This window comes from Lytechinus pictus, chromosome 12, assembly GCF_037042905.1.
Source record: "Lytechinus pictus isolate F3 Inbred chromosome 12, Lp3.0, whole genome shotgun sequence".
NCBI lineage: Eukaryota > Metazoa > Echinodermata > Echinoidea > Temnopleuroida > Toxopneustidae > Lytechinus > Lytechinus pictus.
The window spans coordinates 11,416,547-11,488,635 of NC_087256.1; the positions used below are offsets into that span (position 1 = coordinate 11,416,547).

The 72,089-nt window shown below is 36.3% G+C and overlaps 1 protein-coding gene across 1 annotated transcript; it reads left to right on the forward strand.

The window, feature by feature from the left end:
- The first annotated feature begins 7,274 nt into the window (after positions 1-7,274).
- Positions 7,275-29,909, forward strand: LOC129273523 (rho-related BTB domain-containing protein 1-like). The gene is made up of 9 exons (XM_054910569.2): positions 7,275-7,777; positions 10,176-10,279; positions 14,158-14,340; positions 15,769-15,976; positions 16,340-16,507; positions 18,260-19,145; positions 19,560-19,675; positions 21,175-21,414; positions 24,734-29,909. The coding sequence occupies exons 1-9, from the start codon at positions 7,598-7,600 to the stop codon at positions 24,977-24,979; spliced, it is 2,331 nt and encodes a 776-aa protein (XP_054766544.1). The 5' UTR covers positions 7,275-7,597; the 3' UTR covers positions 24,980-29,909.
- The last annotated feature ends 42,180 nt before the right edge of the window (positions 29,910-72,089 follow it).

Consider the following 72,089-nt stretch of genomic DNA (forward strand, 5'->3'; position numbering starts at 1 on the left):
ATGACAACAGATAATGACATCTATTGGACGTTTTATGACATAGTTTGACAGTGACAGTGTCTACGCAGTCATGAAGGGGATTTGTATTAGGGTATACAAACTTATCTCAAACCATTATGTCTCTTTAAAATGTTCAAAATTTGTTTAAAACCTACATATATTTTACAGCAAGTAGACACTTGGTATTAGAATGATTGAATACTGAAATCAAGCTATTTTCAATAGCCTTTGTTTTGAATGAAAATAATCTTGAAAGTTACTAGTATGTCCCATGCTGCTAATTCTTCCTTTTTGAAATACAGGATAAAGTGTAAAATAATTAATATCTTCATTTATAAAAATTGATCCGTTGAATGCTTTCTAATACTGATTGCATACATTAGGTGCATCAGTGTCCTGTTGACACTTCAAGTTTGTATTTTTATTTTTTTCTATCTTGATGAGCCAAAAAACAATACAATACAGCACCGTAGTTTTGATTTTGTCTTGCCTGTCGCAACCGACCAGCCATAAACATAAAATCTGTGACAATTTTTGTTTTTTAGGTTCTACCAGATTAGACCTCGGCTTTCATGGGATCATTTACATTTTCAATTCACTCAAACACATATAGTATCAGTTCGTCAGCTTAGTAAATACATGAGGGTGACAGGCCCCCATGACAGCCCAAATCAACCCTAAAATTCACCCAAAATGCATGTTTTGGGGCAACCATTCTTTCTAGAGTCGCCCCGAGATCTGTTGCAAACAGTATTCAAGATGTAGAAAAATCATTATTCTAACTATGACAGAATAATAATATTTGCTTTTATTGCATAATTGCTTGGTACCCCTAAAAAGTAGCCCTGAAAATGAAAGAGATGGCCCCAAAAATTCTAAAATCGCCCCAATGTGGAAAAAAAGCCAGCCCCTAAAACATAAAAAATATTTCCTACCATGCAATTCTTTCAGCCCTTAGCTAGGGACCCAGCATTGCAGCTTCTACATGTACTATTTAGTGCTTATTATGTATAGAACAGTTTACATAATCTTGTTCATTGATTTGAATTAACCAAGTAATATCCACCAAAGCCCATCCCATCTCCTTCATAGGATTAATCACTTATATTTTAATTCCCAACATGTTTTCAGTATGAACTCATCTTCCAGAATTACATGTCTTCCTGCACACATTCAAGTGGGAAGTGTGTTCCAGATTAAAGGCTTCACTCCCATCGTGGATCAATATGGTATCCAGCTGTACATTGTTCCCTGCTAAAAGATATCCGCACATGTTGTTGCATCCCGCACTCAGGAAATCATATCTCCCAAGTATCGCATTCCACCGGATTCCTCAATGCTACCCTTTAGCATAAATTCTCATATAAACCCAATTAAGATGCATGTATCTGCCTCTGCCAGCAAGCACCCTGCACCGCCTAAAAACAATTTGAATATCGTTTGGATTCATTCCTGACAGAGTAGATCCATCAGCCTGATTTGGAAATCGAGTGAAAATCGCAAAAAATGTTTGACCATCGACAACATTGGATATATGCCATTGACAAGTAACCTGTTGAATCTAATTGGGAAAAAGACAATCCAGACACAGTCAGCGTTGCATGTGTTAGCATTATGCATGTTACAATGGAATATTGGCGTACAGATTTTTGTTGTTTTGGTCTATTGGTTGTTTATAACGTGAGTACTGCAATAAGCCCTTTTGTATATCACATTAATTTGGGCAGTGTCACAATCAGAGGTAGATGTGAACGTGTTAATACATCAGGGGAGTGTTTCATCAACATTTTCATCCGACAAGTTGTCAGATCTGACATCTTTCCTTGATTCTGATTGGCTGAGAGGCACTGTTACTATAGTAACTGTCGGATAAAATGGGACTTGTCGGATAAAACGTCCGACAAGTCCTTTCATGAAACGCTCCCCAGTTTACCACACTTTTACCAGTGTGTGACTTGTGGGGGATTTTGCAAGAAAGTTGAGTTGTAATTTCGCATGATTCAACAGCAAATCAGTTAGTGGGATTTGCAATACAGTGCGCCACCTATTGGTTGCAGCGGACAGGCCAAAATTCGCAGTGCCTCATGGGAAAAAGTCGACAACTGTGTTTCACTCGCTATTGCATGCATGCATGCGGTTATGCTGTTTAGTTACCATGGTCAAGGATGTGGGGGAGAAATTTGCCGCATATTTCTTTGCAGAATTGGGACCACTTTCGGTGAATTATTCCTCTGCTTTTGCCGTAGGTTTGTTTCATTTTTAAAGCATCACAGTCACATTACAGTACAATAGCACTGTGGGCTGCCTGCACCTGCACGCGATGTCGACCTCGAAGTTGGAAATTGGCTTGTCCACTGCAACCGATAGATGGCGCACCGTATTGTGAATCCATTGAATCGCAATTTGACAGCCAATCCTGATCAACTGCAAGTAGTGCTCAATCAATTTCACAAATTTGTGTTTAATCAGAAAACATGTGCTTGATTTTGCAACGGAATATAGTTTGTTGCTATGCCTGATTGGTTTTGAAAGGTTTGGTGTCAAAAAAGAAGTTAACTTTCGTTGGGTATTGCTCTTGCCCTATCATTATCAGGGTACTTGATTGATATTATGATCTAAAGAATTTAATGAGACCATTAAAAACTCTGAAATATGAGAGAGATTATTGATGAGATTTGTGAGATTTTGAATAGTTTAGCTCAAATAAAAAGAAATATATTTTAGTTCCAATTTTTCATATATTTTAAGACTCTTCAATAAAACAGAGATAAATTGTAGAAAAACATGAGGGGTTTTCATTAAGCATTGTGTAATTTGTTCTGAGCCAATCAAATGCAAGAATTTCAGTAGCTTATAACAAATGGTCAGTAACATTTGCTGACGTATTTGTTTCATGAAATACTCCGCAGTATAGATCATGTCTTCTCACCATTATTTTAGCCACCATCATTGGTAATGTGTTGAATGATGAATGAGTCGGATGAGAATGGATTTGTTGGGGTTCGTTCAAGGGTTGATTAGAAGGGCTATAATGCCTTTGATATGGGATGCCTAAATATTTCAGAGTCATTACACATCAGCTTTAATAGACAAAAAAGCCTCTCAGATATACTGGCAATCTGATCATTTCTGTAAAGACTTTGCATACATTTCCACATGAATTTGTAAAAAGTGGCATTGTACAGGCTCCACGATAATAATCATGTTGCAATTAGTGGCAAAGTGATTGTGACATTGTCTGTCAATTTTTTATCAACATACAGTAGATTGCTGCATACATGTATATGGTTGTTGGTACATTTTGAGAATTAATGATTATTCATAAATATGATAAACATTATCAAACATTTCGTGAGAATTGTTATTTCATGTATTGTATAGGTACATGCTATTAGAGGCATGTTGAAAATAAATTACAACTGCTGAGAAATCATTGTAATTTGTTTGAGTCAAGAACATTCTACTTCATTATAAACCTTCTTCCTTGATAAATATGTTTGTAAGCTACACATAGGCCTAATGTGAATCTTTAGAGATGATAATTGTACCAATAGACAAATCAATAATTGCCCTAACCATGATTTTTTTTAAGATCCCACAGTCAAGAAAATTATGGTAGGAAGATACAGCAAAGAGGCATCAGAAACACACACATTTTCCTTTTCTCTTGGGGGGGGGGGGCATTTTCGACATGCAAACCATGGGTACCTGTGTACATCAATGTAAATCACCATTTGTATGTAGCAATGATGTGATTTTTATTCTAAAATCATTTATCTATCTATCTGATGTATGTATCCACATCTATCTGTCTTTCTATCTATTCTATCTACATATCTGTCTGACTATCCATCTATCTATCTCTATCTTTCTACCTATCCATCCATCTGTCCATCTATCAGTCAATCTTTCTATCTATCAATGTATCTAATCTCTATCTATCTATCTATCTATCTGTCTGTCTGACCGTCCGTCCGTCCGTCCATCCATCTATCTATCTATCTATCTATATATCTATCTATCAATTGAGTGTGCCACACCTTACTATTTTATAATGACCTTCACTCAATAAAAGTCGGTTATCCATAATACATGGTATGTACCTGGCATAATAGAAAGCAGATCCTGCCATGTAAAAATTAACCCTGAGCAAAATAAACATGCGTAATCAATCATATTTTACCATTAATGAGCCTACTAATCACTATAAATCTAAAACTAAAGCCTGTTAAGTATTACATTGATTATGTAGAAATTGTAGATTACCTAGGAGCTTTGTTAGGCTTCAGTGTAGCTATCACGGTTTATATATCACTCTCACTTTCATTTTCCACAAATTAGTCTATTTTGAGGTCATATGTGGCAAGTTTTAAATCACACATTTTCATATTATCCATTACCATTAAACTTAATATAGGGTTTATACCATCTGTTCCTAGATATTACTATTATGTGTAGAGATGTATGATTTTACATTCTTCCCCATTTTTCTGTTGTTCAGAAATGTATGCGATTGTTTTTTTTTCTGAAATTGTAAGGGCTCATTCAACCATGTTTGTACCAAAGCAGTAATCAGAAAAGATGCTTACTCCATGTGTGAAGATGAATCACTGTACCAGAGTATACAAGAGTACCACAAAGTCTACATAGATATTGCTGTATTTTAGAGCTGTGTGGGGGTAGAAGTCAAGCCTCTTGTATTCTTGACACAGATTTGAAGATACTTGTTTGCGGAAATCCAATATTCTGTATCGTCTTCTCCAGATCATGCAAATTTATTGTGCTACAGTTATGTTTCTAGGTCAATTGGTGACCGCTCCTCTATGACAGCAATCGTGCACTGTTGCCAATTTGAAAGTAACATGAGCAAATTTTAGATTGATATTCATTTTTTTTTTCTTCAAAGTTTATTGATATATTTCCATATGTATTTTCTCAATTTTCATTTATTCATATTCTGTTGGTGTTCATGGCAGTGATGATGGTGGTCATCATTGCTATTATTCATCATCATCTTTTCATCGCTATTTTACCATTAATGCCCATACACATATTTTGATTAAATGAAAATATTATGCTATTATGAATTAACTTATATATGCTTGAAATAAACTCTTGCACAATTGTCCCTTGAGCATATATGGTATCTAACCATCCTTATTTTGACCACAGACTTCTTCTTCTCTCTCTTTCTCCGCTCTATGGGAATATGATGCTGTGGCATGCATGACTCCAAATGAATTCTAGATAAGTTCCCTAAATGTATAATGGCACTTAGTGCATAATGCACAGCAATAAAATTAGCTTTCATATACATGCAGGACAACAGCATTGCCATAGTCAGACAGATCACATGATACTCAAATTTTATCACTGTTCGTGCATTACTGTGTAGTACAATTCTTATATAAAAATGGTATTATATTTCATATAGTATATTTAAACACTAAAATATGAGTCAATGCTCAAAAATAATACTCTCATGATACACAATTGTTGATTTTTTCGAACAGATATCTTTAATATCTTGCCTATTTATGATGATAAACAGGAAAAACACTGTTTATCTAACCTCTAAAAAGCACTTCATCAAGAGTTTTAGTTTTTAAGCTTTTTTCCTAATTGTACACTTCAATGTTACGCTTAAGTTGTCTCTGAAATAAATGCTTACATTCATTTAGAATAATATTTTTTTTCTGGTAAGAGACAGAAACAAGGAATGACCAGAGGAATCAGTTTGAGTACATGATGATGGTAGTTACCGCTTTCCTTTAATATTTGACTTAGTATACCTCAAAGGAATGATAACAGCATATGGCAGGAAATTAAACCATGTTTCTAAAGGAAATGAAGGGGTATAAATCATTCCTTATAGCCACCATTCAACTATGAAATGAACCTGCAGCAGAGTAAATCTCTATCTAAATTGTTGCCAATTTAACAACCCGCATGGTACCAAGGGTTCAGACAGGAAGGCGTGTGGATTTCCAGGTACCAGCCAAAAATAGCAGATGACGCCGGATTCTCTCAGCCAAACATCGGTCAAACAGATGTTCTTATTATCAAGTTGTCATCATTTTTTAAAATCTGGCATATGAACTAATTGGACTCTTTGGGATAGCATGACATGTCTTTATTGTGCTTTTTTTTACTAAAGGGACAAGACATTTCATGGCTGGTGAAGTAATCATTCTTTTAGTCTCTGGAGACCCTTGTGGCTCTATTACCAATGGAATGTTACACAAGAAATACAAAAACCTACCTGATTACAAGCCAAATTGTTTCCCCTGATGTTCATTTTCAATTTCAAAGCCTATATTTTTTTTAATACATTTATGACTTGGAAATTTGCTAATGATGTTTCTTGTCATTTTCACTGTTTTGTGAGCAGACAAATGCAAGGTTAGCTATTTTTAAATATATATTTTTTTATTGTGGGGGGTATTGATGTCGCTTATCCAAAGCGAAAATCTTCTTTTTTTTATCTTGTATTTCCTAAAAGTGTCTTGATAATACTGAAGAACATCTCTGAGACTATCATGCAAGCTCGATATGTGTCTTATACCCCTTTCATATTGCGCTTTTCCCCGGCGAACTTCATCAGCGAAGGGGAAAGTGTCCAGTATGAAAGGTACACAGGAGAACTTCGCCGGCAAACTTCTCCACCTCTAGAGGTGGAGAACTTTGCTGGTGAAACTTTTCCCCAGCAAAGTTCACCTGTGAAACAGCCAGTATGAAAGCAAACCGGAGAACTTCTCCTCTTTAATGACGTCAGAGGTCATTTTTTTCCCTCCCCGAAATCCCCTGAACTGAGATTCTGTGCGCTAGCTAGCTATTATTTTTGTGGCTAAATGTAGAAGGCCACGCTTTATGAGCGATTCAATCATTCTATAGAGTTAAATGCTCTGGAACATACAATTTTTATTTTTTTTCACTAACGATATTTATTATTATAAAAGCGTTATCTTACATGCTGAAAATGCGCTTAATATATCAAAATACTTTGATTCTTTTTTTGTTTTTCTTCTTATATTTCTAGAATATGTTGTAATTTTTGTACACCTTTTTGTAATCGGTAAGAAGCAATGTTTACAATATTCATATCGTTCGTTCTAATTCTGCATGGACGTGCCGAGTGAGCTGATCAGCAGCAGCAGCAGCAGCTGAGTAGTGTTTACCTGCCGTCATCTCCAAAACTTCACTGATTAAAATTCAAATTAAAAAAACCGTGCGCTTTTATTTGCACTTACTTCCGCCCGAGCAAATCACCCGTCGTCTTTCGCCGGGGAAGAGATGTGAGTGCGAAAGGGTACATTTTTTTCTTCGCCGGGGAAAAATGAAGAGGCCAGTCTGAAAGGGGTATTAATAACAAAAATCTTACATTCCGTTTGTTGATCAGTTTTTGAAAATTCCAGAGCAAGCTCCCCTTTTGCTTCTACTGTTCCCTATGTTTTTCCCTGTCTTTGGCTTGAGATTTTCTAGAATATTCTTTCCTGGATGATTTAATCTTTTAATTTTTTCCTGTTTGTTGTTTGACTAATGACAGGCCATGTCCTAACTCTTACCCAGACTGAGCACGAGCAGACCAGCTGCTAACATGGACAACGAACTGCCCCGCCAGGAACTGGTCAAGTGCGTCGTGGTCGGCGACAGCGCGGTGGGCAAGACCAGACTGATCGTAGCCCGGGCAACCAACCAAGCAATGACTAGATCGCAGCTCTTCCAGACTCACATTCCTTCCGTCTGGGCCATTGACCAGTATCGCATGTGCCAAGAGGTAAATTGTCTTGACAAATATGATTATATCAAGGGAAAAAATAGATTAATCCCTGGAAAAATCCCCATTCACTGGGACCCCGTTAACAGTGCAGGGCTGGACCGAGCTGCGGCCGAGCCTGGCTGGATTGCGCTACTCGGCCTCCCTATTTTGTGTGTTTACAGTGGCCGAGACAACCTCCAGACCTGGGCCAAATGCGCAGACACTTTGGGTACTGCATTAGGCCTTTTGAGCGTTTACAGTGAATTTTAGGCCAGGCTTGTCCGGGCCTTTTTTCTTTTCACTGTAAACGGGGTCGAAGATGTGAAAAGAAGCCCTCCCATGAAAAAAAGATTATCATGATATTCAAATTAACTTTGAGATTGCTGCATAGACTGAACTCTTGGTATTTCCATGAAATAATGAACTTTTTTGGTACGTCTCATCCTAATTTTTTTTACTTTGCTGCTTGAACCGCTCAAGCTGTGATAATTTCATAGCATAATCCCTTTTCATGTGAAGCATTAAGCAAAGGCAATCATTTCAGGAAGGTCCATGAGGAGTTGGATGAAAATACATTATGGAAATGCCATTCTTTTATAGACAAAAACCTGGCATCCATATCTATTCTAAACTGAAAGTATTTAGTAATATGCATTTTTAATGTTGTGTAGTTTACCATTCGGTTTCGGTTACCATCAACCAAGCTATTAGTTCAGTGAATATTAGTCATATCATTTATCATGTGTGTTTTCTTATAACTTGATTGATGATGTTTACTTCACATTTCTCATCCTGGTTGTGTTATGATGACATGTTTATTACCTAGATTCTCCCTCATCCTACACATCATTCACAGTGTGATAAAACTCATTGTGATGCAATTCTACTCTTGATTCTGTGCATAGTTTGTTTAGTAGTGTATCCTAATCATCTCCACAGTATATGACTTCAGAGTGCTTTCTTCTGGTCTGGGTAATCTACTTGTCTCCCTTCTCCTCTCCTCCCTCCTTCTCTCCCCTCCTCCAACTCCCTCCTCTCCTTCTCCTCTCCTTCTCCTCTCCTCCTCCCTCTTCCTCTCCTCCTCCTCCACCTCCCTCCTCCTCCTCGTTCCTCCTCCTCTCCTCCTCCACCTCCCTCATCCTCCTCTTCCCCCTCCTCCTCCACCTTCATCCACCTCCCTCCTTACCTCCCTCCTCCTTCTCCACCTCCCTCCTCTCCTTCTCTCCTCCTCCACCTCCCTCCTCCTCTCCTCCTCTACCACCCCCTCCTCCCCCTCCACCTCCCTCGTTCTCTCCTCCACCTCCCTCCTCCTCCACCTCCCTCCTCCCCTCCTCCTCCACCTCCCTCCTCCCTCCTCCTCTCCTCCTCCTCTCCTCCTCCTCTCCTCCTCCACCTCCCTCGTCCTCTCCTCCACCTCCCTCCTCCTTCTCCACCTCCCTCCACCTCCTCCACCTCCCTCCTCCTCTCCTCCACCTCCCTCCTCCTCCCTCCTCCTCCCTCCACCCCTCCTCCTCCTCGACTCCTCCTCCACCTCCCTCCCTCCTCTTTCTCCACCTCCCTCCACCTCTCCTCCTCCACCTCCCTCCTCCTCTCCTCCACCTCCCTCCTGCTCCTTCCTCCTCCTCCTCTCCTCCACCTCCATCCACCTCCCTCCTTACCTCCCTCCTCCTTCTCCACCTCCCTCCTCTCCTTCTCTCCACCTCCCTCCTCCTCTCCTCCTCCACCACCCCCTCCTCCCCCTCCACCTCCCTCCTCCACCTCCCTCCTCCCTCCTCCTCTCCTCCTCCTCTCCTCCTCCTCTCCTCCTCCTCCTCTCCTCCTCCTCTCCTCCTCCTCTCCTCCTCCTCTCCTCCTCCACCTCCCTCGTCCTCTCCTCCACCTCCCTCCTCCTCTCCTCCACCTCCCTCCTCCTCCCTCCACCCCTCCTCCTCCACCTCCCTCCTCCTCGACTCCTCCTCTCCTCCTCCACCTCCCTCCCTCCTCCTCGACTCCTCTCCTCCACCTCCCTCCTCCTCTCCTCCACCTCCCTCCTCCTCCTTCCTCCTCCTCCTCTCCTCCTCCACCTCCCTCCTCCCCCCTCCTCCACCTCCCTCCTCCCCCTCCTCCTCCTCCACCTCCACCTCCCTCCTCCCCCCTCCTCTCCTCCTCCACCTCTCTCCTCCCCCCTCCTCTTCCTCCTCCCTCCTCCCCCCTCCTCTTCCTCCTCTTCCTCCTCCACCTCCCTCCTCCTCCACCTCCCTCCTCTCCTCTACCTCCCTCCTCCTCCTCCCCCCCTCCCCCCTCCTCCTCTTCCTCTAGCACATTTGAGTCTGAATCATTGATGATCATGAAGCCCTTAATGGGTCCTTCATTTCAGAGAGCCAATCCCTGTCTTTGGTCTATGAATTCAAATGCTCTAATTACTCTTTGGTGACAGGTTCTTGAGAACTCCTGGGAGACGATAGATGGGGTCAGTGTGTCCCTGCGTCTCTGGGATACCTTCGGTGACCATGAAAAAGATAGACAGTTCGCTTACGGCAGGTAGGTATTCACCCAGCTTTAAGCATTTCGGCAGCAAAATCATGAAACAATGTGATTTTCACTAACTATTGTTATAAGCTACTTTAATCATTGTATTTGATTGATGCAGAGCAAATTCTCAGTGAAAAGTCACTAACAAGATGTTCCATGAAACACTCCTGTGTGGTTTACAGTTAGGGCCTAACCACCATTTTGTTCTCAGTTGATAACTCTATCTCATTTTATTATTTCATCTCAGTAATGATGGGTAATAGGCTCAAGTGACGTACAATTTAAAACAACGAACAGCCACCCAGGCATGAATAGATCTGTATCCTCAAATTTGTTAAATTTGTTACTAGTATTATCAACCAGAATGTGAAGCCAAGTTCTCTTACGATTCTGTCAGAGCTCAAACATAGTTTTGGCATGACCTGTTTAGTAGCAAACGGCAGGTTCTTTGTGAATTTAATAGCGATAAAAGTGCATAACTAGATTGTTTTTTTCTCATCAAGATGAATAATAATTCAATTTTTCTTTTGTTTTCACATTTTTGGCAAATCTGTTGTGCATGTAGAGCTGCATGTATTTGAGGTTCAAAGAATTCCCAGATTCCTTTTCAGGTAATGCTCATGTGCTCTAAAGGCTTTCCAGGCTCGATCAAGCTTAGGGTAATAATATCCAAGTCTCTTTGGAAGCACCTAGAGGTGTTAAATGGTACATGATATGGGCTATACAAGAACTGAATACGATTTTTATTTTGATTAGCTTGATGAATGCACAATACTAAAATTTCATTGTTTTATTATTCAGACATATAAACTGCTGGCATTTGATATCAGTTGTGCCATACTTTAGAAATAGCAACCTTCTAACTAGAATAGCACACATGAATGTTACCCTTACCTTTAAAGTCTAGGGTGCTTAAAATAGTTAAACCCATCCAAGTTCAAGCTGTTGGCCCTGTAACTACAGGGGTTGTGACGTGACATGATGTGATTAACAGCTCCACCGTCATACCCGTTGTTGGTATCGAGTAATTGGCTGGCCTAATGAATGCTGTTTGCATGTAGCGCCAATCTAAACAAGCCACAGTGATTTGTAGGAGAGGGACTAACAACCACATAGCATTGCCAATGTTGTGAGAACATGAAAGATGTATGTCATTAATCATCTAACAGTGTTCTGAGAAATCCCTGTCATTTGCGAAATAAACATCCAATTTCCAAATTATTGGGCAAATTCTTTCTATTGGAAGTGTTCAAGGTATCATCCTTTTCAAGAAAAGTGTTACATTTTTAATAATACTTGTTTTTATCTGACTTGCAATTAGACATTAATACTTTTCACTCTTATTGAGGTCAGCAAGATGAAATCTTGCAAAACAGGTATATATATGTACATGTACATCAAATTATATTGTTATTGTTATATTACATAGTGTCCAGGACTGGTGTTTAATTTGATACCTTTTGCAAAGTGTATTTCTCGTCTCAAAAGTTAACCTAATATTCAGTTTATGCAATATTAAGTATTTTAAGTAGGTAAGTGAAAAAGTCAAAAGCTCTCCATAAGAAGCCTTAGGATGTCACATTATTCTACACTGTTCTACCGAGCATCAATGAAACTAAATATAACATTGGAGAGATCCATATTTCTTGAAATATGATAAAGATTTTATAAAATTAAATGGCTTATCTAAAGAAGCCCAGGGGCATTTAGGTGTTGTATTATTCTGGCTTTTTCTGTTTTTCGAAGATCACTGTCTCCATGAATTTTATGCCGTTGAAGATTGCAGGTGAAACCTTTCTCTGGTACTTTTTATTGGTTTTTACTGAGCATTGTTTACTCCAATGTTTTTTAATATTAACTTGTGAATGTCAACCTAGTCAAGAACGCTCCCTTGTTATATTGACCTCTCGACGATTTCAAGTGGTCTTGGTATTCAGAAACCACTGAGGTGTGATTTAATGAGAAGTTAATGAGATCTTTACGCCCTTTCTTCACAACCCATCCAAAGTAGCCTTGTTTCCAGGTTTTGATATGAAAATAATTTCCTTATGAAGGAAATCTCCCTAACAATTCAGTTTTTAGAAGAAATAATTGAATTGGGTTTATATATTTTTTTTCTTTCAGATGAGTACAGTGTAGATCCCTAATGCTTGATAACTTGGATTGGTCAAAGTTTGCAAATTTGTATTCAGAAGATCTATAGACTAACAGCTACTTTTAGATTTGACAAGCTCACATTCATTTAATGAAATGAACATGCAATAAGATTGGATTAGAGTGTTTCTTCTAATGTTGAAGTGGGGCCCTTATATTCGATGATATTCAATTTGTGTCTGGTTAACATAGCCGCAATTCAATCTAATGAGAAATGATGTTGTGTACCATTTAGAGCTGGTATTGAACTTGGCAGGGTAATTGGTGCTCTTGTGTTATTTAATCAGTAAAACCTCAAGCATCTGTATACCAAAACTGCAATTACGTGTACATCAATGAAAGACAGGTCTCTATTGAAATGTTTATTAGATTGTACAAAAGAAAAAAAACTAACTTTTTTACTTCATAAATTGTTTAAAAAAACTTGAATATTGTGCATAACAATTGATAATTGGTGAATGTAATTGAAATTAATGACGAAAATTTCACCAAGACTTGCATTTAAAAATTGATGTGACATATTTGAACTATGTTTGGTCAAAATTTCTGGCATAACTGTCATGAATTGATATTAGAAATTATAGTAAAAACAGCTTTTACACCAGGGTATATACATTTGCTATTAATATTTTGTTAAGATGACATGATGAAAGGGGATAGATAGCTTGCAAAGTTCACCCCCTTCCTATCACCTAAACCTTTTACTATTCATACCAGAAGTTAAAGGAAAACTGAAAAATTGGGCCCAATAGATGACTTCATGGGATGAGGTTAATATTATGGAGTTTGCATTAATCTTTTTTTTTATTTATAGATAACCTTGAGAAAGAGTCCTATTGTATTGTGACGCACTCAGGTGTTGAATTGCCTCAAATTAGGCATTAATTCATTTCACGGAGTGCATTATTGTGTATCACGTTATGTTATACTTGCCTTCCTCACATCGTCCCAACTTGCATGCATATTTCAGGGAATGGCAGGGATGGGGTGACGTATATGCACGCTGGTTTTTATTAAGGGTCCAGCATTGCATTCTTCTAATATTAAATGAAACCTTTCTGAATTATGAATAGGTTGTTACCCCCTCAGAGTGAAGTGGCCCTTGAAAGGTTCACTCTAAGGTCTCTACTAGCTATGTTAGTGCTCGCTCTTGCATACTCCTCTGTGTTTTATACTAAAATAAAATTTGCCTCTAAACTTCTTCAGGTTATATTTGCTTTATTTGTATATTAATGGACATTGTATGTTCATTATTTTTTGAGATTTTATTTGAACTAGGATGTTTAAGCTGAATGAAGCATCATTTGTCCATTAAATTTCGAATGAAACTCCATTAACTTTTGATATTGTATATCAACTGATGTAAATATCAATCGTATTTTTTTTAATTCCTTTTATTTAGGAAAAGTTCCAAATATATAAAAAAATGGAAAAATGAAAATAGTCAGTTCCTATTTAATGTACAGGCTTAGGAATTTTTGAAAAGGTGTGTATGTTTATGAAATAAATGGTTGATATAAAGATGATTATAAAACTTGCCAGTTGAATGATTATCCTTTCAACCCCTTCAAGAATTTCTTTCTGTCAAGACCAGATGACACATCGTAGGATGTAGCACCCAGAGTTAGTCATCGTATGAAGGTTTAAAAGATATAAAAACGCACACTGTACCGATTTCCATAAATGATGCACGACCCCGCGTCATCTCTCCATTTCTCTCCTCTCTCTTTCAGGGCAGACGTCGTGCTCCTGTGCTTCTCCATTGCCGATGCCGTCTCGCTGAAGAACGTGAAGAAAAAGTGGCTGCCGGAGATCCGTCACTTCTGCCCCCGGGCGCCCATCATCATGTGTGGATGCAAAAACGATCTCCGTTACGCCGACCTGGAGGCCCTGAAGAAAGAAAGGGGGCCAGTGAGGTAAGAATCACTGCCCTATATCCACTCTACTCGTTGGATGAAGGATAAAGAGGGTATTAAGATGCAGTTGTCATGGTAACTACATTCATGATGCAAAGCATTGACCTTCTTGGTGTGTGGTGGTCATAGACCTTCGACTTTAGATCTGTCCTCAGCTTGAAAAAAAATGCTGTATGACATTGTTTTATTATATATACTTTGGTTCAATCTCTTACCCCAACCTCCCACTCCTCCCCAAGCACTTATTCTCTTACCATCTTTCCATCCCTCACTCAACCTTCCCCTCTATCTTCTTCCTCTTTTTCTCTTCTTTCTCCAAAGTGTTGATAGTATTCATGAGACAAAGAAATGGAGAGATACAAGGGTTTCTGAAAGACTAAATTTTGCTTGTGTGGCACTTATTTCATATTTTGTCATTCCAATAAACATTTTTTTTCTTCCATTTTTACCATATATCATATTTTTTATATAAATTGCACAAAATCACTTGTCAGAAAAGAATATAGGTATATAACAGAATTGTTAACAGAAGAAGGTCTGATTCCCTTAAGGTAGTACCCTGAGCAAACAGTAGATTCCGTTATCTGCTGTTAAACTTGGTCTCATGAGAGATGAGTAGAATTATGATATTTCTTTATTATTAAATGAGTATTAACTATTTTGTTTGTAACTTTGTATCATAATGTGCCTTGATAGATTTAGGTAGTAATGATTAGAGAGACCCCAAGGCATCTGCCCCAGTCATTCTTCCCTATTGTTGTACACACTTGCAACCACAGGGTTCTTTTCAAAACCGTAAATAGATATTACCTAACATATTTCCATTTGGTAAATAAATAGTCACTAACCCTGCATTCCACTTCCAAATGACAACTTTGACAACTTTGTTTATTGGGAACACAAAAGTAGACTTTATTATTTCATGGATAACGTGTTCAAAGAGTAGACAGAACAAGCAGTGTTTTTCTTCTTCTGCATCCTTCCTCCGTTGTTGTCGAAGATCCTCAGAAAATAAACTGCAGTATTGTTTAAACACAATGTAAACACCTGATTTAGAAAGTGCTAAGTGGTACTGGAGTAAAACTGTGTGAGCGAGGTACATTTTATGCAAGAATATAAGAATAAGGATGTTCAGAATATTCACTGGAATTTGGGCACAAATAATCAAGAAACGGGGAGTTGCTTGTTATAAGATGAACTTCTGGACCTAGATGGTCTGTCATTTAAAAGAGCAGAACTCTCTGAACCACATCAACCTTCAAAACACTTTTCCATTCTCATTTTGATCACATTATTGTGCAAGCAAGTATTTCTTTCCAGAAAATATGTCAACATTGTGAGTTAACATCATGTGCAGTTGTGCACTACTGCCCTATCCTATTTAGAAAATCTCCTATGCCTCACTTTTTTATTTTGTTTCATTTTCAGCCACCAATGTTCTCGCCATCGAGCCTTTGACCCCGAAGGTATACTTCCTCCAAAAGAAGGCCGCAACATTGCCAAAGAATCCAACTGCGTCTACTACGAAACCAGTTCCTACACACTGTATGGAGTCCAGGAGGTCTTTGACAATGTAGTGAGGGCGGCGCTCATCTACAGACGGCAACATAGGTTCTGGCAGTCCAATCTAAAGAAGGTATGACTCTGAGGGAGTGGTTGTACAACATGTGTCCCTGTAACAATTATACCCAGGTCAAGTTTGTGTGTGTGCCTGTTATGGTTTTACAGATGTATACCAAAGTGGATATGATTTTGGCACCTTGGAACAGACTTAGATGATGATCGTGATGGTGATGGTTAAAATATTTATCCTCATTTGAGTGGTTTAAACTTTGATCTTTGAACAAACAGTGCACACTCACTCAAATGCAGTGATACTACTACTGAAACTCAGACGCCAAGGATTACAGACATAGTGATCTAGACAGATAGAGAGAGTGTGGCACTTTCTTCCTAACTATTTTTTTATTTTTTCTTCTTTTTCTTATTCTTTCTTCAGGTCCAGAAGCCACTCCTGCAAGCACCCTACTTACCAGGTTGTCCTAGAGAGCCTAGTATCCACATCCCAGAATCCACATATGCTTCAGATATCAGTTTCTTACTCAAGGAACCAGCTTGTGCTGATGTCATCTTCACAGCACATGGAGAGCTGATCTGTGCACACAAGGTATGCCTGACATTCCTGACTTTCAATTTCAATTTATTCACCATCTTTAAAAATCAGTGTACATAAAAAATATGACATAAAATACCGATACATAGTTTAAAAATGGAGGGATACCCTTAATAAGCACAGTGCTTGTAAGCAGGGTCCCAACATAAACATTTAGGGTAAACATTATAATACAGGTTATACATTATAACATAATACAAATTATACATTAAAAATACATATGTAACAATAAAACACACACACATATGCATACACATAAATTAGAGAGAGAGAAACAGAAAGAGAGGGGAGACAGAGAAGGTGGAAGAGGTAGAAAGGAAAGAGTCATGATAAAAACCATTCACAATAAAAGAAAAGAGGATGAGAATTTAACATCATATAGATAATACATTGTAACTCAGTATGAATTCATTTTAGTAAAGTACAGTCTTTTTAAAGAGAGTTTGAATTTGGAAAGTGTTGAACTTTGTTGAGTAGAGTGGTCAAGGCTATTCCACAATTTGATATATTGCACACGGAATGAATTTAAGACCATGGAAGAGGAGACCTTGGGTTGATAAAATAATTTACATTGACGCGTGTTATAATCATATACTGTTGAGTTAAGAGTAAACATATTATCAAATATCTTTGGCAAAATTCCAGATTTGTATTTATACATGAAAATAAGGGAATCCATAGAAATGAGATCAGATAAAGGTAAAATATTCATTTTGATAAACAATGGCATACTTGGACAGTTATATGGAGATGATGAAATAAGTCTTATTGATTTTTTCTGGAGTATTGATAATTTAGATAGATGACTTTTGAAAGTATGTCCCCAAACTGAGTTGCAGTATGTTAAGTGAGGCAAGATTAGGCTATAATACAAAGTAATAAGTATGTTTTTAGGCAATATGAATTTTAGCTTTGAAATGATTCCTATAGACCTCGAAACTTTATTACACACATTGTTAATATGTGGTTTCCAAGAGAGGTATTCATTAACTGTAATACCTAAAAATTGAATATTTTCAACACGTGATATATCATGACCACCAATAGTAAGATTTGAGAGGTTGCTTGGAACCCTCCTGTTCCTTGTTCTGAAAATAATAAATTTAGTTTTATCAAAATTCAAAGAAAGTTTATTACAACAGAATCAATCATACAATTTGTTAACTTCTTTATTAGTAATAGATATTAAATCATAAATATTCTTGTGAGAATTCATAATACAAGTGTCATCAGCAAATAATGAATAATGGAATAATTTTGAAGAATTTGTAATATCATTTATGTATACGAGGAACAGGAGGGGCCCGAGAATAGATCCTTGCGGAATTCCATATTTAATAAGTTTACGCTGTGATTGGACACCATTGACCATGACAAACTGATATCTGTTATGCAAATAATGTTTGAACTATTCTAACGCTAACCCTGTAACTTTGTAAAGTAGTTTTGTATCATTTCTGTTTACTATCAAAATAGTTCAAGACAAATATATTGGGTAGAATAATTCTCACTGCATAGAATCACCAAATACAAAAGTTAATACATAAAGTATTTCTAAATTGAACACAAATGTAACAGTTCATGGTCTCATTGTTTCTTCCAGATCCTATTTCTCTGATGTATTTTTCATTCTTGTCTTTCTCTGTATTACCCTCCCTATGTTGTTAGATATCACTGAAATGTTAAAGTTGTGTGCAGTCAGATTATAATGTAGTTTTATGCAATCATTCATCTGTATCTTCACAGGTTTGCCTCTTGGCTGCTTCACCTATATTTAGTGAATTGTTCCTCGATGATGAAAAAGAAATAGAATTGTCCAAACAGTCCTCATCATCTGTAAACAACTCAAGTAATGAGAACCAGTCACAAGCCAAAGATATCCTTCAACCACACCACCACAACGTTCCCCATCAAAGTCCTCGGTCAGAGTCCCCGATGTGCTGTCACAGTCCCACACCAGACAGGTCCCAGTCACCCGAATGTAACCATGAGAACATTTGCCCCTCACCTCCCCTGGGGTTGCACCCTAACTTTAATACCCTCCTAGCAGAGGACCAGTGTTTGAGCATCTCACCCAATGGGAACACGTGCCTGTTTTCCGGCTCCGCTCAGCACAAAAACTGCAGCAAGGCCAAGCCTGCGATGAGCTCATCGCCATCGCACCATCAACAGACCTCAACACCAACCAGGTTTCGCTCATCCTCCCCATCCATTAGGTCCTCACCGCTGCAGCAGATCAACACGCCCACAGTGCCTGCCAACCTCCAATGCCTTCCGACAAAGACTCTGAATCACCAGGCCTTTGACTCCATCCATTTACAGCAGGTCACCGACAACCTGGGTGGTCGAACCATCCAGCGGCACATTGTTGTCCTTAACCCCAAGATCACAGCGGAAGCATTCAGGGCAGTTCTGGAGTTCCTATACACAGGTTCATTGGACATCAAGGTGTACAGTAGCCTTAGCGATATCATCACTGCTGCATCTTTGTTGGACCTATCGGACCTGGTTGCCTTTGTGGCCAATGTAAAGAATCAGGAAGTGTTTCTCAATGCAGATCTAGTAGACAACTTTCTGCATAAAAGAAAGGAGCGGTTTGCCAAGCTCTTTGCCAACCAAGGCCTTCTGTCAGGTGAGTCAGTATTGTAGTTGCAGAACTTAAATTTCCTTTTGTAGATTTATTCATTGAAGTAAATGATTTGCAAAACTCATTCATGAGAAGCAGTGGCAAGTCTAAGGAAAATTGATGTAGATGATATGAAGAAGGAGAAGTGCTTGTTTAGCAGAAGCATATTTTTTTAACCATTCATCAAAGCAGCGGAAAGGATTTCATAAAAAATCATCGCAATAAACAAAAATTAGAAATGTTCCCATTACTAATTTTCTTGAGGTTTAAAGTCTTTCAGATTGAACTAAAAGTTTAATCTTAATCTATTGAAGCATTGATTTTGCAATAAATCGACTCCAACAAGTAACTTGTACATTTAACGATGTACTCCGGAGATGTTTAGCAGTTCTCATGTCGTAATTTCATCTACCTTTGCAGATTTAGTGATTAATGTTGAAGATGGTCAAGTGAAGAGTCACAAGTGTCTGGTCATGGTGAGATGTGATCCGATGTTAGCTATGCTCAGTGGCAACTTTAAGGAAAGCTCATCAGAGGTATTTATATCTGTAATATGAGATTACTCATAAATGTTTGTTGTTTGTTGGTGGGTGTTTCATAAAGCTGTTCATAAGTTACAAGCAACTTTACGAATGACTGGTGATCCCTTCTCAGGTGCTATATTAACATCAATGAAAATTTGGTGTATATCATGTAACACGAAATTGGATCACAAGTCACTTGACACTTGTAAAGTCACTCGTAACTTACGAACATCTTTATACTGAAGATTTCAGGATGCACATGTATACACCTTCCTTTTTTTTAAATTTGTAAGTAGACACTCATATGTAAGAAACTCATATGCATGTAATTGCTTTTTGTCTCACCTGCATAGCAGAGTGAGACTATAGGCGCCGCTTTTCCGACGGCGGCGGCGTCAACACCAAATCTAATCTTAACCAAAGGTTAAGTTTTTGAAATGACAGCATAACTTAGAAAATATATGGACCTAGTTCATGAAACTTGGCCATAAGGTTAATCAAGTATTACTGAACATCCTGCCTGAGTTTCAGGTCACATGACCAAGTTCAAAGGTCATTTAGGGTCAATGAACTTTGACCAAATTGGGGGTATTTGTTGAATTACCATCATAACTTTGAAAGTTTATGGATCTGATTCATGAAACTTGGACATAAGAGTAATCAAGTATCACTAAACATCCTGTGCAAGTTTCAGGTCACATGATTAAGGTCAAAGGTCATTTAGGGTCAATGAACTTTGGCCAAATTGGGGGTATTTGTTGAATTACCATCACAACTTCGAAAGTTTATGGATCTGATTCATGAAACTTGGACATAAGAGTAATCAAGTATCACTGAATATCCTGTGTGAGTTTCAGGTCACATGATCAAGGTCAAAGGTCATGTAAGGTCAATGAACTTTCGCCAAGTTGGGGGTATTTGTTGAATTACCATCATAACTTTGAAAGTTTATTGGTCTAGTTCATAAAACTTGGACATAAGAGTAATCAAGATCCCGTCAAAGTTTCAGGTCACATGACCAATGTCAAAGGTCATTTAAGTTCATTGAACTTTGGCCATTTTAGAGGTAATCATTAGATTGCTGTCATAACTTTCAAAGTTTATAGATCTAGTGTATAAAATGTGGATATAGGGGTAATCAAGTATCACCGACAAGTTTTAGGTCACATGATCAAGGTCAAATGTCAATGAACGTAGTATTGTATCATTATATGAATGGTGTTTTTTGTGAATAATTATTTTATAGTAGTTTTCAAAGTCAGCACTGCTACTATATTGAATCGCGTGATGCAGGTGAGACCGCCAGAGGCATTCGACTTGTTTTATTCTAAGGTGTACACCAAACTAAGTTGATAGTTTTTTTATAGACATTTTATAGTCATACACCTTTATGTAATCTTGAACTGACAGAAAATAGTTGAAATAAATTCTAGCCATGTACCGTACCTATTACATGAACCATTTATTTGATGTAAGGTATCGTTTATGAGGGTTTATTTGCTCTGATGCAGGTATCTATGAAAACCTTCAAGAAGTCGACCTTTGAGTTGTTCTTGGAGTACCTGTACACTGACCAGTGCCACATAGAGACCAACTCCGATGCTCTAGCTCTCTTAGAGCTAGCCAACTTCCTGTGCTTGCCCCACCTGGTTGCCCTGTGTGAGAAGAGTGTTGTCCATGAGCTCCAGTCCAGCATGGAGACACAAGAAGTCCTTGATGAAGCCGTTGTCAGTGTCCTCCAGTTAGCCAAGGTTTGTATATTCTTTAGCTTTCCCAGGATAGGGCCCGTGTCCTCTAGAACATTTACCTATATGGTGATAGGCTTTCCCCGCATTACAGCAGTCATAGAAGGCTACAATCTAAGGTTGATACACTATATGTCATTGAATGAATCATCTTTTTTATGAGCTTTATATTTTAGTGTACATTTTCAAACTAAACAAATACTTCAACATGACATATTCCGTTGTAGTTGGTGGACCATCTATGTTTTAGTATGAAAATGAATATAGTTTAGATACATTTGAAGTCTGTATGCAATACTGGTTTAAATTTCTTATGTAGAAGTACTTTTAGGGACAAGGAAAAGTGTTTGAATTAGTCTTGTATTCAAGGTCAGTGATTACCCACTATGATGCCAATGTTTAGATGTTTATGAGAAATTCAGCTCTTACAAATGGCTGCTTTCTGATTCGTTTCTGTATGATCCGACTGCGCAGTGCAAAAATTTAATCATGTGGGCATTTTCACCACAGATGTACACAGAGGCAAAAAAATCAAGTAGATATTCATGTCAAATGCTTTATGTTTTTTAATAAAACAAGACCTGAAGTTTCTGAGACAAATTTTTTTCCGACTCTGGCAGCCATTTTTTATTTCAAAATGGCTGCCAAAGTATGGATACAAATTAGTGTTGAAAATAGTATATTGATACATATTTTGTTTTGACAGATTTTTAAAGAACAGGTTTGATCATGATGTTTTCGCCTGTGATTTAGCTTGCTATTATAACACTTTTTAAAATCCCACAGAAAGGAACACCAGTAATTCATTCATCTGATAAAAAAACATTGATGAAGTATGTGATATGGTATGTAATGTCAGTTACCGAAAACATGAACTTTTTTTTCTCATTTCCTGGAAAAGAGGATATATTATATGAAACTTGGTAGATTTCCTCTCTAGGTAACACCCCTCCCTTCTACACCAAAATTAAAGATTACCAATTAACAATGAAGCCATAGGGTACCATTAAATATATGTAATGTCAGTTACCAAGTGGAAAATGTAATGTCAGTTACCGAGATGTAATGTCAGTTACCATGATAAAACGTTGGTTACCAATGTTGAAATGCAAATATGTGGTAAATTTTATGGTGAAGAAATATTGTATACTTGTTATTTAAGTCTTTCACTTTAAAAGTCACACCAGAAGGAGCTTGCTATTGACTTTTAAAAGGTATAGTTCACAAGGAATACTATATGAAATTATGAAGGAAGTTGCATTCCCATCGTGCAAAAAAAATTACTGTGAAATTGTTTTGTACATGCACTTACCAAGTACCTAATTGTTTGTATCAGACAATTTTTTGTTTGGTTTTCGGGGGGGGGGGGGGTAGGGGGTACTTTTCCCAACCTATTGCCTAAATCTGCAACATTTTTTAAGCTTAACATTGTGATGAAGGGGATTTCCAGGGTCCCTTTTTTAGTTTCTAGGATTCTTTTGAGCATTGCCTCGCTAAAAGTAAATTCCTGGTTTTTATACCTGTTAGTAGTGTGGATGTGTGATACAATTTTGTTTTTGGTTTACAAGTATAGATGAAAAGTGAAATTTGACAGTTCTGATCAATGTTGCATGGATCTACTAAAACTGTGGTTTTTTTTTTCAATTTTACAAATAGTTCAGTTTCAGTTTAGAAGCTGGAGTTTATTTTTTGTTGACAGCTTATAAAACAAATTAGCAAAGAAAATGATTAAACAAATTATGAAGAGAATTGAAATTGCTTGCACTGACCAGAATAGAAATCAATAAAACTACATGGCTGCATGAGATTCGGGGGAGGGGTACATGTAGCCTAGGGGAGGAGACCCTTATTCATTTTGCCTTTTTTGAGGGGAGGGGGAGGTTGGAGAAGGAAAAGGTTTAAAAAGTCAATATAAAACTGATGAATATATTATGGGTGTATAATCAGAAAAATCCATGTGTACAGTCAATGCAATATTAAATTACTATAGGAAAACATGTAGCTGCTATGACCCCCCCCCCCCCCCCCCCCCCCCCCCCGGAGTAAGTAAAACATACATTTCTTATCTTTGGATAATTAAAAATGTGAAGTATTATGAAACTTTTATGATTTTAAAAAGCCTTACATATAAGTACCAAGAAAATTATGCCTTTGAAAATCATAAAGCACTAGTAAATGTTAATGTGTATATTGTCAGTTACCGACTAGTAATGATAAAAATGTTCAAATCAAAGAAAGGAATTAAGAAAAAGAAAAAGTTTTTTCATTGGATTGTTCCTAAAAACTTGGGTATACTTCCCCATCAAGCTCACTTTCATGTGAAGCCCTGCACAGAAGATACAATGCAATGATTCCACACATTTGACTTCCATGTGTTATCTCTATGGCAAATTAAGTGTAATGTCAGTTACCGTAATGTCAGTTACCAGCATGGTTGTGGAAAAATTATCATAGTCCCCAAAAGACAAAAACGAATTGTTTAATATTTTGACACATCTTAACCTAGTAACTGAGGTATATTTACATATTCAAATTATTACTCTATCTACTCAGGGACATGAGATATTTCAATTTTAATGAACACCCTGAAATTGCATGTCCTTTTGCGTAATGTCAGTTACCGACACATTTTTGCTTGCTGATGCGTAAAAAAATGTGGTTACATAGGAAAACTTAGTATCAGAGTATACAGCAAGGTTCACTTTATTAACTCTATCAAAAGCAAACTCCCATCATTTGTTGTTTTAGAGATACACACAATGAAAGGTGTGAAAACATTGTGCTGTGTAATGTCAGTTACCGTGAAAATGCCCATGTTCTCTTTTTATTTCTCGGGCGAAAAAACATTACATGTCTCGCAAGCTAGCGCTAGGCCTCAATACAGACAGCACCATCTATCATGTTGAGCCTACAGTCAGTGTAACAATGGCTGACTTTGCAAAGCTGCGATACCTGCTGCGATGATCCAATCGTAAAACTTAGTTTCATCGAGTCATTCTCTTTCTTTCGTGGTATGCTCGATGTATACCTCAATCATTTTAGCAGGTAAGAGTTTTGGTCATCAATCTATGTCATTTCCATAAAAATACCACTTATAATTTGCACTGACACTGCAGTGAATACTGTCTGTACGCCCACTACAATAGATAACGTGTAGCTACCACCGTTGGGGAGGCAGCTGCGTGTATTAATATTGGGTCTCCCATATCCGGATAAATCCCTTATCCGGATTGGTGCTGGTCCCAACGTGTCCGGATAAGAGAGGTCGGACTGTATTTATTATTGTCCAACAACACTAATGGTTGGTAATTTTTTTTTTTTTCAGCTTCACAATGCTCACCAGCTCCATAGCTGGTGCATCCATTACATGACCATACGCTACATCGACGTCCAGAAGGGCCGACCAAAACTGTTCAAGGAGCTTGCTCCAGAGTATCGCAAGCAGATAGAGCGCCAGCGGTGGCCACCCGCCTACTATCTAGACGAAGCAGCTTACTTTGAAAAATGTCTGGCTGAGCTGAAGAAAGGCAATGACATTCGGACCAAGAAACACAAGTGGTGTCTGAGATGATTTCATCCAGGTTCTAGGTGACTCCTTTCCCCCTACCAAAGACTGTTGCAGGTCTTATCCCTCTGTGCCCTGATATTGTTTTGCTGCTGTTTTCACATTAAAGCTCTTGATGTTGTCTAGGGTGGATGAAGTGCGGGGCTGAATGTAACTCATATGTGATGGTTGATTGTGGCAAGGTATTTATTAATTGTCTGTCGCTCTTCACGCAGGAGTAGGAAGTGTTTAGCTGGTAGGAAGGTACCCCTGGGAGCCTTATCATGGCTACTCAGTAAAGCAGGGGCCTGTAACACAAAGCTTAGTAATTGGTCTTTGGACTGATCAATCATATAAGCAGCCCCACAATCAATTTGCTATGCTGTATGTTACTGAGCCAAGGGGTAATAATGATTTCACAGTACCATTCGACTTATATTCTAATGCTAGAGAAGAATTTAGGTAGTTTTATTGAAACAAAAATAGATCCTATGGATTTAAAAGCCTCAAATTATTGTCAAGCACTACTACCAATCAAACAGTAATTTTTGTGTTGTCTAGATATTTTTGATAGAAACCAGGATACTGTTTCACAAAGGTTGTACCATTTATTTAATTACTATGGTAACAGATCTAACCAGCCAACCACAATGATAGTTCATATATTGGCAAAGTTTCCATTATTGTAAGTCATTGTGAAAAAAGGCCACAGATAATCATCTGACCATACTAGTATTTATTATTCCAATTATTATGCTTTAGTTTGAGAAGTCCAATATGAATGGACTTACAAGGGTATGGAATGAAGTCTATGAGTCAGTGCTTATAGTGCAGAAACTCAGATTGGGCAAAATGTCACCTTCGTTTTCCATATTATTTGCAAAATATTGGTTGTTATGAAAGATGTTTAGACTAAACCGAAATGAGTAAAGGAAGAAATTTGATTTCTTGTGAATCTTGTCCCAGACATTGAACAAAAACTTATTCAATTCCCATTATTTTAAATCATTTGTTTATTTTTCATTGAACTTTATTAAGATTTAATCTTAAGCCCGGCACACAATATGTGATTCGTTGCAATCCAAATTTAAAGAAATTGTAATAACATTTGATATAAACATGTCAACCAGTAAAATCTTATCAATCAGATTTCAGAATAGTGGTAGGACTACTGAAATCGAAATTCAGTCTGGGTCGAGCCTCCCTATAGAAATAAAAGCAAATTCAAATTGTCATCATCATTATTGGCTGTGACCTGAAGCCGATTTGGACTTTACTCCAACCACAGGGCTTGCCACAAAGCAAAACAATTATTTTCTTATTCCTGACATTATGCAGAACTTCAAATTAAATGATTTTGACTTCTTGAAACTTTCATATTTAATGCAAACTGCAATTTATTCCAAAATTCGTGTTGCATCGGATCGCATAGTGTGCGCTGGGCTTTAGTGTTTGTACATATATACATTATGTGATGAGTGTAATTTTGAGTGAGTTCACTCTGTACTTCTGAAATGCAAGAATTTGTGTCTTCTTAAAATATGAATTGAAGTAAATTATTATGTGATGGTGCTAGAGACTCGTGAGTTGTAGAAAGATCTCTACTGATATGTAAAATATGCTATTTGTTGGATAAAAATATATATTATTTGCTGAAATGGATGTATAAAGCATTGGAATCTTAAGAATAAACGCACTGAGACACATGAAAGTGTATGTACATACAAGGTGATAGATGACCATAAGAAGCTTGTTTTGACTGAGCTTCATCGCTCTTAAGGAACTGTGTATAATCAGTATAAAATAATGTTTTATTTAGTGGGGAAACATCATCGAATGCAGATTAGTCTCAATTTATTTCTTGATTTGATTAATTTTGTTGGGAATCTTGGTCTCATCTGGCAGACAATGATGGATATTTAAAGCATAAACTAAGTTAAACCTGTCAGGGATGCTTTATTAAGTTGTTTTCAAGACTAGACCACATTTCTTTTGTTTAATGAGACACCCTAATTTCCATGCTGATTTAACAAAGTGGGGCCAAATTACATATGACCCTCATTAAATTGAACCTTTGTGTAGTGGACATTTACATGATAATTCTCCAATGCATTACTGTATGATAATTCCACCCATTATATTACAATATCATATCACTTTTGATATTTTGAAAGTGTCGGGTCAAGTGCAAGTCCCAAAATTGACAATGGAAGAACTATTCAAATTTGTATGTTCATCAAGAGTTTGGATAGAGGGTGGGAGGGGGGGGGGAGTCCACTCCTGTGTCATTAAATGAACTTTGACCCCAAAAATGTGTTAATTAGAGCACTCTATGTTTATTATATTAGGCATTACATTTGTCAGTATTGTTTTAAGAGAGAGATTTTACCCTTCAGTATTTTACCTTTTGAAAACACTATAGTTAAGGAATTTTCTAAGGATGTCTATGAGTTCGTCTTTTCTTAATAAAATCTTTACTAATGTATGACAATCTTAATGAGACTCTCTATTATAATAAATTGCTTTATCTTAGATGAATTTATGCAGACCTATTAACCGTGAACATTGTAATTTATATTTACATTTTTCAGTGCAAAATACAAGAATCTTTGTTTATAGGGATGTTTTGTATAATCAGGTAAAAACGGCTTTGACTTTGGCAAATATTTGGCTTATGGAAGTCAACTCCTACAAGTTTACCTGTATTTTTTGCAATGTTGTTTATTTCTTTCTTTAGCAAATATCAATATTAGCTGATGTGAGTGAAATTAACAGAAAAGCTCACTAGACTTGAATGCCCTTGGTGTTTGTTGGTAACATTGTGCTTAATGTTTGAACAGTTTTGTAAAACTGTTGCCAAGTTTGCATATGTCTCGTCAGCAGAATACAACGTTCTTCAATGTTTCTCTCTTTCTTAAGACAGACTAATTATAGAGCATTGCAAGAAAGTTGCAACCAATGGCAAGTCAAATTCAAGTCACAAAATCAGTCACAAGTCTGGCAATTAATTCCAAATTTATACTTGATTGCTTGTCCGCTTCTTGCAACTAGTAGTAAGAATCCATTTTTTGTTGCAGTTATAATGAATATATCAATTGTAGATTAGCTGCAGAAATTCGCAAATTGATTGCAAATATTTTCTTGCAACACCCCATTTCTTGGTGACCACTCTAGACAAAAGATCTAACTTGCTAGGTTTCATCGTATAGCTAACAGTATCGGTTTTAGGTGCTTTTTTTTAAATTCACTCTTACCCCTTTGTCACCAGTAATCGATGCAAGTTTTGATTTGCCTTGGATCAAACTAATCTGCTGCTCATCATTGTGCTGTCTTGCAATGATTATCATTCCATATGTTATTTCATTCATCAATCACACACCTTAACGACACTTTCACTTTCCAAAGATGAATACTTGTTTCATCTTTTCACGTTTGCGTTGAGTACGTGGGTGACTCGATAGCAGTGACCAGTCTATTGGAAAGGAATGTTATATAAGTCTTATTTCTATAACATGTTAGAAACTATTATTGTTCGGGAAATTCCATAAGTATGTGATCTCATGTCTTTATATTTTACTCACCCCCCCCCCTCTCTCTCTTTAATCTTAAACAAGAAAAATTCACAGTGCCATACATTCTCAAGAATATTGCAGATTAAGTAGACTATAAAATGCCTGGAAGCATTATTGTACAGGTAGATTAAGCCATGATATGTGTTTAAAAAAGGTATGAATAAATTAAATTGTCACTCACCTTTAAGTTTTAACTTTCTTTACATGCTAAAAAGTGCAAGTAACTTTATATTTTGTGCAGCTACATATTGTTAGAATTATTATTGATGCTTTTGTCTCCTTTGTCTCAAGGATAATGAAATGTTACAGACAAATTATTATCAGAGGACTTTTAAAGTTTCACATTCTTCATGGCTTAGAACATTTATTTAGCATCTGAAATAACATTACATTTCTTGCTTATAATATTTTCTCTTATTTTTCTCTCATTTTTTCCCCTAGACTTACACCAATCATAATTTTTTGGAGATTTTCATTAACAGTTATATCTTGCCTGGGAAATAGCTTATCTAAAATTGCACCCACTGATTAATTTTCCTTTGAAGCTCGACAGTACAACTGTGTGTAAGAATGAGAAGGGACAAAATTGAATCAAAATTATGTAATTAATAGTTATATGAATTATATCATTGTAATAATCATAGTGATGATTATGATAAACATTAATATATCCCATAACATCTATAAAGATGTATAGGCCTACTCAAATATTGAGGAGGAATAGTAGAAATGAAAACCAGTTTAGGGAGATGGCTGTAGTATTGGTCACTACCCTTTTGTGTTTATTTTTGTGTGGTTTTCAGATAACCTTGGTGGTAGATAATTATGTTCAGTGACAAAAGATTTTTTCAATTTTTAGTATCAGATATGAAAATTGAAACTTTTTGATCAAGATCAATTAAATTCACCTCATGAATATCCCATTGTAAGAAAAATGAAGATTTTCACATATTTTTTCACATAGTAAGTTAGTTATGGCCTGTTTGCTTAACTCACTTGCATATTTCTGAATTCATTATGCATGTTTATATGCCCCTCCGCCCACTTTAAAAAGAGAGATGTAAAGAAAAAAAATCACATATTTTTAATGTGATGATATGAGGGTCGATTTTGTGAAAATTCAGCATGCTTTTTATTGACTTTTGTTTATGTTAGATTTGACTATACATTTTATGATGCATGTTCCAAGAGAGGAAGGTCTGATCATAATGACCCAGGTTTAATCTTAAATGTGTTCTAAAGTTGTGGTTTAACTATGGAAAGCCAATTGCAACATATCTAACAGCAGGAGTTCAATTTATCAGCTTATTTAACACTCAAATCATTCTGAACTGTCTGGGAATGGTAAATGGTAAATAAGTTTTCTTCACAATTGAAGGATGAGGAGAAAAAAAAGAAACATACACATTTAACAAAATTTTGGCATGGGTGAAATCTTGGGGGCATGCTCTATTACACAGTAATCAATGAGTATGCTTAATATTTGTGTGTTGACACTTACAGAATTACTTTTTAGTCAGACTTACGTGTAATTCTTTGGGTTTTTTTTTTTTTTTTTTGTAAAACACCTCATGACAGTAATCTAACTTGGGATTAGTCTATGCTTTATATTCTATCCAACCTACGTATCATTTTAAATCATCGTTTTAATTTGTGGAACCATAAATGGCTGCTTACTCAATCATGTGTCATTTTTATTGACTTGCCTGGTAATATGTGTAATCTTATATACTTTATGTCATCTCATATTTTTTAATGAATTTATTGTCCTCAGGAGTGCTAAGTTATAATGTATTTCATTATGTACATGTATTATATTATGTAACATACACATCATTGTATAAATTATATTGTTTTTTCTGATTTACATATTAATCAAAGACTGTGAAAGATTTAAAAAATGAAAGCTATTTTTATGAGAATCATACTTAGGGAAGACACGTGATCTTACCTATTTTGCCATGATATATATGTAGATAATTTGTATTTATTTAAAAGCAAATGCAATGGCCATGTATATTATCACTGAAGTTTATGATATTCCTTTTGACTTTTTTGGGTGCATGATTCTTTTTATTTTTAATTTGAGTACTCTTTTTTGCTTGATGGACATTATTTTTCGAGAAAAACAGCTGCAATATACAAATTGGCAGCAGCGAAATATATGTAAATTATGGCTTTGTATATAGCATTCTTTGACTCTTCATCGTTATTATACCTGTATGTTGGTCAGGATGACCACATTACATCCATAGTTATGTGCAACAAAATTAGGACAGGTCGTAGTGTTTTTGTGATAAAAGATGAATGAATGCTGTAATGATTGATGGTACTCTTATGCTCAGATGAAATGATATTTCATTTCATAAATCTCAAATTGGCTTCTAAGAGCAAGGTTTTACCTAATTGTGGCTAACTTTGCTTTCATAGAGAAGCTGATGTCTCATTAGAATTAATATAGAAATAGATGGAATGTGCTAAACATATACAGTTTCTATTATTTTCTTTCTCTCTTTGATTCTTTTGTTGTTTGGTCCTATGATTACACTCCTCTGTGAATTTCCCTCCCTCAGAAAGTCAGAAATGTGTTACAGTTCATAACCTGAATTGACCCTACGATCATTGCATCCTCTGACTTTTGGAGGCTTACGTAGTCATAACACAGTTTGGTATGGAAAATATGGAAGTTCAAACATTTACTCGGCTATGAAAGTGACTACACACATGTTTTTGTAATACAGGTCCATTGTACAGATTGTAAGAAATGACCTGGAAAATAATGTGTAGGGACCAAAGTTTCTCTCGGGATATGTCAAAACGTGGAGGAATAAACTTAGAATGCCTCAGTCGTCTAAAGTGCCAATGTTTTCTTCTTGATGTATATCATATTGTTGAATTACCGTATACTCAACACTACATTTAAAATTTTATTCGAAACTTACTTGATTCGTGATTATCAAGAGTCCTGAGGATCGTTGTGTCAAATGATGTATTCTTCAAATGCCCCTGTTTGATGTCATTATTCAAAGTTTACCTAAATCTTTACAAACTAGTTGTTAGAATCAGTATGCAAAAAGTGAAAGGTTAATCATTAGGGATGTGGTCAAGGCCGGCCTCGGGGACCCATATATCGCCGGCCTTGTCCTTAGTGTCAGCCTGTGTCACATGAACATATTCTGTGGAAGAAGTTTTCTCTAGCAGCCTGGTAACTGGAACTGCCGGCCTTGATTTACATCCCTGTTTATCGGTTTAAATCATTTCTGTCAAAAGTCCTTTTTTTTGTCCTTTGAGAAGACAGAATAAACCTGAAAGCTTTTCATTGTCAAAGTATGACTCTCTCAACATTTCTTCCCATTTGTTGAATTTTTTGAAGGAAAGTCATGGGGCCTGCTAATTTGCCACTAGTTTAATTGAATCTCAAACTAGAATTAGGAAATTATGGCTCTGGAATGTAAAGCTGCACTAACTCTGACCAAATCAGTCTATTGGGCAACTGCTGGAAGAAATGATGAAATCATGAATAATTATGCATTTCAGATACTAGTACTTGAAAGTAATAATAATAATAATTAACATCATTTATATAGCGCTTATCACAAAGAATGTCTCTAAGCGCTTAAGGAAAATAAATAGAAAGACAAGAAATTTCAGCTAAAGTTAAATTATACATGTTGACAGTTGAAAGTAGACAGTTGAAGCTGCATATGCTAAGGACGATCTATTTAACGAAAAGGTGAGTTTTTAACATAGATTTGAATTTGTCAGTTGAGTCTGCTTGTTTTATGCTCTGAGGTAGGTTGTTCCAAAGCTGAGGGGATGCTAAATAAAAAGATCAGGAACCATAAGACTGGGTGTTGATGGCAGGAACTTCTAAGAGTGATTTTTTGCATGAGCGCAAGTTGCGGGAGGGTGAGTATTCTGATATTAACTGTTGAAGATAGACTGGAGCTGATTTTATCAAACATTCGAAAGTAAGCAAGAGGATCTTAAAATCAATTCGTTCACAAACCCTTAGCATATGAAGCTCCCTTAGTTGATAACATCCTGTGAAAAAGGAGTCTGCTCTAAATTTCAACATGCAATCAAAAGCATATAAGAAAATTTACCATTTGCCATTATCATTGATGTTATTGTATATTCTTGAGGGTGATGATAGGTGATTATCATTCGTTTTTGCTATGGCTTGTATTACACTTCAGACTTACTCAGCTTTTGTGCAATAAAATGTCACAATATACAGTAGCTGAAATAGACACGACAATCATAATTGCATGTCTATATGCCACACTAACTGCTATAAGATTATGCCCTTTGTGTCATGTTCACGTTTACTGATAACATTGTGAACACGGTAACAGTCATTAAATTTGTTTAAAAATATATGAATCATCTAAAGAGGAAACATGTTTATATACATTGGTCACCATTTATGTGAAAATCAAATCAGAAAACATATTTACACCAACGCCTGTTTTTAACCGCTGACTGATGATAATGATGGAGATGCTTCTGCCCCCCCCCCCCCACCTTTCGAAAATTTAATAGACTGATTTTTAAAAATGAATAAATCATGCATTATGAAGAAATCAAACGTAAATAAACCACAGATTTTGTATCCAATAACCTGATCATTTTTTTTAATCTTATTCTTTTATGCTCATTGAGGTTAATATTGAACCTTCCAAACTTTGTTAAAAACCAATATCAGTTCTCATGTCGCTTCAATTTTCATAATTATGAAATATGTCTTCTTATTTCTTCTTCTGCTTTCCTTTCTAATATCCAGATTAAAAACGAACCCAAATTTTCAATTGTCTTTTTTGGCATGATTGCCTTTTGTCTTATTTTTGGTAAATACAAAAAAAATATATTACTGCAAATAACTTACAATCTATATATCTTTACTTTTCCCAGAATCACCATGTATAATTCATTTTGGGTGATATTGTATCAATGATGTATCGGTTATTTTGCTTTGTGAAAAAAAAAAGATTTATCCAATGTGTGTGTCGAATTGAATCAATGAACTCAGAAACATATTAGAATGTTGTCATGAGACACCAATACTTTGAAAAGAAGCAAATTTTTTAACATTTCATTGCATACAATGTACAATCAATTGTGAAAATCAAGCGTACGATTATTCGCTAACTTTTGTTTTAAGAGACCCAGATAGGAGCATGCCCATTCTCGTTGTGAATCTCTCAGATAATGTTATTAAAGTTTGCTTATATCAGGTGTTGTTTTGAAATATTATGTGTGTCGTAGTTGGTGATATGATGTAACCTTTATTGATATGTAATTATAAAAGAAGAGCTAAATTAAAGTCAATTTATCAATATGTTCTGTGTATTCTAGTTTTATTTTATACATATTTTTCACGATAGAGTGTTAAAAGCTGCTGTATTCCATCCATCCCACCCCCCCCCCCTTTCCCTCTTTCTTACCATGTACACTGGTATTTTCTTCTCTCCCTCCCTCTTACACTGTAAAAACTGCGGTGTTAAAACTGACACCAGTTGGTGTTAATAGAGGACCACACCCCGAGGTGTTAAAATTACACCCTAGAGATTAAAAATAACACCAAAGCGTGTAAATGTAACAACCAAAGGTGTTGTAATGACACCTATAGGTGTAAAACTAACACCACCAATTCAACACCGGTGTAAAATAAAATAACTGGTGTGGTCCTCTATGTACACCTGTTAACACCACATTTTTTGCTGTGTATGGTATCATTGAAGCATCCAAGAAAGATAAATTGATGAAGAAACAAAATAAAAGGAGAGAGTGGTTGAGAAATGCTAGAAGGTAAAAACTGAAAGGCGTAGATTATGAGCAGTTAAAAAGAGAATGGACAGAAAAGGAAAGAGGAATTTTTTTTTTTTTTGGGGGGGGTTAATGAGAAAAAAGCTGAAACGAATAAGAAGCAGGGAAGGAACAATGGGTCGGCATTTTAATACTGCACACAATGTTAGCACTACTAAATACAAGACATCCTCTTTATTTGCAAGGGATATATTCCATATAGGTCCTCTCAAATGTACGTTATTGAAAATCGAAGAAATTATTTTGTATGCATTTCTTCTTTTTTCTTTCAATCTTCCCTTGTTTTTTTTTTCTTTCTCTGTTTCTTTCTTTTTTCTTTCTTTTTACTTATTTTTTTTTTTTATAAATTATCATTCATTCATTTAATTTATTTATATAATCTCTCTCTATCAATCTCTCCTTCCCCTCCCCGTGCCCCTTCTCTCTCTCCGGGTAAATAAGTTCAAGGATAATAAAACCCTCGGAAGAAGGTAAATTGAATGAAAACAGATGAACAAAAGATATAAATATATTGAAACTGTTAGAATTTTTTTTAATTCCTTTCATTTTCATTTCATTTATTTTCCATTTCCAACAATCATTGAAAATAAGTTTTGTTACGTATATCTTGATATATCAATAAAACAAGGAAACTTTATATGTGTAATAATCAAGATAACCATACTATCAGGTCGGAAACGGAGTAAGCTGCTAAAAAGCAAAGCTTGTATAGAATGCAGCCTCCTATTAAATATTAGTATAATCAATGTAAACAAAACACAAATACAACATGGTAGAAATTTGAGTATGAATCCAGTTGAATGTATAGTTTTTAATTTTTTTTTTAAGAAAGAAAGAGAAAATGAAAAAAAAAGCGAGATTGATAGTCTTCAGATTCTTGTCTCGGCACTCACAGCGAATATTACGGATCAACAGGAAAACAAAAAAAATCATAAGCCACGGTTCGTAATGCTGAGTAATTAAAACAAATTGAAAAAAATATATTGTATGAGTGACGAAGAGTTAAAAAAAACCAACGAGTATCTTGGAGAAACTTTTTAAATGTAAATTTAAAAGAATTTAGGCTTGGGGGATCTTTGATAGTATTATTAAGAGTGCCCCAAAGTCGAGGGCCTTAGAAAGAAAATATTGATTTGGCAAGAATTGTCCGGGGTAGAGGTAAATGAAATTCATCGGATTGACGTGTAGGGTATTTATGGATAGCTTTGTCTTTGTTAAATGAAGAATCAAAGATTGATGGTTTAACTGATACATGAATTGACCCAAGTTATAGTGATATAATGTTTTTACTTTTAAAATTTTATTGTCGATAAATAATTGGTCTGTATGTGATCTCCAAGACATATTAAAAATAACATGCAACGCCTTTTTCTGTAAAAGTAATATTCTTTCTAGGTATGAAATGTATGTGTATTTCTCCAGACAATATTCCCGTAGTTTAAATAGGGTAAAATTAATGTTGAATAAAGCATTTTTAGGGAGGAAGTTGGAAGAAAAAAAATGACCTTATTAATAACACCAATATTACGTGAAATTGTACGGTATATAGAATCAATGAGTGTTTTTTGAGATAAATTGTTGTTTACTATCAGACCTAAAATTTTGTTCAATGTCAGTATTGTCCAATTTGATATCGTATGGTAATTTATCTAAAGAATTGCTGAAAAGCATACATTTCGTTTTGTGTACATTGATTGACAACTTATTAGACCTTATCCATTGTACTAGCTTATCCAGTTCAATGTTAAATACATTGACTAAAATATCGGGATTAGGATGAGAGTAAAGTACATTTGAATCATCTGCAAAAATAATATAAGATAACATTTTCGAAGAGTTATGGATGTCATTTATATAGATTGAAAATAAAAGTGGGCCCAGTATAAACTGCATAAGAAAGTTATGACCATTTCAATACAATGTTGATTTCACTAATAAGATGGACATTGTCATTTTTAAATCTACAATAGATCAGGTGGGTTTTTTTGTTGTTGAGGGAGGACGTGTAATAGGTTTTTTCATAAAATATATCATGGACAAAAGGTTTTTGAAATCATGAAAATGAGCAAAAATAAATGTTTTCAGTGTGCAAACATGGTAAATCGGAGATTCGTACATGTGTGACATTACAATTAATTATTCTTGGTCACAATGCCGATGGGATGATCTCCATATAGCATTCGTGACTTCAACATTCAAATGCTTATATAGCTTCCTTATTATTTGACGAATGATAAAACTTTCGTAGATCTTATTTTTTGTTTTTTCTGTTTTCAGTTCCAAGGGTTTCATTCATATTTTTTAACTAAAAAACTATAATGTATTCATATCCCAAATTATGGACCCCTCTTCCCCCTAAACTTAAAAACAGTTTATCAACGTCAGTACAAAGAAATTCTGTTAACAGCGTTCACACCCAATAACAAAATGTCTGTGTTTGCCCTTCTCCTATACACTTATTCTTACTAATTTCACCTGTCGATTTTCTGTGACCCTCCACATACGCTAGTCCTTTACCCTTTTCTATCATTTTTTTAGAAAGGCAAACACTTCATTTTAACTTTGTTAATGTTTGTTTTTCCCTTGTATGCTTTTGTCTTTGTACGTTCTATTTTGTATCCCTTCTTTTTCTTTCTTTATCTGTTTACTGGGCTGGAACTTCCAAGATCCAACAGATATTTAATTCCAGTCCACACTCGGCGAAGCCTGTTTTGTACATTATTTACTTTATTATCATTTTCGTTACTCTGTTTTGTTTTTTCTTGCCATTATGTATTTGTTATTTACCTGTATATATGTTATTTTTATCGAGTGAAATAAAAATGAATTGAATTATTCCCCTCGACCTTTTCCTTTTGTCCTTTTGTATATAGGCCTACTGCACCATCTATTAAACGTGTCATTGTATTAGAATAGGCCTACTTCAACTTCATTCTATACGACTATCCCCCCCCCCCAAAAAAAAAAAAGGAAAACAACTTTTAGCTCTCCCAGTAGCTAATCGAGGAAGATTTTTGATGAAACATGTCGCCGCCCCCCCCCCCCCTTCCCACATTGGACATTGCTGTATCCGCCTCTGCCTATTATACATGCATACTTGTATAAGCCTGCATGTGAAGTGGGCCTCATCCGGTATATGCTACGAAGCTCTACGGAAAATAAAAAGATGGATTGAGTTGATTTTTCCCCTCATATTTAAAAAAATGAATAATAGTAATAATAGGATATAGGATATTTATTTAGTTCTCTATATGCGTTTTACAATTCTACGAATAAACATAATAATATACAAGACAGTAAAAATTGTAGTGAATGAGAATATTCATTGCCCTTGAGGATTCGAGTATTATCCTAGAGAGGCTGGGTGCTATTGTAGAGAACCCCTAAGATTTTCTTGGGGGGCTGCGTCCATTGGCAGCACCCCCTGGAATTCTGATAGGTGTGGCAAAATGGAGAAATATTACCCAAATAACCTTCATTTTGGAGACCCCCCCCCCTTTTTTTTTGGGGGGGGGGGGGGCTTGTCAAATTTCTCTGGACCAAAATGACCTTCATTTTGTAGTGAAAAACTTTTCCTTTTTTTTGGGGGGGGGGAGGGGGCTTTTCAAATTTACATCAGCACCCCCTGTGAAAAAAAATTCACAGGGCCCTGACAAGGTAGGCCCTACCTAGCGTGTCAAAATTCATGAAACGTAATAAACTTGCCCCGATCTAAATGCCTGCTGTCATTTTTGCCGAGGTATATAAAAATGCATGTAAAGCTTTATAGGAAGCAAAACATGTGCGTATTTCAGATACTTTAAATATAATCTCGTTTTTTTTCTTCATTCCATTGAACTTAAGTGTGATGTGATCTCATGGGACGCAGACTAAACATGTTAAATGATACCCCAAATGACACATAACTATATAATTATGATATTGTATTATTGGTTATAAAGAATGGGGAAAATATGACAAAGTCGGCTTCCTATATAAGGACTCACTGGCACCCTTAGTATCGGTGACACGACATAATTATTATGCTCGTGCAACATAGGGTTAGAGTTAGGATTGTAATAGACTTTTTGGTTCAGAATAATGTAAAGATTATGATTAGGATTAATTTAGTTTGGGAGATTAGGTTTTATGGTTGGTTTCTTACATGAAGTCTCGTGCGCCTATATAGCTTGGTCCCACGCCTGTCATAATTGCATGGACCCCCGGTCAAGAAGAAAGATCATGGATAAAATTGAAAGAACTTGAGAATGAGAACACATTGAAACAACGATTTTGTTTGGTCTGTTCTATAATTTCTGTAAAATCTTCACACCTCTTAAATTCATTCATTCATTTATTTAGTATTACAGAGACTCTTTGTAACAACGAGTATCATGGATGATACCGGGGTGATATAGCTTGCCCGAAGACTAGGAGCCGACCAATCGTTTTTATTATACATGTAAATGATAAAACAAATACCAAACTTGCAGAACACCGTTCTTGATAGGATTAGAAATCTATATAATGACATAACATATTATTTATTGTAATGTTACAATGACACATGAGCCGACCTCTTGCCCTATATTATGTGACAAGTCAGATCAGTTGAAAAAAAACAGAGAGCAAAAAACTCTGAAAAACTGTGAGAGACTTTTGCAAAATCCCCCTCTAAATCTGTTTATCAGAGTACCATAAACTGTAAGAGTTTGAACACTTTCGCTTTGCAAATGAAATTTCAAATTCTGTATGTTTGTCGTGATCTGACGAGAGAACAAGCAGCTAGAATGATACCTTACCGCTCATTATCCTTTCTTTCCGCGCTCCAATGCACCAATGCACTTTTAATTACATTCCACGGAGGCTTCGAACCCCATGCAGGGTTTCGAACCCTATTGACTATGTATTCCTGCAAAGTATACGAACATTAACGAAATAAACAACATTTACCTGTAACTTATACAACCGTAACGCAGATATATTACTGCGGTTTAAATTGTTTCATAAATGCATTTCAGCTTGCTGCCATCTTGTGTCCATAATTGTCCATCTTCTGCTGCATCCATCGATATACGAGAAGAACCTGTCCCCCCTGTATGTTACGTTATTTGTACCTCCGCCGTTATCAATAATTTTATTCGAATATAAAAATAAAAATTGAAAGAAAAAAGACTTTATAAGTGATTGTATTGATATCTTTTATATTACATAGTTACATATTTTATCGTCAGTTATTCTCTCATACTCATTGTTATCATAATTTTAGCCCGAGATATGTTGGTGATGTGGGAGTAAACTCGATAAATAGAATATCCAATTTATAGCCATCAGTTCTCTGCACAACGTTAACTACTGTGTGCATGTATGTCTGCTGCAGGTTCTGTCGCCTAGAATTGTGAATTTCGGATACTTTCGGCGACTGTGCCTGTGGGATAATAAGCAAGGGTAGGTGAGTAATGATCTTAACAGCTTGTTGCTTTATATGTTACTTTTTAAAAAACCTTGTAAGATATATGTTGCTCTTGTGTCATTTCTGTTCACAATCGGTGATCGCCCTGTGCCCGTTTTCTCGGCATCGCACAGTGTACTGACCTTGGATTTGAAATTGACTTAAGCCAGCGCCCCTCTTTATGTTCGCATGCATGCACACAAATCTGTTTTAAATTCAGGATCGAAAGAAGTTATAATGTGAAAATATGTTTTATGATCTAACGGTTATTGTGACCATCAGTTATACTCGGGCTTTAAATTAAAAATACCTGGCCCAGCTGGTACTGTACTACTGGTGTTGGTGTAAATTAGATCTAGATTCTAGTACAAGTATGTGCTATTTTGCAATTGTCTCACTCTCAGACTTTCTTAATCTTTTCAGTTTCACTGTAGGCCTAATGTTAACGCATCTAACTTAGATGTAACGAGTTAGATCTATGATAGTATGAGCATCATCATCACATCACATCGGTCTTCTTCGATTTTCTGGTCTTTTCGATTACTTTTTGAAATCTTGAAGGAATCCCAACCAATTTGATATCATTGGAAAGCTTGTGAAATAAGATTATTAAAATGAATAGTGCTTCAATCAACTCATTGTCTGATAACTAGGCCTATAGTATTGACGGAGATATTCCAATTTACAGGGGAAAATATGCAGATTTTATTCTGTCAAAAAAGGCTTGTTTGAGTGGGGAGAGACAGTGGCTTTTTGAAATCGTGAAGGAATCTCAACAAATTTGGTACCATTATTAGAAAGCTTGTGAAATAAGAAAAAGAATGGTGCTTAAATTAACTCATGATGTCAAATATTGACAGAGATATTCCTGCTTAAAGGGGAGAATGTGCAGATTTTTTACAGCAAAAGTAGATTTTCATAACTTACACAAAATACAATGAATGGGACTGTGTGATCCTTTTTTTTAAGTGCAATGCGCTGCTATGTGAGGCAAGGCATGCCCTTGAATTATACATCATTTTATTCATTAAATGTGGGTGCACAGACAGCTACAAATTCTGAAAGTGGCATTTCACCGAACTCCCTACCACGGAGCCAGGGATTGTGTCTATGATCTATATCATTATCAAATGTGCGTGCAGGATGGGCAAAATTCCATTTTCCCCACGCCAAATTCTACTTTCCCTGTATTAATGTCTAGCCCTATATCATGTTAATGGGCTAGAAGTTAGAACTTCATTTCCGACATTTATACATTATTCATTTTATTTTTAAACAAATATTCATTAAAAAAACTGAGAAAAAAAAATTATGAGAATACAGGAAAAAACTTTCTGATGTTTACATCGCCATTTTGTTCTCTTAGTAACTTAGCTACGAGATGCATATAGAGGGCGGCATGATATTGTCGCCCTCTATATATGCGTCTCGTAGCTACTAACAAAGAGAACAAGATGGCGATGTAAGCATCGGAAAGTTTTTTTTCCTGTCTTATAATATATAGATCTATATGTATTTTTTAAAATGAATATTTGCTTAAAAATGAAATGAATAATGTATGAATGTTGGAAATTAAGTTCTAGCCCATTTACATGTACATGATTTAAGGCTAGAAATTTTACAGGGAAGGTAGAAATTAGTGTGGCGAAAATTTGAATTTTGCCCGTCCCATGCGCACATGATAAGCACAATCCCTGGCTCCGTGGAGAGTAAGCACACGTTAGTTAATGAACTTTTTCTCTCTAGGAACCTCCTGGCTATGTGTGACAGAATGAGGCGCTGCTGTATGAAGTGAACAGTTTTTTTTCCCTATTTCATGATAATGAGCTAACAAATGAGTTTTAATCAATTTATTTTATGATTTTTCATGAGCATAGATCTGAATATAATTTCTTTATTTGAGAAACCACATGACTTATCATGCATGGAATTAACTACACTGTATGCCTAATTCAAGCCTAATTCATACTGCCTTTTCCATTTGGTGACAGAGTTTGATAGCTTTAACTGAAGACTAGAGGGGGAAAGGGTGGTTTTAACACTAGGTGGTTTCAAACCGCCTCGATCACAACAATCCCCGTTAAATTACGAGAACATTTTTAGGCTAAAAAATACCCATTAATTATTCCTGCTTCACACCGCCCCGAAACATACCCAAGGCGCGAGATTCAAAACCACTAGCCCAGTAGCCACCCACGGCGCCCGCGCCCAATGACACGCTGGGCTAAAAGTTCCCGTAAATTGCTTTCACATTGCCAAAATACCTGATCTTGGAAAAATCCCCGCGAAAGTTCTCGTAATTTCGCCAAGTACCTACTATTTAGCGGGTATTTTCTTTCGGGGAAATTACGCGTAGTTTGCTTTCACGTTACCAAAATACCTGGTATTTTCTGATCGGGGTAAATTTCCCGATCAGAGAATACCTGGAACTGACGAACTTCGAGGCGGTCTGAAACCACCTATGATGACAGTTTTTAATACCGGTACCTATTTTTTTCCTGAACGAAATGAAAATTTTGTTTTTGTGTGCCAGCACGCATGATGAAAACACTGTGGCCCGTAATCTGAACTCAGGTTTAATTTAAACTCTGGTCTAAAGTTGTGGTTTAACTATGGATAGCCAAATGTTACAGAAATCTCAAAAAGTATGTGTTTGATTTACCAGTTTCTCACTTGAATAATTCATTATTGTCTTAGAATAACATCGAAAATAGTTTTATTCGCCATTAAACTTAAAGAATGGGGATAGAGCACAGTAAATATACACGTAAAAATATGTACACAATGGAAATCAAATTTTGACAGTTTTTGCTTCTCATAATTTTGAGTACAAAGTTTAGCCTAAACCATGGTCCAAATTAAACTGACCTTCAGAATGAATGTCTACATGTAGACCGATGAATTTGAGCTTAAGATACTTAGATTGATTTCTTGTGACATATAATAATCAAGTATGAAATTATCGCTGAGTAAATAAGTAGGAATTGTGGCCTGAATCATCTTCCAAACTTCTTGGAGATTGGAGAATGGTAGAAATTTACAGCGACTTTTTCTGTTGTGTATGACATTACAGGTCGTAAATGGCAGAAAAGTATGAGAGAAAACAAAACTATAAAAATAATTGAATTTCAAGTAACAGTAAAGGCCACCGTGTGGTGTATTGTCGTACTGGTGAAGTCCAGTGTGCAAGTGCATACATGTACAGCATCTGATAAAAGAAATTCTTACAGCATGCAAATGTACAAAAAATCACAAACAGAGCTGGGGTTTTTGTACACTACCATTTACGTGTATAATAATATCTTGATTATTAAAGTGAGATGAACTTATAGACAACTACCGGTAAGTCTAGCTCCATGTAATTGTTTCAATATTGTAGAGAAAAAAAATATTGTTAAGTATGCAATTACAAAGTATTACTGCAGATTTTTGTTATATTTTGTTTAAAGGAACCTTTGGTAACCCCCCCCCCCAAGTGCATGTCACTATTCCATTTCATGACTAGATGGTACATTAAGTGAAGAATATGAAATGATTTCACATGACATTTCCAATCAAATTTATCTCCGTACATGGATATTTGTGAACATTTCAGATACCGTAGTGATCTTTGTAGCTTTCTGATATCCAACCACTAAATAAAGTATAAAGTATTTAGCCCCCCGGCCCCCCCCCAAAAAAAAATTACTGAGAAAGGGTGCTAATGATAATGACCAAGCGTTCGAAATTTAAATTTTACAAAGAATCTATTTCAAGTACCGGTACCAATGTTCTGCCCCAATTTGCCCGGAATCTTTGAGCCCCTGGTGCCCCCAAACTTCTCAGTATTTTTTACCTGAAAATAAAGTTTTACAGAGAGCTTGATATGATTTTGTGATGTTTGATATTTATTTCAGCTTTTTATTTGAAATTCAAATTTAAGTTTTATAATGAAATTGAATAATGGAAGTTGGGCAGCACATTGTTTATGAGCGTGATCGGTTCATCACGGACGGACATTTGATATATTTTGAAAACTTTGAAGGCTTGTAACAAATTAGGAATAAGATGAACATGGTTCCTTTGTGTTTTATAGTGAAGGGTAGGACAAAGTATGCTGAATGATGAAAAAAGTTTGTTGCCATGGTTACCTACAAACATAGGTAGCCACTAAATGTGCCATATCACGGACGGACATGATAGAAATGTGGTTTTCAGAATCTTTGAACATTTTTATTGTTTCTATCTAAATAGCTTAACTTTGACCAATAATTGTTAATGCAACTTACACTCAGGATTGTTAGCTTCTATGTTCAGCATATTGAATTCTTAACCAATATCAAACTTCTGAGAGAATTGCAAATATTTTCCATCTCGGACGGACATCTCGGACGGACATCACGGACGGACACAATTAAAATACATTGGAAGTACCTTGTAAGAAGTTCTTATTACTTGTTTGGGGGAACAAATGCTATTGTATTGACGATTTGTACATTTTTTATATGATTCAACAATATTAGTTGCACAATCAAGTTGCTACAACTTGATTTAGTAGCAACATGATTTCTATGCTAGACACACAAAATAATCTAGCCATATGATTGCTTTTAAACACAGTTCTTTTCAAAATCAAATATCCTAATGCACATTGTCTTCTTTTAAATTTAGAGAATACTATAGTTGGTACCAAATCAACATCCAGTGGATCAATGATCATGTTGATACTTTTTATGATATATCATGATGATACATGTTCATACATTTTTAGGCATTAATTTTCGAAGAGCACATATTTTTTTAATGTCCATAAAGTAAATCCAAAATATTCACAGGTTGCTGATCATTATGCTTGTTTGGTGGATCAAGTACAACCACAACACTTGTCCAGGCTCTCTTCAAATTCATCTTTTGTCCATATTAAAGTGGAGACACCCCTTCACATCAACAGCCCTCATGTATTTAGGCCCTGACCGAATCCAAAATTGAAATCAGATACCAATTAAACTTCTAAACACTGCAGTGCAAGCTTTATATGAATTGCATGCATTTTCAAGATTACCAGATCAACAATTTGCTCAAAATTAGCTCCAAAACAGACTTTAAAAAAAAAGGAATTCTTGTACTTTTCACAAGCCTCAAGGACGTGATGTCATGTTCTGTTAGAAGCATTGTGAATCCATAGGTTTGTACATGGAAAAAAATGATTTTTTTTTTCCTGCTTATCAGAATATGCATTCTACTTTCTTCTTTTCCATCACTTTCTGCAAGCTTCAATTGATGAAATATACAGCTTTTGACTTATTCTTGCTCTATTTCATTTCCTGCTTTTTGGCATACATGTAGCTTCCAACTCTATCTGCATTATGTTTTTTTAAAAATTCCTGACAACAATTAAGCCCCAATAACAGCCAAAGAAAGATTTCACAAAAAATTGTGAAGAGTTGTAGGTTTCCATCCATTTGAGTTCTGAATAATTCTCAGTACCATTTTTCACTGCAAATTGGAACTAAAATTAAATTCATAATCTGCTCAGTATTTGCTCATTGTCTGTCCGTGATGAAATTTATTCCGTCTGCGATTATTTTGATTGATTTATGATATGGATAAAATGTATGGATTTTAGATATATTCAAATGAAATGATGTACAGTGTCTAGTGAGATGCTTCTACACACTTCTATTTTTGTTTCTATTCTGATAAAGAATAAAAAGCTGAATCCATACATATTATCCATATCATAAACTCAATAAAAATGATCACGGACGGACATTAATTTCATCATGGATGGAAATTTCAAAATGGAATGTTGACATCTACCAGAAAAATTTACTTCCCATATTTTTTCTACTAATTTATGTTTGATGATAGATTAATGCTAAGAGTACAAGAAAATCCAAACCAAATTGGAGTAACTTTGAAAACAATAAAACTAGAGTGAATTGAATTTGAGTGAATTTACATTGTCCGTCCGTGATGAAATTAATGTCCGTCCGTGATCATTTTTGATTGAGTTTATGATATGGATAAAATGTATGGATTTCAGCTATGTTCAAATAAAATGATGTATAGTGTTTAGTGAGATACCTCTACACCTTTTTATTTTTTATTTCTATTCTGATAAAAAATAAAAAAACTTTTTATATTTTTTTTCATCACGGACGGAAATTTCAAAATGGAAATGTTCACACCTACCAAAAAAAATTACTTCCCAATATTTTTTTTCTACTAATTTATGTTTGATAATAGATTAATGTTCAGAGTGCAAGAACATCCAAACCAAATTAGAATAACTTTAAAAACAATAAAACTAGAGAGAATTTAATTTGAGTAAAAATGTCCGTCCGTGATGAGAGGTAATAGCACCCCCACGAATAAAATGGACTATTCCAGTACTTTCGGATTTATCAATCTTCATGAAACTGAGTTCTTTGAAACCTGAGATATCAAAGATTATCTTAAAAGCAATTTTGATAAAAATATCTATAAAAAAAAATTTCACCTCAATGCTAACCCTTAACCGATCATGCTCTTATTTTCTTGTCTGGGTGTTCCGTAAATGGTGGTCACTATATTGTGTGCTTTTTCAAATTGTGAAATCCTTCTCATCAAGATTTTAATGGAGAAAAATTATGTTAGAGAAACTGTCAGCAGATATTTTCTTTATACTGTGTGTTGTGCTGTGTTGTGGTTGTAGGTTGTGTTAGATCAGATACCCCTTTCTCACATTCAAAAAGTGAATTTTCTTGAAGACATGATGTAGGCCTACTATCTCGCCTATTAAAGATTGGGCTAAATTGCATATTAGCCATCCATCCATTTCTTGTTTTTATTTGGCAGTAAGTCATGAATGACTATTTTTGCCACACACTGTACATGTATGTTAAGTAGGGTAAACATTTTCTTTATTTCTGTTGTATTTTTTAAATCATTTTTTGCCCCACCTACATGTATTAGTCTAGGGTTAAGCTTAGTCCACTTTAATACTTTTCTCACATTTTTGCAAAGTGGGCTCACCCTACCAATAGTACGGGACTATATGGCCCTGTTAACTCTCGGTTTGCTAGTTTATTGTGAAAGTCCGGAGTCAAGAGTCATCGTGAGAACAGAAACCTTGCCAAGCCAAGGGCGCTGCTTCATGTATGTATGCCCTATGTACAATGGAGCCAGCGCTGTTGTCAAATTAGATTTAAGCACTCATGAATGGCTGCCACTAGTCCGGGGTGAATGGATTTCTTGTGAGAACATCAAATAATTCCTTAGCTAGCCGGGTTTAGGCAGAAAAATTTGGCCCGTGTGAAAAAAATATACATTATGGAGTTACATGTAAGAATAGAATGAGTTTAAAGTTAGACAGGGGTGAAACCTCAATGTTTTTTAGAAAAGGGTATAAGTATTTAGGTATAGTATGATCTCTCTGTGTTCCATATTTACAGAAAGATTAATTTCTAAATTATCGAATGGGATTAAGCTTGTGTACTCACTTGCTAATAATGTAAAGTCATACATTTGATTTATCTTCTATTTAAAAAAAAAATCCAAGATGACTCTTTCCAATGTGATGAATTGTTTCATTACATCTTCACTGACATGTACATGGAGGCGACAAGTACAGTATTTACACATAGGCCTGTTATGTGCATGAAGCATTCGTAGGACATATTGGTAGCTTATTGCCTTGCAGGCTTAATTACTTCTCTAAATTCAGTCCCTCTGGTGATATGGAAGCTGGCATACCCTGCAGTGAAATGGATGTGTCTTGGGTGTGTAGGATGATGGCACTGTGACAGTCTCAGACAAGCAATGGATGCTTTCTCCTCTTCCCATCTCTATCATCCACTTTGGCAGAGAACTTTAGATGAACCTTCCTACATGCATGATGATGGGTGTGTGTTGTCCGCTCATACTCTAAAAGAATGAGCCATAGAGACACATCAACGCTTCCATCCTCCCGTCTTAGAATCCTATCGTCGAGACGTTCACTCCCACTTGCACACAGGATATTGCTCCATGTGCTCCTTAAAACTACATGAATACAGTATTCAACAAGCTGCATCTTTATATCCACAAGGAATCAATTATAAATGATAAAGATATTCTATAATATCCGCATTCATTAATAAGAAGGAAAGCTATGTGTATATTTCTTTGCTGACGTGCCAAACCCTGGATTTATACCTGTGAATATATTTGCTAGAGGATTTATTATTGGATTTATGTCCATCAGCAGTTCAACAAAGTTGTCCTTGAACTAACTTTCTTCAGGTATGTTGTAGTCTTTTAAGTATGGTTTTCTTGTTACTTTCCTGGTAATATTAATTAGTGTTTGGTTTAGAATTATGAATTATGATTTTTTTATCATTGTTGATGCTGTTTTGTAGACCTTGAAATTTTTGTTTATTCAAGATTTTACTGTATCAAATAGCCTACAGTGTACATGTAAAGATTTTGATTAGCAAACATGAAGACAAAAAATAGGAAAATTATGAAACATTTTCACTACTAATTTACAATTTAAACTTCTATCTTATATTACATGCACTGCTATCTTTCGAGTGTATTTCACATTTTTCTTCCCAGAAATTTGTCATTACACCTACTTGTATTAGCATATCAAGATGGCAATTTCTCTAAATCGCAATTGACAACTCATATTTTGCAATTGGTTTGTGATTACGATTTAATCAGTTTGGCCTTCATCGATACTAAAGTGATATTTTAAGGGATTGTTAGCTGAGTTGCGCTGTCTCAAGGTGGGATAGAAGACGCCGCTGGTGCACCCTTGACTCACAAAGTTGATTGGCTTGTTTGGATGGAGGAACATCTGTAGACTCCATCTCGTCTAATATCTTATTACGTGCCAGCTTCTAATGAATAATAATAATAGTAATGACAGTCCGCGGTCGATAGGAGTTGAATGTTAAAATGTTTAACATTGGCACGTGGTGACAGTGCAGGGGCTTGGAATTGCTCGCTGTGATCGGATTGTAATTTTGCGGAATGGTAATGGAAGTTCAAAAATTATGCAGTGCAATTTCTTTCAGTGATCACAATGCCAATTTCCATATTTAGTCAAAGTACACGTATATGTACTGTGCTAATTGCTCTTCTATCACTTATTAAAGAATTTAAAGCCCGACAAGGAAAGTTTATAAATAGGCAGCCTACATGTACATGTATAATATATATGGAAAATCATAATTAAATTCATATTGTTCAGTCATCAATGACATTAATATGATATTACACAACTGACACATTTTTCTGATAAATATTCAACCTTTTCCATGTTGACAGGTTATAGAACTAGGGTGTAATTCTGCATTATAGTAGCAACCTTTTTAAATGTAAAATGAAATAATACAAGATTGCATCACTTTACAATCAAGTAGGCCTATGTATGTCCCCAGTATGTGGTTGATGAATTAAAGGGCGAAAGGAAACAAGAATGATGTCATTCACTTGGATTTTGAGCACTCCTTGGAAGTGTTTCATGAACCAGCTCGTCAGTGATTTTCAGAGACAAATTTGCTCTTAGCCAATCAGATCCAAGGATTTCAGTAGTTTATAACAGTTGCCAGTGAAAATCACTTTTTGCTACATGAAATGCAATCCTGAATGTCACATATATCGTGTGTCATTGATGAGATTATGTTCTGAGTGAGTGATTTACTTAAAGATGGGGGGGGGGGGGGTAGAGGATACTGAACCGTGTCTGCCATCTGTCACACAACACACTCACAGACAAGCGGAAGTTATAGTAATCAGGGCTGATATTTTTGTGAATCGCAAATGTACAGTATCAGTTACTACATGTACATGTACGAAAATTTTGAGAAAAAAAGTTGACCTAGATATGTACATATACATGTACTTACCAATGTGTTTAGGATTACTTTCTGTCTAGGGCTCCCAGGAAAGGAACATCCATCTCTACATGTAATATCACTTTTATAGTGAACAGGTCAATGGATTCATAATTACACTGTACATCAATATCGAGAGTTATTCTTAGACATCTGGGTCAATCAACATATATCTACATGTCCATGTAGGTTCATACTATGAAGGTGTAAACTGTTATTGCAATTTGTAGAAATTGAAATTCAATGTCGAAAACATTTTAGTCGTGTGTTCTTCGGATACTTGTGATCTGAATGTACATGTATTCTTTTGTCTTCCAGTCTCAGCAAGTCATAATGTCTCATTCCAAACACACACTGTTTGTTTCACTCATCGCTTCCCAATAAACTCTTGGGAGTTGATGGGACAACATGACCTGTAGGATGGGTAAGGTCACAATCCATGCTCGTCCTGACATTGATTAAAGAAGGACGCTGCCTGCCACTGCTGTCACTAGGCGGTTTCAAACCGCCTCGATCACAAGAATCCCCGATAAATTACGAGAACATTTTTAGGCTAAAAAATACCCATTAATTATTCCTGCATTCACACCGCCCCGAAACATACCCTTCGGGATAAATTCCTGAAGTTAGGAGCATGCGCAGTATGGTCTAATAAGCAGGCAAGGCGCGAGATTCAAAACCACTAGCCCAGCAGCCACCCACGGTGCCCGCGCCCAACGACACGCTGGGCTAAAAGTTCCCGTAAATTGCTTTCACATTGCCAAAATACCTGCGACCTTGGAAAAATCCCCGCGAAAGTTCTCGTAATTTCGCCAAGTACCTACTATTTAGCGGGTATTTTCTTTCGGGGAAATTACGCGTAGTCTGCTTTCACATTACCAAAATACCTGGTATTTTCTGATCGGGGTAAATTTCCCGATCAGAGAATACCTGGAACTAATGAACTTCGAGGCGGTCTGAAACCACCTACTGTCACAGTTGCCCTTTTTGTTGTCATCCTTCGCAAACCTTCATAGAAATGAAAGGCTGGATAATTAGGAATTTGAATGGAGAACATTGGAAATTATGAATACACCAGTAGATGTTTAGATTTTATTTATTCAGTCCTAGTGTAGTTTATAGTTTAAAGTAGCAGTTAACATGCTTGGTGGCTGTAAAAAAAAAAAATCAGAAAAATCATGAAATGAACCATATACACCTCTTGAAAGTACAATACATGTACATGTAAAGGTGTGGATAATGCAAAGCATATTTAATTTTTTAGCTACATGTATGTGTATATACATGTATGTTAATATGCCTGCCTCAAAGTCTGTATGTAAACTACAAAAGATTGCATTATGTGCTTTCAAAAGTTTTGCATCTTCTGCTGTGCTGATAAATCATTCAGCTTGAATGCTTCCTGGTGGTGAATTTTGTAGTCAAGTTACCCGGTACATGTAAATAATCATTGATCAGTTCACACAAATATAGATTCATAATGCCCCTTTAAAAGCTGTTTCCTTTTCCATATTAGGACACTCCCGTTTTGTGCATTGGTGCATGGAATATATTTCATGTATTATGAACAATTTGAGCATCTTACATACATGTATGTCAGTCCTGGACTCCTGGTATTCATAAATGTTCAATAGTGTTCAGTTGCTCTACTGGCCCGGAGGCAATGTCTCTTTCAGTCGAAGATCGTCAATTCTCTATGAAAAGTAAAATTGGTGCTTAAAGGAGAATGAAACTCTTGGAGCAAGTTAGCTTTTGTGAAAGCAGAAAAATCAAAGAATAAGATCAACAAAAGTTTGAGTAAAATAGTAATAGCAATAGAAGAGTTATGAGCATTTGAATGTCGAGATCACTAATGCTATGGAGATCCTCCCGTTGGCAACGCGACCAAGATCTATGATGTCACAGATGAACAACCCTCCCCTTTTGGACACTGAAAATATACCCCAAAACATCTCTTTTTGCTCATTCTAATCATATGACAAACGATTCATCAATGATATAATGTTGTGAAACCTCTGTACTTGTCCTCTCATAAAGAGAACACCTCACCTTGTGATAGACTCTATAAAAGTGAGAATATAAGTGAAATAAGTAAAGTAATGAGGGAGTTGTACGTATGTGACATCACATATCTTGGTCGCATCGCCAATGGGAGGAACTACATGGCATTAGTGATCTCAATATTCAAATGCTCATAACTTTCTTATTATTCATTCAATCTTCCTCAAACTTTCAACAATATGTTTCTTTGATTTTTCTCTTTGATATGGATTCAGCTGGTTTCAAGGGTTTCATTCTCCTTTAATTATGTCATGCATTGAACTCAAGGAAACATATTAAATTCATTATGTTTTTGTTTGTCTTGTGATGACACGTAGGCTATTAAAACAAAAGTTTGTGTTCAGTCCTTTACGACATGTACACTGTAGTCTTGAGGCGGTGCTGCACCATCCCGAGTTTGCTCAATCTCTAGATTCTAGCCCGATCGGCCCACTTCGCGATTAATCTCGAGATTCAAGAAACCCCGTCTCCACCATCGCAAGAAGAGCGATTCCTGCTCGAGCGAGGCAACAAGCCCGATATTCCGAGCATGCGCACTTTCGGATCTTGGAGTTTCAACGGCCCGCGCTTTTGAATAACTTCCCGCGATATGCAAGCAATGTACTCCTTTCACTAGCACTTTCGCCGAATTCGACCGGTGTTATGCAACAATCCTCTCAGCTCAGCGAGTGAAGAAGTAATGTATTCTTCGTTAAATATTATGGCGGAGTAGGAGGCAACGACAGAGAGAGAGAGAGAGGGAGAGAAGGAGGAAAGAAATGCTATTTGCTCACATTTTGCGAAGGAATAAGACGACACTGCTGTCAGTGTTGTTATTGAATATGACCATCGTCGATGAGCGCCTCCCCCTTCGGTCTGGTCTCTCCCAAAATCCATTCACTGGTGGGACACCATCGTTGCTGATTAGGCAATTGATGAACGCTATTCGCGATGATATCTATTCGCATGTATAAAGTTGACTTTCGCACGTGTTTATGTTTTGACCAAGGCGGAAGTGGAACGCGAATTGCATTATGGACTGACGTCATGAATAAATTACCCCGAGTCCAATCTCGAGTGCGTCTGCACCTACGAATTAGCGGGATAATTCGTAAAATAGCGCGCTATTTTGCAAATAAACCCGAGTTGACTTGGGATTGCAATCTCGAGATTAATCCTACGAACTAGCGCGATAATTGCGTCTCCACTGCAAACTATCTCGAGATTTTTCAGATCGGGATAATTTGCCGGATCAGAAATAGCGCGCTAATTTGAAAACTCGGGATGGTGCAGACGGCCCTTTGTTTTGGATATTCATAGTACATCAATTATCAGGATTTCTCAATAAATCTGTGGTAGTTTATTTTAGAATTCATTGTCAACACCAGCAGCTCCAATTACAATGTACTTGTATTCCAGTGCTCCCCTTCAAGAGAATGAAATTTTTATATTAATTTGCCATGTGTGGCTCTATTTTTATCGGATCTGGAAAGATCAATATTAATATCAGTTCTTGCTATTGTTTGCTTACCATTGGCTGTAAAATTGAAGCCAGACAATGAAATATATTATGGGTGGGTGTGTGAACAAATATACGCGTATGAAATCCCTCTTTTTTCAGGCGTTAGTTGTGCAGGTGCTCAAAGGGAACATTTCAATGTTTCTTCATGGTTGAGTGGCCATCTTTGAAATATCGAACAGCTTCTTGAGCTTTGAACCCTTTTGATTTGCTTGGCTAAACTACATTTGTATATGTACCTTCCAAGGAAGTTTATTAGTGATATGGACTTTAAGTCACAGTATCAGCTACTATTGATTGTAACATACATGTACAGTGGGCCTATATATGTACCTTTCGTATAATGAAAATTAGAATAAAAGCACATTCCTTTGAACATAGATTACAATGCAACTATTTGTGGACGTTGCTTTGATGTTCAGGCCTACTCCTTGTTGAAAATATAAAGTGAATGTTGATAAATTCTTCTACTGTAGGTGCGTAGTTTTGTGTTTTACAGGCCTGCTCATGTCATGATAGTGTTTTAATGCAATTACCACTCATTAATACAGATACGTGTATGATTAGATTTGCATTTTTATTTTGATTATATTCTAGTATTGAATATAGAGTTATAAAAAATGACAAGGGATGAGTAATATTTAAAGGCAGAATGGTTTGAATCAAATGGGTGTCTGTGATGCATTGTGGTTGTATTTGAGGAAGGGCTCACTGGCACAAACAAGAGGGAGAGAAGCACACAGTGTTGGAGACAGGAATGTAAATATTGGTTGAATGGAAGAAAAAAGGGCTGTGGACATGGTGGATAAATGGGAATCCAGTGAAGGAACAGAGCAATAGCCTGTTCAGACTGTAGAAAGTTTGTATGAAATTGAACTGCAAATGGAGTATAATTATATCAGCTTTTAAGACTATTTCAAAGGAATTGTATAAAACATGTCGGAACAAAAACTGTATTACTATAGGGATCAAAGGAAACCAGTACAAAATATCCCATGATATGACATACAGTACAAACATTTGCTATGTATTTGGTAGGTATGTGCCGCGGGCGAGACAAAAAACGGGGACCTTGGAGCGGACTTATTGTAAAAAGGAGGGTCCTCGGAACGGGCTTCGGAACTACAAATGTTTGTGAAAACGGGGCTCCTTGGAACGGGTCACCTGCGTGTGCATCCTATGGAACGGGCATACGTGTATGCAAATAGCCCAGCGGCACGGGCGACGCGTGCGCTCGCGCAGAGGCGATGGTCGGACAGCACTCTGCGGCCGCTTTTCACCAAAATTGCAGCTCATTGTGGCGGATCAATGCGACCGGAACGGCGTAACGAAAAATATGGGAAGCTTTGGAGCGGATTTCTTTTGTCTCGACAAGAAGAAAATGCTATGCTTCGGAGCGGCTTTCTTAGTTCTTTTTCTCAATAAGATGAAAATGCTATGCCCTGGAACCGAAATTTGAGTGTAAAAATGGGGGTCCCCTCCGCGGCACATACCCACTATGCATTATATACTGAGTGCCCCCCCCCCCCCCCCCCGGTGTACATATACAGTCAAAGAGCTTCAAACACACAGTGTAGGCCTACAGTGCACATGTACATGTAGCTTTCACCGGATAAACATGTAGACATATACGGTAGGCCTACATTCAGTAATGATACATATATGATTTTCAAAAGAGGAAAGTAAATTTATGTGAAAAGTATCATTTGCTTTTCGTGAAGCCATTATTTCTGTTGGTCTGAATGGGATCTTACTAGTACTGTACATGTGAGCAGATAGGGGAATTATTAGCCGTATTTGAGGCTCATACTCCTAGGCAAGAGAAAGGATGATTTGAAGAGCTAAGAAAGACTCTGATGTCAACAGAGTCATATTTTCTGAAGAAGGGAAAGGGTAGGAAATTCTAAGAACAGGCCTATATGTTCATGTATAGAGATGGATATCTTGATGTTTGGGGCAGCATTCAATTGACATGCATAGAATTGTACTGGTCTACCTTGGTTAATCAGCATGAAAATTAAATAAAAACAGTACACCAGGGGCTTAATACAGAAAGAGTTGCTATCAAATGCAAATCTGAAAATCAAATGCAACTTGACTATCAACCAATGAAATACATGTACATGTATTAGAGACTTATTTTATTTTTTTTAGTCGCTCTTAACACAACTCTTTATACAATGGGCCACAGTACATGTACAGATAGGCCTGCAACATACCGGTAATAGAAATCCACAAGGCCAACAAATTTTTAAAATAAAAGAAGTTGACAACTTTCGTTAAAATGTTATGATTCAAATCATGGGCCTAATAAGGAAGTAAAGTGCATGAATGTGTGCATAATGCGGCGCCCATTGGACTTTCTTCATTTACACATTGAGATTAATATATTTGGTTTGGCACTTCTCTTGAAGAGAGGCTTTTCAGTATGTGTTGATTATTGGTATAAGGGTAAAGTTCAAAATCAAAGGGTAATTAAAATGAATGTGGAAATAAAATAAATTGCAGACTGAATTTGGATTGTGTCCAAACTCTTTTCCTGTAGGCACAAGGCACATACATGTACAGTACATAAAGAAGCTTCATTTGCTTTTCTAGATTTGGGGAATGTCTTGAATATTATAATCTGTAAAATTATCTTGTCATCATACATGTACATGTATACCTGTAAAGGATCAATAGTGCCTTAACAGTCCCTCCCGATTTATTGTGTGCCTTATCACAATCAGCACCGATCACAATAATACATGTAGTGAACTATAAAACAGGGTTCCCACAGTCATGGAAAATCCTGGAAAAGTTTGTGGTCATGGAAAGTCAGGGAATTTGGAAAATTTGTGAAAAGTCATGGAAAAATTATGGAATTGCATTTACCTCTTGGCTATGGCAGCTTTCCAGTTTGTCATGTCTCGCAACTCTTATACTCTGCTATTATAATTGATTTTCATGATATCCATTTTTCCCAGTTTTGTGACATCCCAAATTCTACATAACTCCCAGGACATCACAGGAAGTCATGGAAAGCAGCAATTTAGTCATGGAAAAGTCATGGAATTCTGTTTTCAAATTTCTGTGGGAACCCTGACTAAATAACGACGCAATTACTATTCTTCCATCCTTTTGAACATTTTAATTTGCTTCTTGAATCAGACTCAAGTCTGTATATAGTTCCTTTGATGCTGTAACAGTATAAAGAATATTTGTTGTGTAGGCCTACATGTAAGTCATCTCAGGTTAATAATTTATATGTGTACATGTAGCTTAAAGATATCACAGTTGCTTGTGACCTGACAAATTACATGTGACATTGACATCCATCACATGTCACCTATGTCCCGCAGTCAGCTGAGAAAATGTTGATGATTTCACCAAATGGAAAAAATTACATATTTGTACGACAGGAACATGGGAGGGTTCATGCCATGTTGAGTTTCTCGTTAGGAGGTCTTATACTGACGTGGGCATGTGCTTGTTTCCGTTTCAAACATACATATCAGATAAAAAAATCTTTATTCTTCCTATAACGCTTTACAAATGAAATCTTGGAACATATCACTTTTTATCTGTGAAATATCATGTAAAATTATAACTCAAAATTTTAAAAATATTGTTTCTCTTGCTTTACTTGAGTGGGAAGAGGAATGAGGAGGGGGAAGAAATTCAAGAAAATTTTATTTGAAGGAAGAAGACAAGTATTTTGAATTGTTTTTCATGTCTTTATAAAAATGTCTTTGATTCAGGTTTACATGTAGTATGAGTATGGTACTGTAGAGTATACTATATTCCTTATTTTGATGTAGAAAAAATCCAAAATCTGCATTTATTGTTCATCCATTTTCTAATATCCTACTGCTTTATTAGGGTGCATGTAGGTTGTATAGAAAAAGCCAACAGAATCTTTATCAAAGAAACATATGACTCCACTGTGGGCACACTCCTCTTGTTGCATGAATAAGAGATACATGTAGGGGGATGCTCAGTGTAGCTAGCATAAAGGCAAAGTGCTGCCTGCTCTCAGTCCAATAAACACTCTGTCATATTGGCTCCTAGCCGCCAGCATCAGTGATTCACATTGCCATGACAACAGACACTGCACCACCATGGTTGCATCGCTCTTATCAGGGATAACTGGAGGCCAAATGAGGGGCATTATCAACCACTGTGTGTATAGTCAGAATGGATATACACGGATAAATTTCATTTCATTTTCATATTTCAGTCCCTATGAGGTTAATGTATGTTTTATATGGAGGGTGGAAGTTGCAATGTTAGACTCCATATTCCACAATCTTTTCAACGCCCTAGAAGCTTTAGAGACAAAAATGCAATGTGCAGTTTATTTAGACCAGCCAAACCCTTTTCCCCCTTCCCTACCAAATTTGGTTAGCCCTGGTCAGACCTACATGTAATACAGCTTTTTGCACATGGCCCCAAAGATTTGGCAGGCCAAAATTTTCATTATGGGAAAGGGGTATTTGAGCTGTCCAAGCTGTAACTGACATACATGTACATGTACATGCCCAAACGAGAGTCAGTAAATACTTTTCTGTAATTCTCATTTGTATCAATTGAGTTTGTGGTGAATGTCTCCAATTGGAATATAATTTGTTTTGTTTGACTTGTTGACAGAAATTTATGAATGACAAGCCCAAGGTTGAATGGAAGGGTAAAAACATCAGGACCTCAAGATTTCAACTACATGTAGCAAAGTGTGTTTATAGGTGCACTTATTGTCAAGTTGATTACCAATTAAATTACACGAAGGACATATCTTTCATTATGTACGTAAGTCTATATGTAGGCCTTACACTGAACACATTTTTCAGTATGAAATATAGGCTGTGTGCTTTTGATTGGTGTCAAACCTTAACCCCCCCCCCCCAGAAAAAAAAGGAGAGAAAAACATATTTTCACATTATCAAATATATCTGTAGGCCTATTTGATAAGTGAGTAAAAAGAGATGAATCACAAAAGTGTAAATCAGTATTTGTTTTGATGTTGCATTTGTGCTCCTTCCTCTTCCAAAAAGTGAGATGGAGCGGTGAATGTACTTCACTCTGTATCCACATCAACAACCACTCACATGATACAAACACACCCAGCCCATCTTCCCACGCATTTCTTTTCTTCTTTTCTTCTCACAGCCTGACATGACACTGAGATAGGTTCACACGACATTCCATCACAATAAAGTGTACGTCGTGGGTCAGAATGGAACTTGATCCATAAAATTCAAGTTTCCATAAACTAAATGATGGGAAGGAGTGTATCCTCTAGTTGATTACTTTATATCGCAGATAGTTTTCTTAAAACTGAAAAATTTCAAAGGATACTCCAAGAGTCCAAGGGATGACCAAGGGCCCGTAACAAAGATTAGCAATGATCGTAGAACATATTTCTATGATTGATTCCATTGACTACATTACAATGTACAATCAATCGTAAAAATCAAGCGTACGATTAATCGCTAACCTTTGTGTTACGGGACCCTGAATGTACTTCTTCACATACATGTACATTGTCTAAGAATTAAAGAGAAATTCCAGTATTTGCAGTAAACACTGATTTCATGAGAAAGTCTGTAAAACAAGGCTTAATTGTCAGTATATCATCGAGGATCTAGATCTGGTACAGTTACATAAACTGAACTTTGTGAAATCTTGAAATCTACGCTGAAAAATGTTCACACTGAAGATCACCAACACAGATAGGCACACGTGGGACAGTGTATTATTATTGCTAAAATAAAGACCCGACGGAAGTGACCGAATCCGCGCTTATTTTGCTTATTTCTCAGCAATTACACAATTTCTTCCAGAATCCTTTGGCACATATTTTTTATTCATACAAACAGACACTTAGGTGGTCATTATATTAGATTCTGTAAAAAGTCATTTTTAGATCGTTACCAAAACTGGAATTTATCTTTAACAAATTCTGATGTTTTTGTCCTCAGTCATGGTACATGTAGTTTGTCATGTATCAGCAGCCCTGTTAATAGTTACGTGCATTTTCGATGAAGATCAGTGGGGATTTATTACGATGGTACATGTACATTAGATTGAGGTTTCACATATTAAAACTATGCCAGCCCCGTGTGAACATGCTTGTGGAAGAGACAAATCTCACAACCTTGCCCAAGAAATTCTTCCCAGGGCTCCTTAGCACTGTATTCGCTCCTAGGTCGTGACCTCTGTGATTGACCTGTGACCTCAGTGCCATATTAGTCATACAGGAAAATATGAGGTTTTGGATTACACAGAACAGTCCTCTGTTTCCTTCAGACAGAAATATTTTGTGAGATTTGAGGTCTTCTATTTGTAGATTTTTTTTTTTGGATAAAGGGAAGTATCTATCCTTTTTATTTTAAACTGAGTGTGTTTTCAATGTTGATTTTCAAATTCAAACAGCAACATGAATTATGATTTAAAGTGCAATTACATAACAAATATAGAAAGAGAAACAGAGGGTATGTTATCTGTCCCCCATTCCTGGTTGTAAAAGAAGATGTCTTTCAGATCGCAATTCAGAGGAAATTTATATTAAGGCCTAAAAAGGTGTGTTTTGAAAGACGATCAGTATCGTGAATGCAACAACTGTGACACTGAACACAATGCAATTACATAACAAATATAGAAAGAGAAACAGAGGGTATGTTCACTGTCCCCCATTCCTGGTTGTAAAAGTAAATGTCTTTCAGATCGCAATTAGGAAAAAATTATATTAAAGCTTATAAAACGGTGTGTTTTGAAAGTCGATCAGTATCAATGCACGAACTGTGACACTGAACACAATGGCGTTTTCAAGCGTCTTTAAAATGTACTCTCAATGTGGAAACCTACACAATAGCACGCCAGAGTTGACCTTGTGATGATGAGAGCACAAAATTTAAAGATGATTGACCTACGTGTATATGTATGGTGAGACGCTTGTTGCGTTTTTTCTGTGTTTTGTTATTGCGTTTTGAATCATGATTTATGTTGCTGTTTAAATTTGAAAATCAAGTGTAAACACATCTGGGCCCCATCTTACAAAGAGTTACGATTAATCCAATCTATCGTAACTATGGAAATCCATCAGTGTTGTAATTTTATCTACAGTACAGGAAATGTGCAAAATGTCCTTTGTAAACAAAGGAGAACACACCAAACTGTCAAGAAATCAATGAATTTATGGATCGAAATTTTTTTGAGCAACATGCATTTTATATGTTGACTTTGCTGGCATTCCATAGTTGCGATTGATTGGATCAATCGTAAGTCTTTGTAAGATGGGCCCCTGGACTCTGACTCTCAATTTAAAGCTGCTACATGACCTGCTATTACATTTCTTGGTAGCAATTTAGTATTGTAATGTACATATACATGTACATGTCGGCCTAAGCCTTCGGTTTCCCTACATGTACTGAACGTGCTCATACCTCGCAGAGCTATGTAGATTTCTGTTTGTTATCTATAGCTCTTTGACTTTGGCTTTTAAGTGATATTGGATGTCCAATAAATCAGGCATGCGTGTAAAAAATGCTGTTGCATTAGTTCATCGCTGTGTGTTTATCCTAAAAGACAAATTGAATTTGTTTCTTCCACCTTGATAAGCAGATATTCAAGAAAAAAATATATTCCTCTCATTTTTACCAGCCTTTTTAAGGAAAGCAGAATAAACTGTAGGAACTTATCTACTACTGTATTCATAAGAATTACCTCAGAACTATATGTAAACAGATCTTCAGAAACTTAGAGGACCAAACACTATGACATACATGTAAAAATAATTTTTTTATTATTTTTATTTATTTTATTTAAATATAGACCTACATTGTACTTGTTGAAGATCTGGGCCCGTATTCCATAAACGAGATAAGCATGCTTAAGTAAAAAATCTAAGCATTTTGTCTTATTTTCTGTCTAAGACAAAATTCTTAGCCAAAACGTGTATTCCATAAAGAATTGGCTAAGAATTTTGTCTTAGAATTTGGCTAAGAGTTTTTGCACGACTAAGACAGATAAAGGATGAATGGCTATTAAAGCAACTTTTCTTAAAACTGCAGTCTGTATTCCATAAATACAACATGGCTGAAAATTTTGCCATAACTTTGAGACAGTTGTGAGCTGTCTTAATTGTTTTAGTGTCAAGGCAATTTCGGCCCACGCCTTTTCTTTATCCTGAAACGTGATACGTGAATTAAACGTGGGTCTCAAGATCTCTTCCCTTTCTCTTATTTCTGCTATTAGCATAATTATCTCTCCTTCAGTGAAATTTGCCTTCCTTTTTTTCTCAGCCTCCATCTTGATATTTGTTATGAGATTTTTGCTTTAACACATAAAACGCATAGACTTTTTACTGCGGAGCAGCTGTTACGTTCGCGACAAAAGTTGCGTGACGAAGTTGCAATTTTCTCATGACGTCATAGAATTTGAGACTTTGGCTTAGCCATATCATCTGACTTGAGACAAATGTCTTAAAGTTTATAGAATATCACTAGGGAAGATTTCTTAGACAAGCAAAATGCTAAGACAAATTGCTCAAACTTAAGCAAAAAGCTTATCTCGTTTATGGAATACGTGCCCAGGAGCCTGTAACACAAAGCTTAGCAATGATAGTTGAACAAATTTTCACGATTGATTGCATTGTCTACAATGTACAATCAATCGTAAAAATCAAGTGTAAGATCAATCATTATGCTTTGTGATACAGAGCCCTGGGTCCCGTAACACAAAGGTTACTGATTTTCATGATAGAGTGTACATTGTAGTCAATGGAATCAATCGTGAAAATTTGTTCAACAATCATTGCTAAGCTTTGTGTTACGGCCCATGTACATGTATATAAAAACCGTGATAAGGTGTTACATAATCTAGCTTGTCAATGATTTTGAAAGTCTCTTGAGTGAATACTATTAAAAGTCAATAAACAGTATCAGATTACATGATGTAACAAAGGATTAGGAGGTGATAATCCAGCATTTTAAAAGAGATTAGGAGATTCCAGACTGATTCACCAAGTTTACAGTTACAGTCAACAGGTTCTTTTAACAGGTCATTCATCAAACAAATGATTGGGGGTTTGTGATGATCACTGACAAACCAATTTCAAAGTAGACTGAGTATCAATGAGGAATGAGAAATAGGTAGACCTATAATGCATGTAGTAAATCTGGTCTTAATTCTGAAATGACATTTGTATTGCCAAATATACAAGTGTACTGGTACCAATTGGATCAAGCTATATTAATATAAAGCCTATACCACTTTTGGCAGTTGTCAGTTTAGATTGGACAGAATACCTGGACATTTGTTGAAGTTGTTATTTTGGAATAGAAGAACTTTGTTTGAAAAAGTACCTCTGAACAAATCAGTTTTCCTCCATGTTTGGTCAGACTGGTCCTCTACCTGTAGGATTCAAAATAATTATTTACTGTACATCTCACAGCTGTAGATTCACCAAGTTGACCATTCATGAGAGATCTACATTTCCTACTAAAGAAAACCAATGTTGATTTGATAATTCGTAGTCCAAAATTGCTTCAATGTTAATATTTTGATCAAAGAATAGATTATGATGAAATTTCACACGATCACTCCTTGATATATGATTATACATATTATTTGAGCATGGAAATTAGATTAGTGTCAAAATAGAAAATCTTTATTCAGCAACTTGTATCATTGACATCTGTCTTTTTATAGTGCTCGGCAGGAACTGAGCCCTGACAGGTGAGAGAAATAAGAGGGAATAACAAATCAGAGTAGCACCTAAACTCAGTAGGGTTGTTCACACTCAACAAAGGAAACATGAAAAGTTCTCTATTATTTTGTGACATATAAAGTTAAAAGTAAAATCCAATCACAAAATGAATTCTCACAGATTAAATTAACCACAAAATGTTTGCATTTATATACGGCCTAACTGTAATGAGAGATCAAAATACCAAGTGTACATGGCAATGCCCCCCCCCCTCATTTTGTCCTGTTCCATGACATTTGCTCCCATGACAATTGCTTTGATTGACAATCTGCACATTATTAAAGTCAAATCTAAAACATAACCCCCAAAACTAAATAAATCATATCCTTATCTTTACATTATGCTGTTCGAAACTCCATTACAGTCCTAACCCAATGTCCTCTAAGGTATTAAGACCGTAGCAATTGTTGCAGGAGCATTTGTCGTGTTACCTTTTATCCAGCTCTGTTATAGGAAATTCTATGCATTCCAAAATAAAGTTTTGAGTGTTGGTGACATTATGATTCATTTTTGCCTAATTAAACTAAGAATATACATGTAGACCTACATCTAGATCTAGATTTTTGATGCTGCTGCAATGATGAAACTTGATTCTGAAACCTTTCATTCAAAATCTGTAAAAGCCAAGTCTGAACCTCTAATACCCTTTTTACACACGCTAAAATTTCCTTAACCCCGTACTATAGGTGGGGCTAAATTGCCATTTAGCCCCACCTATAGTACGGGGTTAAGCTTAGCCCACTTTCTTTTTACACAGCATTTTTGCAAAGTGGGCTAACCCCACCTTTAGTACGGGATTATTTGGCCCTGCAAAAAAGCAGGGTTATCCCAGCAATTGCGGTGCTAAGAGCGATAGTACGGGGTTAAGATCGCTAGTGTAAAACGAAAGTGGGCTAAGCTTAACCCCGTACTATAGGTGGGGCTAAATTGCCATTTAGCCCCACCTATAGTACGGGGTTAAGGAAATTTTAGCGTGTGTAAAAAGGTACGAGTGAAGTACTTGTACTACGAATGATCGACAAAAACCACTAGTCCGGGGTTAGCAAGTTTCGTGTGTGAAAAGCAAGCATTCCTTATCCGGGGTTAGCGATAACAATTTGGCATGTGTGAAAAGGAAAAAAAATAGTACGGGTTAAGGATAGTACGGGGTTAGCGATAGTCCGGGGTTAAGAAAATCCTGTGTAAAAAGGGTATAAGCTCCTTGAGATTGACTTTGAAAGCCTCAGTAAAAGATTATTGATATTATTCAGGAGGGAGTGCTGATTTTGAATTCAATAGCATGAATGAAATTACATTAATAAAAAAAATGTTCCTGGTATTATGTGACCAAAATCTACAGAATAAAGCAAATTTAATTTCAGGTAAGGTTGTCAATTATATTTGTGTTCTCGCAATCAATTATTTCATCCAATCTTGTAATCAAGTATTCTCATTTGAGTTTGTCCCTGAAACTTGAAGATTTGATTTCCAAATGATATGGAAGAAAAGAGAAAGTATGAATGAAGATTTGGCAGAACAAGTTCTCTCTATTGTCACTCTGTAGTAGGTAGTAAATATCTGCCACATTGATTTATACTCCCTGTGGTGAAATGACTGAACTGGGTGGGATTTGACACAAGTGGAGCAGATTGAGAGAAAGTATAGAGAGAATAAAAGAGAAGAGCAAAGAATGAAGATAAAGGAGAAAGAAACCATAAAATTTGTTCAAGAATATTACACTATGATAAATTGTTAATGATATAACAACGATCATAAATTGCATTACATGTATAACCTGTGGAGGAAAGATCTAATGCCAGAATGATTAGCCTACCCAGATTAATTGATTGGCCATTTGCACATGTTCAACTATCACCCCATGGCCTATGCGCTTTCTTGAACTTTCACAATCAATTTCCATTGAATCCAAGAGAGAAAAATCAATATTCATTGAGCCCATTTACCAATATGTTATGTAATCCTAGGAGGACATAGTAAGCTATACAGTGACTGCCCAGGGAAGGGTGAATGATGTTGGAATTTATTTGAAACTTGGGCAAACTTTCAGATTACAAATTGATGCATCTATCATGCTAGTAAGACATAGACACCGCTCTAATTATACTTTCTAAAACTGTTTACTAGAAATCGGTTCAGGAAACCAGTTTGGAAGATTTCTTTGCCAGTGTTCCCATTTGATGAGCGGAAATTGTTTTCAAAACCACTTCACGTAAAGTGGCCTTTTTGCCACGGGAACGCTCTCAGTGTGGGTGATATGTTTCGCACGAAATTTGAAAAGACATTCTACACACAGTGTGCGGAGTAGCGTGCTCAAAATGTGCAAAGATCGCTTCCCAAAGAACGGTTGTGTCCTCACGCTAAAACCAGTTTAACAATGCAAAGCGATCTTGAAAACTACATCGCTAGGTGGTTTTCCGAACTGGTTTGGAAGATCGCTTCCAAGATTTCTCTGACCGTTCTCATTACACGTTTAAAGGGATCGTTTAACTTTGTGAGCAGCTGATTAAAAAAATTCTCATACTGAGTTGAAACGTGCGTATGAGTGCCTGTATTTGTCCTCAAAAACCCTGAAACAGACCACAATATAGGATGAAAAACTCTAATTTAGATACAAGTAGCAATTTATTAGCCTGATTTTGAGAACCGTCTAGTAGACGAGTTCAGCTTATGACCAGTTTCCTCCAATTCAAAAAGTCCTTGGCTATTTTGACTGCCATCTGTTGTGTGTATCTCCTATACACACACTATTAGCTGCACTGTACATTCAGTGTATACCTTGTACGCACTGTATGTAGGTCATGCTGTGTTCATCTAGAATTAATGTGTTGTGGTGCACAGATTCCCTGTATACACATAGTCATTGAAACCAACTCCCAATTATTTCAAACTTTGGTTTACATCTCCAAGGTTTTAAAATTGATCCTGTAAATATAATACTTTGAAACTTTTGGGATGGTATTTTTACACTATAAGCCTAATGTTTAGCCCATTTTCAGGAACCAAAAGGATAATTTTTTAAATCAGAACAAAGTGAAATGATCACTTTAAACTAGTTTCTACTAAACTAGTTTTAGGGCAGTAATGAGAATGAGAACAGGGTCCTAGGGAGCATTTCATGAACAGTTTTGTTGTTGACCTTTCACTATAAACTTTTGCTCTCAGCCAATCAGATGAATTATATATGTCAGTGAAAAATCACTGACAGATTTGACTCTTTGTGAAATGCTCCCCCAGAATGTAATTCAGTTTGCTTAATTGTACTATCATAGGAGACATTAACAAGGAAATTATAGGCAGAACTAATATTGAATATGTAGTGAAGTTCTGGTGCTTCTTGCTATGACAAACAGGATCAATTAAAGCACAGTGTGTCCCGATAACCATGGAGATGGCTGATTCAACCATGTTTCTAATCCTTTGCAATCCTTGCTTCTTTCAGATGTGCAAGTTGAAATGAAGTACAATCTAAGACACCGTTCTCACTACCTTCCTAAAACTAGTTTAACGTGTAGTGAGAACAGTTGAAGCGATCTTAGAAGTGATCTTCCAAACCGGTTCAGAGAACCACCTCACGATGTAGTTTTCAAGATCGCTTTACCTCGTTAAACTGGTTTTAGCGTATTTTGTGAGGACACAACCGTTCTTCGGGAAGCGATCTTTGCACATTCGAGCGCACTGCTCCACACTACAGGGTAGAATGGCTACGCTGCGGTGCGAATTTCGTGCGAAATGTGTCACCCCACTGAGAGCATTTCCATAGCAACAAGATCGCTTAACATGAAGTGATTTTGAAAACCACTTTCTTGTGATCAAATGGGAACGCTAGCAAAGTGATCTTTCAAACTGGTTTCCTGAACCGGTTTCCAGTATTAAGTATTAGAAAGGGTAATGAGAACGGTATCTTATATCTTGTAGATTACGCTCATTACAAAAGAGTTGGCTCTTTAATTGAACTGAAAAAGAAGTTTTGAAACAGAACCTGTAGAAGGGAACTCAAATAAAAATTGTGAAATTTTATATTCTTTATATTTCCTTTATTTCTAGTTTTTCTTGCCAATAATATAGCTTTAATCTAGAAATTGTGCTAAATTGTATGTACACAGCCTGCAGCATTGCTATTTGTTTACAATGAGAGTGAGTTCTTTGGATCCATTTTCTATCTAGACTTGATACCTATCACATATTGTCACAACGACTTCATACACTGGTCCGGAACTATTACCCTGGCATCTTTGTTGTTTTAATAGTTTTGATTGCTTTTATTTACTCAACGTTTTGAGTGACTGTGGATTATATATTAATCAGATGTTTGCAGAAACGAATAGGGCGATCTGATCGTAACTGCTTGTGAAAAGGAGTGAGGGAACCGAAAGCTATGATAGTTCTTAGTTTAATACGGCATTGCTTGTACAGAGGTGAAGGGAGGTTTTTGGATGTATTGACTTAAGGAACAGTTTTATAGACATGCAAACACTATGAATAGACCTACATGTAGGTAGGTTCGGTGTTGGCCATGATCGGAAATGTACTTTGATCCAGTTTATTAAATTGAAGTATTTTTCCTTAAGGACGTTCCACAGTTATGTTTGTGCGCATTATGATCTGCGCATAGTTTACACTCTGCGCGCTGACGTCACAATTGATGAACAGGTGACTAATTAGCTGCGGGTATGAGCTGATTTTTCTCATCTTCTGCACTTTAACTGCAAATCCGATGCGTTATTTCATGAAGCTTAAAAATGGAATTATTCCCTGGACCATTAGAAAAAAATTCTCTACAATTTCAAAATACTTTACTCTGCAGTGCTGCCAAGAATCACGAATATTACCCCGAGTTTGAATAAATGGTAGAGTGGTTTTGATTTTTTCTTCACTTAGATACAAAGCATGATAAAAATGCTGATAGTTTAAAAACAAGCACATGAACCCCTAGTTTTTAATGTTTGTACCTCTTAGTTATACCTTCCTCTACAACTCTGCAAATTTTGGTGAAAATGACATGGATTTCGAATAAAGTGCAGCATTTATTGTACGTTTGTAGTTTGTTACTGAAATTTCAAATTTTTTAGATTGGGATTTTGTTATCTTTTACGCCATTTTTAAGAACTGACAGTGCTGTTAAACTAAATATTGCAAACAAATAGGACTATAAATAGATTCTCCATTCTAATTATACAATTATTAACTCTCTTGCGAAATTTGATGACTTTTTCATGTATTTTGACTGAATAATAGAGGTTTAAACTCATTGTAGTAATTTTGGGCGGTCTAAAAATGCCAAATTCTTTTGAATGCGCAATTCTTAAGAACATCAATTTGGGTGAACTTTGAAGCTCTATAGCAAAAAATCAAGCACATGGACCTATGTTAATTTTTGCATATTTCGAATATTAAGGTTCTAAAGTATCTATGTGCAAAGTTTGGTGAAAATGACATGGATTTCACTTTAACTGTGGAACGTCCTTAAAGGAGAATGAAACCCTTGAAACCAGCTGAATCCACATCAAAGAGAAAAATCAAAGAAACATATCGTTGAAAGTTTGAGGAAGATTGAATGAACAATAAGAAAGTTATGAGCATTTGAATTTTGAGATCACTAATGCCATGTAGTTCCTCCCATTGGCAATGCGACCAAGATCTGTGATGTCACACACGTACAACTCCCTCATTACTTTAGTACTTATTTCACTTATATTTTCACTTTTATAGAGTCTATCACAAGGTGAGGTGTTCTCTTTATGAGAGGACAAGCACAGAGGTTTCACAACATTATATCATTGATGAATCGTTTGTCATATGATTAGAATGAGCAAAAAGAGATGTTTTGGGGTATATTTTCAGTGTCCAAAAGGGGAGAGTTGTTCATCTGTGACATCATAGATCTTGGTCGCATTGCCAATGGTAGGATCTCCATAGCATTAGTGATCTCGACATTCAAATGCTCACAACTCTTCTATTGCTAGTCCTATTTTACTCAAACTTTTGTTGATCTTATTCTTTGATTTTTCTGCTTTCACAAAAGCTAACTTGCTCCAAGAGTTTCATTCTCCTTTAATAGCTGAAGATTTTATTTTACATACTGGATATATACACATATGGCATGATATTTCCTGAAACTCCTCTCCAGACTCCATATGAACAAAGAGATGACTTTTTATACTCCAGGCCAACAAGTACAGTGTATCTTAACAAATATTATACAAATAACTGTATTCATATGTTGAATGAAGTATATGCACAGAAGAATTCACAAAGCTGAGGGGGTCTTTCATTAATATTTGTATTCTATTCCACAATGTACACTGTACTCACATGCATGAGGCCATTGATTGCTTTACTTTTGTATGTTTATAATGGATATTTTGTGTGATTTTATACAGTAAAAAAGGGAAAATATATAAAGACCTAACAATAGCCAAACTGGAAGTCCCTGGGATTGGCCAACTGGGTGACCCTCATTATTTTATAGCTTCATTAGTGCCAAGTATTGCCTATGTTTTCTCCTTTTTTCTGTTTGTTTTGAGATGGACCAAAAAGCTCAGGAAACCGGGAATCAATAGAACTGGCGACAGTAACAGATCTTTTCCTTTTGGCACTTTAAATTAGTCTCCATCGAAGACTAAATGTATATTGTAAGAATGTAATTTTATAGGCAACGCAATTAGTGCATTTTCTCTGTAACTGTTCTAGGAAATATTGTAAAATTCATGACTGAATTTAATTAACTCTGCAAAAACTGTATGAATATACTGCAACTTTTAAAGTGTGATGCTTTTGAAACTCTCTTCCATGTACATGTAACGTGTCATGTTCACTAGGCCTACAAGGAATTGCATAGGTTATTTTGTGATCATCATTTACCAATACACACATTCGGCTATATATTGTGGTGGAATATTGGTTTGCAATAGTACCCCAAAATGGATCAGTCAGTCCGCAAGCCCTGAAAAAGTAGCTTCCTTTATCCAAGTGATATTCATGACAAGAGGGTTTTTGCATAGTTAATGAGCTTGGTGCGAACCAAAACACCTCTTTTTATTCGGCCATTGCTGCTCTAAATAATGACCAAATTTCATGTTTTTGGTATCTTTGTAAAGAAGAAGAATCATTCTTTCAGGTCATGTGTTTGGATTTTTAAAAGAATGTTGTAATATAGGAAAAACTTTTGATCTAAAACATGAAACAAAATATTTTTTTTCATGCAACAAAAGTTGTTGTTTTCACACTTAATTTCTGTTTAGGCACAAATGATTTTTAAATCATGATAAAGCTGAAGATCTAAGCTTTAATATGATATAATTTTTATAAGAAGACGTATTTTAGATGGGTCAGCAGCCAGCTTTTCATAGGCCAAGTACATTTTGCAGCTCAAAAACAAGAATACTGCGCTCTGATTGGTCATAGACCACACACCCACGCAAATTCCAATGTTCCCCACACTGGGCCTCTGCAAGGTCACACTCACCATGTGGTAATCTCTTCAAATTACCCGCGCCTGTTTGTTTTGAAAACAGTATTCAGCCAATCAGAACTCTGGATTTTATGTTACTCAGAAATTTCAGAAATCTCGTCTTGCATCTTGATGGAAATAACTGGCTGCTGACCCATCTAAAAGATGCCACATATCAAGAGTGACATTGTAAGAAAGTATAGAGTTTGAGCTTTCTGATGATATAAATAATGTTGGTGCCTAAAACACAAAATGTTGCACAATTTGCAAGTGAAAACAGAGGAAGAAAATTCTGTTTGATGCATCTTTTCAGGTAAAAAATTCACTTATTTATCAAAATATTTCATTCAAAAGAAATGACCAATATAAAAGGGTAACATTTACTCTTGCCCATGGTACAAAAATAATCAATATTACTCAAGGAGAAAGTGGTTAAATTCTTTGAGAAAGAAAGTCTCACAATTCACGAGATTTTGCAGGGACATGAATTCAGCCACGAGAGGACTTGGATAAATCTTGCTCATTTGCTCATTAACACAGGGGCTTGCGGACTGACTGGGATGACCAGTGTTAAAATTCTTCCCAGAGTGAATGAGTATGGATGAGCATAGTGCCTTCGACAGGAAGTTTGCCTACAGGTAGAGCACTTGCAGTGATGACAGCATGTCTTCGTTATGATGTATGGAACTATCTTTTTATCCAAAGGCAGAATGTAATACTACCAGTAAGCAGGTTTGATAATTTATACCTGCATTCAAATATCAAATCATATTCACTGTAAAGTATTGCTCTCTGCGAGAATCAATGGTTCAAATGCACGAGTGAAAAATCCAGTTGAATAGTGAAGTGAAAACAATAGGTCCTGATATCCCCCAATGAATTTGCGGTTTTAGGGTATAATGTCCTCCGAGAATGTATTTTATTGATTACCTATCCATGCATTGTCCAGCGGACTAAAGAAGTCCAGTCTCGCCATCTGATTCACCATTGGAGCTCAGTCACTGTCCTCTTTCTTTTAACTAAGTACTGTACCATTTCTACAGGTCATTTATTGGATATTGTTCCAGGTTAGGGAAAAATTACATGGGGGCTCGGGGCGATTTCGCCCACCAAATGCTCAAAACAGCCCTGGAAATAAATAAAAAAGGAATCCTGGAAAATCCCTGTTCTAATGTAAAAGCCTATCCAATGTTGCGGATAAGGCATCAAGTTGTAAATAGTAGCCCCGAAAATTGTATTTTGAAAAAATAATTTTTTGTCTGTTCCAGGCTAATTGTGGTTCAGAGAAGCAGCTTTTCATGAAGAGTTATGTAAATGTAAAACCACAGATGTTATAAGCTACTGCAAATCTGTGCATCTGATTGGCTGAGAGCTAATACGTTGGTTAAACATCACCAACAAAACTCTTCATGATACGTTCCACTGGTACCTGGTGAATTACAGGAATGCTCCAAATATCACCCCCCCCCCTGTTATACAGTAATAAAAGCATGTTTTGACCATCATCATATACAAACTTGCAAGCCCTATTAGCTACATGTAGACTACCAGAAGCTGATGATATTAAGACCTAGATCTTGATAGTGTATGGATATTCTAAAAACTCTATTTTTATACACCTGCTGCTTTAATAATGTAGACCTCCATGGGTAAATGCAGTTTCAGGGATACGCATGTGATGCACACAACCCAGATTTAAATTTGGC

What these genes read in the sequence shown, in the direction of transcription:
- LOC129273523 (XM_054910569.2), top strand. Translation starts at nt 7,598, where the DNA reads ATGGACAACGAACTGCCCCGCCAGGAACTGGTCAAGTGCGTCGTGGTC. An exon ending in AGACAGTTCGCTTACGGCAG is followed by an intron (nt 10,280 to 14,157) that starts GTAGGTATTCAC and finishes TCTCTCTTTCAG; the next exon opens with GGCAGACGTCGTGCTCCTGT. An exon ending in CAACCAAGGCCTTCTGTCAG is followed by an intron (nt 19,146 to 19,559) that starts GTGAGTCAGTAT and finishes CTACCTTTGCAG; the next exon opens with ATTTAGTGATTAATGTTGAA.